A 62,172-nucleotide genomic window follows, 5' to 3' on the forward strand; every position below is an offset into this window, starting at 1 on the left:
TTGCACAAAGCATATTTCAGTTACATCATATTCATATTCATAAGCATATTTTCATAAAGCATATGGAGTGCAACGTCACACCTATGTCTATCTATACTGTGTGTGTATGTGTCCTCATCTGGGGAGTTGCCAGGTTTTCGAGGCTGTAGAGCACATAGGCTCCACGTCTGTCATAGAGCACGGCTTTAGACCAGCCCCTGCCACCTCTGCCCTCCCCCATCACCACAGTGCCATGGTCTGTGGTGGGTACGAGGAGCCACGAGAAGAGCGGGCGGGGAAGGCAGGGGTTTGTGGCTGGAGCAGAGCCAGGATGGAGGCTCTCTGAGGTGACTGGGAGCCTGGAGAAGGCCATGGCACCAGAGGATCAGAGAGAGTGAGGGGCAGGGAACATGGGGGTTGTTGGGGGGAGGTGGGTGAGCTCGAGGCAGCCAGGAGGGGTTCGGGGGGCTGTTGATGGGGGTGAGAGGCTGCAGCTTTGGGGAACTGGGGGGAAGCTGCCCTGCCCCTGCTTCCTATTAAACAACCCCCCCCGCCCATATCCCCCAGAGGGGGATGAGGGGTTTGAGATGTAGGAGGGTGTTCTGGGCTGGGACCAAGCGGTTTGGAGGGCGAGAGGGGGATCAGGGCTGGGGTAGGGTGTTGTGGGAGTATGAGGCGGTGTGGGCTCTGGGGTGGGGTTGGGATGAGGGGTTTGGGGTGCAGAAGGGTTCTCCAGATTGGGATCGAGGGGTTCAGAGGGCAGGAAGGGGATAAGAGCTGGAGCTGGGGGTTGGGGCAATAGGGCAAGGGCTCTGGCTGGGGGTGTGGGCTCTGGGGTGGGGCTGGAACCTAGGGGTTTGGAGGGTGGGAGAGGGATCAGAGCTGGGGCAGGGGGTTGGGGCGCAGGCGGGGGTCAGAGGTGCAGGTTCTGGGCCACATTTACCTCAAGCAGCTCCTGGAAGCTGCAGCATTTCCCCCCGTAAGCTTCTACGCAGAGGTGCGGCCAGGCGGCTCTGCATGCTGCCCCCCGCAGCTCCCATTGGCTGTGGTTCCTGACCAATGGGAGCTGTGGAACCGGCGCTGACTGGAATCACCAGGGTCCCTTTTTGACCCAGTGTTCCAGTCGAAAACCGGGCACCTGGCAACCCTACAGCAAATTCAGGCTGGGCTGGGCTGAAGGATTGGCTGGTGCAGGGCTTAGCTGCTAAGAACCAAAGAAGCTCCTTCCCTGGGACCCTCTGTTCACAGGTGCCTCCCAACACCTGGCTCAGTGTGTGTGTGTGTGCAGGGCGGGAGGAGAGAATCTGTTGCAGGACAGGGAGTTTGTAGGGGGCCAGGAAGGTAAAACCACAATATAAGCGATAAATAACAACACTGAGGTCAAGGAGTGTTATGCAATTTGCTGCCTGGGCGGCACCAGCTCATGTGCCTGAGGGAATTGTGCTGGGGGGGCAGTCGCTCAGTGAGATCTTCTGGCTTTGTTGGTACAACTGGAGCAGAATTAAACATCATTAGCAGAATGTAGTACAAAGAGAGCCTGAGACATGAGGCCTTGTATAAGAGGCCCGCTATGAGGCCTGAATTAAAGTAGAGATCAAGCCTGGCTAATATAAAGCAAAGTTAGCAAAAGTAGGGCTGTGTGCAGAAGTCAGGCCCTGTTAGTAAAACATTCCTGCTTACAGTTCACAGAATCTGGCAAGAATAGGGCTGGTATTGCAAAAACACACACATTCCTCAGAAGGGCTAGGCACAGGACACTCACACCTGCACAGTCCAGAAGGGTGGTACTGGAACACCCTGATCCCAAGTATGGTACAAGCACACTCCCCAAAGAGAACAGGGACATGCTGACCTCTCTTAGAGATAAGGTCAGGATGACAGGGTGATAGACAGAGATGTTTTGACTGAACCGACAAGATAAAGGGTGGTAACTAGCTATGTCAGAGGGGCAGCATGTAATTTGTTTGTATTGGTGTATAAGGTAGGGTCTCAGAGGGAGTCTGTGGCCAGCCGAGGTGGGGTCTTTGGCCAGCCGAGGGGGGAAAGGACAGTCTCGCCATTCACCAAGCTGCGTCCATTGTCATGGGCACACATGTCTTAGTATCCCCATAGAGCAGTGGTCCCCCACTTTTCTGTGGGAATAGCTTATTCCTATTCCCAGAAGACTGTGGCGGGCGCCAGACACCCCACCGCCGAAATGCCGCCGAGAAACGGCAACGCTTCTCGGTGGCATTTTGGTGGCGCAGTGTCCTGCGGGCGCACACAACTGCCCCAACGGGCACCATTGTGCCAGCGGGCACCGCGTTGGGGACCCCTGCCGTAGAGTCAGACAGGTGCTATATACCGTGCTTCATAAACCTGGCCGGGTGCCTTCGCTACTAAATCGAATCTTGTGGGCGTATTGGGTGGTTTGATGGAAGCCCGCTGTACAGGCTTCCATCAAACCGGAGCCAGTGCAGCACACAGAGAGACCACATATGCAGCCAACGTCTGACAACACAGAGCTTCATGGGACGTGGTTACCCTGGCCCAGGAATATTTTTGAGATATGAAAAAAAAAAATTCCCTTCCCAAACTGTGATGAGAGTTGCCATCTCGAACACTTTTGCCAGTGCTGGTGCTAGCCCATTGGGGCCCTAAGCAGGAATATTTCTGGGTCCCCCACAGCACATAATAAACAGCAAATGGGGGGCCTTGAGCTGCTTGGGGCCCTAAGCAATCATTTAGTCTGCTATGCCTAGCTCTGACTTTTGCAAACTGAAAACCAATTTGTTCTGGGTCAATTGAAACATTTTGTTTCCATGTGGACATTTTTCAGCCTAAAGTTACTAAAAGTCTTGAAGCAAAAAGTGCGTTTTGACTCAGTCCCTCCCCCAACCTTTCGCACCAAACCCTTTCCAGTTAGAATATGTGGAAATGTCCCGTTTTGGCTGTTCACTATCAGGTTTTGAGTTGCTGCATTAGCTAGGTGGTATCATTCTGTGTTAAGCACATGTTCAAAGTCTCTTTATAGAAAGGTTCCATCATAAAGATTCAACAAACAAGTAATAGATGTTTTAATAAACAGTTAATTGATTGTTACAAAAAGTCCAACAGGTCAATCGGTTGTGTATAACCATGGCTTATAACCATTGTATGACACCTTATACTGATGTGCTTGTAACCATCTATAACACATGTTGCTCACGTCTGTAGCATGCTTATAACATCTATTCAGGGCTGGCTCCAGGCACCAGCGAACCACACAGGTGCCTGGGGCGGCAAATGTAAAGGGGCGGCAGGACGTCGGACTCTGGGGCGGCAATCCGCTCTCGGCCGCTCCGTCACAGACTCTTCTTCGGTCGCCAGCAGCAATTCGGTGGCCGCACCATCATCCGCCTCTGTGTTCGGTGGGCGGGATTCCCCGTTCGGCGGCAAGTTTTTTTTTTTTTTGCTGCTTGGGGCGGCAAAAACACTGGAGCTGGCCCTGCATCTATTATGCCTTTATTAACCCTTTGAAATCATTTATAAATGTTACTCACTATCAAGTGTGACCCTCAAACGTAAGTGCTCCGCTGAATAGGGGCAGGCTGTTGACTCGGGGACACCACATACTTTTAAATAGAGTGAACAGATTTCCTAAAGTAAAATGGGACGACTGGGGGCTCGCCTGAGCCCAAGCCCCCCACCCCCCACCTGCAGGCTCACCAGAGCCACCCCCCACCCACTGCCTGGGGCTGACCCCGAGCCTCCTCCTGAGCTCCATGTCCTATGCCAGCCACGGCTGGGGCGGACCCCTCTCCCCAAGCGCCATGCCACCTGGGGCTGGGGCTGACCCCAGAGCCCCGCTGCCCAGCAGCTCGCTTTGCCCCCCTCCCAAGTTTCTCCCTGCCCCCCAAAAGGGGGACCCACCTGACTTGTTTTGTAAATTGGGGATTTGTTTGTTTGCTCTTGCCAGCTGCCCCTCTTGTAAGAGCAAATGGGAAAAATGCCCACTTCTGTAAACAACGTTGGGACAGCCAGGACAGAGCTTAAAAACGGGACATATGGTCACCCTACTTTTAAGCTAATAGTGACAGTATTGTAGAAATGAAGGGCTGGAAAGGAACTTGAGATGTCATCAAGTCCAGTCTCCTGTGCTGAAGTGGGACCAAGTAAATCCAGACCAGACCATCCCTGGCTGCTGTTTGTCCAACACCTCCAGTGAGAGGAATTCAGCAACCTCCCTTGGAAACCTGTTCCAGAGCTTAACCTGATAGTTAGAAAATTTTTCTTAATATCTGACTTAAATATCCCTTGCTGCAGATTAAACCTATTACTTCTTCTCCCACTTTCAGAGGACCTGGAGAACACCTGATCACCATCCCTTTATAACAGCCCAGAAAATAGTGGTTATTAGGTCCCTGCTCAGTCTTCTTTTCTCAAGACTAAACATGTCCCGTTTTTTAAATCTTTCTCCAGAGGTCAGACTTTCTAAACTGTTTATCATTTTTGTTGCTCTCCTCTGGACTCTCTCCAATTTGTTCACATGCTTCCTAAGCTGTGATGCCCAGAATTGGAAACAGGACTACAGCTGAGGCCTTACCTGTGCTGAGTAGAGTAGGACAATTACTTATCGTGTCTTGCATACAACACTGCTGTTAATACACCCCAGAATATCGGCCTGTTCACAATGGCCTCACATTGTTGACGCATATTAAGTTTTGTGATCCACAAAAGCCTACACTTAAAGACTGAAATTGAGAAACTACCATGTCCCTAGTTAAGTTGTCCCAGTGGTTAATTACTCTCATTAGTAAATATTTGCATATTATTCCCAGTTTGAATTGGTCTAGCTTCTGCTTAAAACTAGTGTGTCTCATTCTGTCTGCTAAATTAAAAAGCCTTCTCCTGTCATAAACCTTCTTGGTTAACAGGGAGACTACAGTGGGTCCTACTGAAAGGTGAACTGTCAGGCTGGAGGGAGGTTACCAGTGGAGTTCCTCAGGGATAGGTTTTGGGACCAATCTTATTTAATCTTTTTATTACGGACCTTGGCACAAAAAGTGGGAGTGTGCTAATAAAGTTTGCGGATGATACAAAGCTGGGAGGTATTGCCAATTTAGAGAGAGACCAGGAAATCATACAGGAAGATCTGGATGACCTTGTAAACTAGAGTAATAGGATGAAATTTAATAGTGAGAAGTGTAAGGTCATGCATTTAAAGAGATTAATAACAAGAATTTTAGTTATAAGCTGGGGATGCATCAATTAGAAGTAACAGAGGAGGAGAAGGACCATGGAGTATTGGTTGATCACAGGATGACTATGAGCCACCAATGTGATATGGCCGTGAAAAAAGCTAAAGCGGTCTTGGGATGCATTAGGTGAGGTATTTCCAGTGGAGATAAGGAGGTTTTAGTACCATTATACAAGGCACTGGTGAGACCTCACCTGGAGTACTGTGTGCAGTTCTGGTCTCCCATGTTTAAGAAGGATGAATTCAGACTGGAACAGGTTCAGAGAAGGGCTACTAGGATGATCCGAGGAATGGAAAACCTGTCTTATGAAAGGAGACTCAAGGAGCTTGGCTTGTTTAGCCTAACCAAAAGAAGGTTGAGGGGAAATATGATTGCTCTCTGTAAATATATCAGAGGGATAAATACCGGAGAGGGAGAGGAATTATTTAAGATCAGTACCAATGTGGACACAAGAACAAATGGATATAAACTGGTCATCAGGAAGTTTAGACTTGAAATTAGATGAAAGTTTCTAACCATCAGAGGAGTGAAGTTTTGGAACAGCCTTCCAAGGGAAGCAGTGGGGGCAAAAGACCTGTCTGGCTTCAAGATTAAACTTGATAAGTTTATGGAGGAGATGGTATGATGGGATAACATGATTTTGGCAATTAATTGATCTTTAACTATTCATGGTAAATAGGCCCAATGGCCTGTGATGGGATGTTAGATGAGGTGGGATCTGAGTTACTACAGAGAATTCTTTCCTGGGTATCTGGCTGGTGAATCTTGCCCATATGCTCAGGGTTTTGCTGATCGCCAGATTTGGGGTCGGGAAGGAATTTTCCTCTAGGGCAGATTGGAAGAGGCCCTGAAGGTTTTTTGCCTTCCTCTGTAGCATGGGGCATGGGTCACTTGCTGGAGGATTCTCTGCTCCTTGAAGTCTTTAAACCACGATTTGTGGACTTCAATAGCTCAGACATAGGTGAGAGGTTTATCGCAGGGGTGGGTGGGTGAGATTCTGTGGCCCGCATTGTGCAGGAGGTCAGACTAGATTATCATAATGGTCCCTTCTGACCTTGGTATCTTTAAAAAAAAGAAAACTCCAGGGGGTGCTGTGTGGCATGGAGGAACGGATCCCATAAGTTCCAGAGCTGTCTGCTAACATTCATTTCCAGCCAGAGTCCAGGACCCCTCCTGACCCCTCTCCCCCAAAGGAACAAGTGTCCCAAAATCTCCAGAAAGTCACCAGGCAACAATTTGTCTACTGACAAATAGACTACTCTACAAATAGCCCAAAAACATGAAAAATGGAGCTCCCACCTCCACCTCCTGAACAAGAGGCTGATGGCCCTGCTGGAGAAAATTGCTGCAGACACAGTAGATGTCAAGGCCACAATGCTCACAGTACCACTGTTACCTCAATTAACTCCTCTCAAGCACTGACAGAGACGGTGAATGAAACAGAAGGGATAATATCATTGGTGGAAGATCAGCTACAAGGGCTCTCTGCCCTCACAGAGCCCTCCGATCACATAAAAGAAATATGTAGGTACCCATGTAGCATGTAGGTACCTATAGACCATGATCAAGTCACCTCTTAACCTTCTTGGGGATAAACAAGATGGATTGCGCAACCTATATGTCACTACAGGTATGTCTACACAGCCCATGACAGCGAGCCTCCGAGTTGGCAGACTTGGGTTCGCAGGGCTCTTGCTAGGGCACTAAAAACAGCTGTGCAGATGTTGTCACTTTGTGGGCTCAGAAGCTCAGGGATTGGGGAGGGCTTCAGAGCCCAAGCCGCAACTGAACACCACTGTCTACACAGCTTTTTTTAGCACCGTTGTGTGAGCCCAAGTCTGTTGAGCTGGGCTCGGAGGCTCCTGGATCCTGGCTGTGCAGACATACCCTATAAGATTTTACAGACCTCAGATCACTCTTGTAGCTCTTTTCTGAACCCTTTCCAATTTTTCATCATCCTTCTTGGGGATGCCAGAAGTGGACGCTCTAGCCAGTCATGGTCTTGCTAATGCACAAAGGTAACACCATGTCCCGACTCCAAGTTGATATTCCCGCTTACATAGCCAAGGTTTGCGTTTGCCTTCTTGCCTACAGCATTGCCCTGGCAGCTCATGTTCAGCTGATTATCTGCCATGAGCCTGAAGCCCTTTTCAGTGCTGCTGCTTTCCATGAGCCAGTCCCGCCGTTGTCTCCGTCCGATCAATGCCTAGATGCCTGACCTTGCATTAGGCCATGTGAAAACAGACGTTCAAAGCAGCCAAGCTGTGCTGGTGAGCCCTGTGAATGTGACCCAATGTTGGAGAGTCCTGCACTTAGGATGGAAGAATCTCATGCACTGCTACAGACTCGGGACTGAATGGCTAGGCAGCAGTTCTGCAGAAAAGGACCTACCAGTTTCAGTGGACGAGAAGCTTGACATGAGTCAGCAGTGTGCCCTTGTTGCCAAGAAGGCTAACGGCATTTTGGGTTGTATAAATAGGGGCACTGGAGAGATCCACACCCCAATCTCAGGGTGGAACTGAGGTTTCACACCTACCCCCAAGATGAAATGAATCTTCTTCTCTAGGACTGTGTCTGTACCCGTATAGACTGTGTCTCTAGCACTTATGTTGGCAAAACTTTTGTCGCTCAAGCGTGTGAATAAAACACCCCCCTGCCCCGAGCAACGTAAGTGTTTCCGACAAGCGCTCATGCGCACAGTGCTATGTGGGTGGGAGATACTCTCCGGCCAGCAATGCTGCTGCCGCACGTCCAGCTGATTTGATGCTGTTGACAGAAGAGCTCTCTGCTGTTGGCGTGGAGCGGCTCCGCGAGTGAGCTTACAGCAGCGCAGGGGCATCGGTACAGCTGTGCCGCTCAGCTTGTCCGTGTAGACCTGGCCCACAGGCCGCCCGACTTCTGCTAGCCGGACACGCTGCTGCGCCCACATTTTCACCCTGTCGGAGCCCTTTCAGGAGCACATTTGGGTGTGACCCCTTGTGACCTGAATAGCGAGCAAACGGGTTAATTTACAAGCCACAGACCCTGCCCACAGAAGGAACCAAAGTAACTGAAGACAGGGTTCTTGTTCACAGGCCCAAGCTGCTTTCAGCCAGCAACCCTGAGCCAGGACTTCTCTCTAGGCTCCTCCCAGGATGTCAGGACTAAGGCCCTGCAGCTGGGGTGGCTCAGTCTCCTGACAGCCTAATGAGCTGCATCCGCTAGATCGCCTGACAGCGGGCCCCATCTGACTGGCGGAGGAAGCTAGCAGGCTGTGCTCTTAAACCCAGCAGCTGCTCACACTAGCGATTGCCCAGTGCTGGTGCTGTCTCCTGTGCCTGTTTGTTCCCAGCCCCGCCCCTGCCTCACACCCAGCTCTGCTTTGCGGGTAACCTGGTCCTGACCGTCAGCTCCAATTTCTGACTTCACTCTGACATCTGGCCTCTGACTCCAGTTCTGACCTTGGGTTCCTCTTCCTGCCCATTGACTCCTGTTCCAACCACTAGGCACATCCGCCCATGTCCTGGTCTCTGACACAGGGCCGCCCCGTTCTTACTGCTGCTGCTTCGCTTCCTTTCTCCGCTTCTTCTTCGAGTGATGGTCCCTATTGTAGCCCACTGGAGGGGTATGAGCCACGTGCCTGGAGCCGGAGCTGTTCAAAGTAGTCGTGTCCGTTGGTCTGCGCATGCGCCCTTGTACCGCCTCATGGTTTCGACCGAGGGATGGGGCCAACTGGCCGCGCCTTCAGTTCCTTCTCACTGCCACATGGTCCCAGTCGGAGCTTCTGCCGTTCTCTCGTCCCTTGTGACGCACTTTCCAAACATAGCAAAAAAGACTGTTTTATTCTTGCTCCTAGTTAGCATCTGTCAGGGTTCCCTCCCCACTCTGAACTCTAGAGTACAGATGTGGGGACCCGCAAGAAAGACCCCCTAAGCTTATTTCTACCAGCTTAGGTTAAAAACTTTCCCAAGACACAAATTCTTCCTTGTCCTTGGCCGGGATTGCTGCCAACACCAAGTGAGTTAGACAAAGATTCAGGAAAAGGAGCACTTGGAGTTCCTGTTTCCCCAAAATATCCCCCCAAGCCGCTTCACCCCCTTTCCTGGGGAGGCTTGAGAATCATATACCAACCAAATAGGTAAACAAGGTGAGCACAGACCAGACCCTTGGGTTTTTACACCAATCAGGTTTTTAAAAACAGAACTTTATTATAAAGAAAAAGTAAAAGAATCACCTCTGTAAATCCATGCTGACTGTTCCTGATCACTTTCCTCTTGTGTAAGTGCTTCAGGATTGATTCCTTGAGGACCTGCTCTATGATTTTTCCAGGGACTGAGGTGAGGCTGACTGGCCTGTAGTTCCCAGGATCCTCCTTCTTCCCTTTTTTAAAGATTGGCACTACATTAGCCTTTTTCCAGTCATCTGGGACTTCCCCCGTTCGCCACGAGTTTTCAAAGATAATGGCCAATGGCTCTGCAATCACAGCCGCCAATTCCTTTAGCACTCTCGGATGCAACGCATCCGGCTCCATGGATTTGTGCATGTCCAGCTTTTCTAAATAGTGCCAAACCACTTCTTTCTCCACAGAGGGCTGGTCACCTCCTCCCCATGCTGTGCTGCCCAGTGCAGTAGTCTGGGAGCTGACCTTGTTCGTGAAGACAGAGGCAAAAAAAGCATTGAGTACATTAGCTTTTTCCACATCCTCTCTCACTAGGTTGCCTCCCTCATTCAGTAAGGGACCCACACTTTCCTTGACTTTCTTCTTGTTGCTAACATACCTGAAGAAACCCTTCTTGTTACTCTTAACATCTCTTGCTAGCTGCAACTCCAGGTGTGATTTGGCCTTCCTGATATTACTCCTGCATGCCCGAGCAATATTTTTATACTCATCCCTGGTCATATGTCCAACCTTCCACTTCTTGTAAGCTTCTTTTTTGTATTTAAGATCAGCAAGGACTTCACTGTTAAGCCAAGCTGGTCGCCTGCCATATTTACTATTCTTTCTACACATGGGGATGGTTTGTCCCTGTAACCTCAATAAGGATTCTTGAAAATACAGCCAGCTCTCCTGGACTCCTTTCCCCCTCATGTTATTCTCCCAGAGGATCTTGCCCATCAGTTCCCTGAGGGAGTCAAAGTTTGCTTTTCTGAAGTCCACGGTCCATATTCTGCTGCTTTCCTTTCTTCCTTGTTTCAGGATCCTGAACTCGACCATCTCATAGAATCATAGAATCAGAGAATATCAGGGTTGGAAGGGACCTCAGGAGGTCATCTAGTCCAACCCCCTGCTCAAAGCAGGACCAATCCCCAATTAAATCATCCCAGCCAGGGCTTTGTCAAGCCTGACCTTAAAAACTTCTAAGGAAGGAGATTCTACCACCTCCCTAGGTAACGCATTCCAGGGTTTCACCACCCTCCTAGTGAAAAAGTTTTTCCTAATATCCAACCCCCACTGCAACTTTAGACCATTACTCCTTGTCCTGTCCTCTTCTACCACTGAGAATAGTTTAGAACCATCCTCTTTGGAACCACCTCTCAGGTAGTTGAAAGCAGCTATCAAATCCCCCCTTATTCTTCTCTTCTGCAGACAAAACAATCCCAGTTCCCTCAGCCTCTCCTCATAAGTCATGCGTTCCAGACCCCTAATAATTTTTGTTGCCCTTAGCTGGACTCTCTCCAATTTATCCACATCCTTCTTGTAGTGTGGGGCCCAAAACTGGACACAGTACTCCAGATGAGGCCTCACCAATGTTGAACAGAGGGGAACGATCACATCCCTCGATCTGCTGGCTATGCCCCTACTTATACAACCCAAAATGCCATTGGCTTTCTTGGCAACAAGGGCACACTGCTGACTCATATCCAGCTTCTCGTCCACTGTCACCCCTAGGTCCTTTTCCGCAGGACTGCTGCCTAGCCATTCGGTCCCTAGTCTGTAACGGTGCATTGGGTTCTTCCGTCCTAAGTGCAGGACCCTGCACTTATCCTTGTTGAACCTCATCAGATTTCTTTTGGCCCAATCCTCCAATTTGTCTAGGTCCCTCTGTATCCTATCCCTGCCCTCCAGAGTATCTACCACTCCTCCTAGTTTAGCAAATTTGCTGAGAGTGCAATCCACACCATCCTCCAGATCATTTATGAAGATATTGAACAAAACCGGCCCCAGGACTGACCCTTGGGGCACTCCACTTGATACCGGCTGCCAACTAGACATGGAGCCATTGATCACTACCCGTTGAGCCCGACAATCTAGCCAACTTTCAACCCACCTTATAGTGCATTCATCCAGCCCATACTTTAACTTGCTGACAAGAATACTGTGGGAGACCGTGTCAAAAGCTTTGCTAAAGTCAAGAAACAATACATCCACTGCTTCCCCTTCATCCACAGAACCAGTAATCTCATCATAGAAGGCGATTAGATTAGTCAGGCATGACCTTCCCTTGGTGAATCCATGCTGACTGTTCCTGATCACTTTCCTCTCGTGTTAGTGCTTCAGGATTGATTCCTTGAGGACCTGCTCCATGATTTTTCCGAGGACTGAGGTAAGGCTGACTGGCCTGTAGTTCCCAGGATCCTCCTTCTTCCCTTTTTTAAAGATTGGCCTTTTTCCAGTCATCTGGGACTTCCCCCGTTCGCCACGAGTTTTCAAAGATAATGGCCAATGGCTCTGCAATCACAGCTGCCAATTCCTTTAGCACTCTCGGGTGCAACGCGTCCGGCCCCATAGACTTGTGCACGTCCAGCTTTTCTAAATAGTCCCTAACCACCTCTTTCTCCACAGAGGGCTGGCCATCTACTCCTCATGCTGTGATGTCCAGTGCAGCAGTCTGGGAGCTGACCTTGTTCGTGAAGACAGAGGCAAAAAAAAGCATTGAGTACATTAGCTTTTTCAACATCCTCTCTCACTAGGTTGCCTTCCTCATTCAGTAAGGGGCCCACACTCTCCTTGGCTTTCTTCTTGTTGCCAACATACCTGAAGAAACCCTTCTTGTTACTCTTAATATCTCTTGCTAGCTGCAACTCCAGGTGTGATTTGGCCTTCCTGATTTCATTCCTACATGCCCGAGCAATAATATTATACTCTTCCCTGGTCAGTTGTCCTATCTTCCACTTCTTGTAAGCTTCTTTTTTATGTTTAAGATCCGCAAGGATTTCACCATTAAGCCAAGCTGGTCGCCTGCCATATTTACTATTCTTTTGACACATCGGGATGGTTCGTCCCTGTAACCTCAATAGGGATTCCTTGAAATACAGCCAGCTCTCCTGGACTCCTTTCCCCTTCATGTTAGTCCCCCAGGGGATCCTGCCCATCAGTTTCCTGAGGGAGTCGAAGTCTGCTTTCCTGAAGTCCAGGGTCTGTATTCTGCTGCTTACCTTTCTTCCCTGTGTCAGGATCCTGAACTCAACCAACTCATGGTCACTGCCTCCCAGATTCCCATCCACTTTTGCTTCCCCCACTAATTCTTCCCGGTTTGTGAGCAGCAGGTCAAGAAAAGCTCCCCCCCAGTTGGTTCCTCTAGCACTTGCACCAGGAAATTGTCCCCTACATTATCCAAAAACTTCCTGGATTGTCTATGCACTGCTGTATTGCTCTTCCAGTAGATATCAGGAAGATTAAAGTCGCCCATGAGAACCACGGCGTGCGATCTAGTAGCTTCTGCGAGTTGCCGGTAGAAAGCCTCGTCCACCTCATCCCCCTGGTCCGGTGGTCTATAGCAGACTCCCACCACTACATCACTCTTGTTGCTCACACTTCTAAACTTAATCCAGAGACACTCAGGTTTTTCTGCAGTTTCATACCGGAGCTCTGAGCAGTCATACTGCTCCCTTACATACAGTGCAACTCCCCCACCTTTTCCCCCCTGCCTGTCCTTCCTGAACAGTTTATATCCATCCATGACAGTACTCCTGTCATGTGAGTTATCCCACCAAGTCTCTGTTATTCTCTGTTGTGTCATGGTCACTGCCTCCCAGGTTCCCATCCACTTTAGCTTCCCCTACTAATTCTTCCAGGTTTGTGAGCAGCAGGTCAAGAAGAGCTCTGCCCCTAGTTGGTTCCTCCAGCACTTGCACCAGGAAATTGTCCCCTACATTTTCCAAAAACTTCCTGGATTGATGCTATTGTGTGTTGTTTTTTAACCAGTGTGTCTTCCCAATTTCTGTCCTCCCCATCCAAATTGCTCTCCTTAGTTAAAAGTAGGCTGGGGGGGGAACTCATCCCAGTGGGTATGATCCATGTGCACACTTCCCTTTAAGAGCTGAATTTTCCACTGCCGGGCTTCTGCTTTCTCTCTTTTCCACCTGTGCAGCCACTCTGCCTCCCCTAATGGCAAAGAAAGGAATTGCAGGATGGTGGCTATTGTGGGGTGGCTATTGCTCAGGTCCCAGGGAGATTTTCTTGTGCCTTCTCTCTCCCATGTTGTCCAGTTTCCTGCCTGAAGACAACTAGTACATTTGCCCACCACAATAAAGTGAGCAGCTGCAGGGCTTACTCCACTGGCCTCCATGTGGAGAGAGGGTTAAACCAGGCTGCTGGAGCCAGAAGGGACACAGCAGGAACACAGAGAAAGGTCAGAGGAGCGGGATTTCCTGTGATGAATCACAACTGTGCAGAGGACTGATATAAAAGTTCCTGCATCCATTTGTGTCCTCATTATTCCACCGTGAGCAAAGCGAGAGAGCCCAACCCGAGGGGAGTCTCTGCTAGCCAGCGGGTCTGTTGGGATTTGCCTGCTGACCCCCATCCTCACCAGAGATGGAGCCCAGGACATCCCTCTACCTCGTGCTCATCTTCATTGCCTGGGGTGAGTTGAGTTATCCTTCCCTGCTGCTAACCCCCAGCCCAACCACAGTGTTCTCTAGGCACCACCACCTGACCGAGACAGCCTCATGGAGTCCATGGGGAGCCCTGGTCCTGGTAGAGAGATGTCTTCACTACGCACCCCTTCTGCCGGCTCAGCACCCACTGCTTCCCCTTGCTGGATTTTGGCAAAGAGTCCAAGGACTGAGAGGTCCATGGGGTCTGAACACTTCACTCACCCCAGGCTTGAGAGCTGGAAGGTGAAGCAGAGGGCATCTGGCTCCCTGTCTTCTCCTCTTCCTCCCACCTCTCACCCTAACCTTGAAGCTTCGTTTGTCTCCCCATTCCACTTGTGCCCTTTTCCATGCACCTCTGCCTGGAATGACCTCCCTCTTCCTATGCACCCAGAGTTTCCCCTGTCCAACAAAGTCATCCTGACTCCATGCTTGGGAGGAACTCCCTGTAAACATGCACAAAACTGCCTCCTTGTCCTCCTTCAAAATTCTCCCCTGCCATGACAGCTACAAAAACTTGGCATCAGTTATGCCACTGGCGTGCTGAGACCCCTGCCCAACCTGCTGACCAATATGGTCGCATTATTTCCTTGCACTCCTCCATACAGCTGCAACCAGCTCTTGGCCTAGTTTGTAAGCTTTTGGGGGAGGCTGTCTGCTGCTTCTTTGTACAGTGCCTAGTGCAACGGGGTCTTGGTCCATGAAGAGGGCTCCGAGCCGCTCCCGTAATATAATTAATCATAATAATAAAAGCATCAGCGGGATTAATCTGCCACAGAGTCAGGGCTGGCACAGGTTCAGCGCCCCCTTCTGGAGCAAAAGGGGGAAGCAGTGTGCCGACTGATTCAGGTCCCACTCTGCTCGCTGGGCAGCCCAGCTCTTCACTGCCACAAGTTAGCTCTAAATAACGTGGTTCATATTATTTTAATTTCCTTCCACCCAAAACTCTTCTCCGTTCCCTTCTTCCTCGGGTCATGATGGATTCTCCATCACTGGCCATTTCAAAATCAAGATTGGATGCTTCCCGAGAGATCTGCTGTAGGAATTATTTCAGGGCAATTCTCTGACTTGTGTTATCCAGGCAGTAACTCTAGATATCACTATGGTTTCTTCTGGCCTTGGCAGCTATGAATCTTGTCTGTCACCACCTTTTATGTTTGTTCCATGTAGTTTTTAAGCAAGGGACCCCTTCTTTTTCATTCACTGTAAAGCACCAAGCAAAATGCTGCTGCTGTATTAATAATTATTGTGTATGAAAAACTACTATTGATAAATGAAGCAATCGGTGAAAATCATTAACAATTATAGCAACCCCTAGCTCACTCTTCTCCCTGCATGAGGGTAATGATACTGCTATGGTGGTGCCACCAGATGGTGCTGTTACACACAATCTTAGCATGTGAGCCAGAGTACAGTCTTGGCAGACATAGTCTTTTTAGTTTTGTAATGCAGTTTATTTTTGGTGGGCAACTGTTGCAAAGGGAAGGAGGGTTTGTTGCTCCCTGGGAACCTGGCACTGATGCGTGGACTGAGAGCCCTGACAGAGGGGCTTGGATGTGTGCTGTTTGTGACCACCTCTGTTCCAGGACTGCTGGTGCATAAATGTAAATAAACAAGGTGCACTAAGAAACTACTCAGACTCCGTATCACTGATTTCTCCTGCAATGAGCAATTGGTGTAGTATTTACCTGCCTTTGGGACCAATGCGTGAAATATGCTGCACTAATGTTTTATTCTCTCTTGCATGCTTATTGCACTTGTGGTTCCCAATCTTGACACTAGGTGCCTGCTCCCAGGAGAATTGTCTCTGCACCCGTGGCTTTTGTGCTGAAGGCTGGGTGCAGTATCAAGATGCCTGCTATAAGGCTGTGATGAAACCGACGAAGTGGCCCGAAGCTGAGGCAAGTCTGAATACAGGGAGGCAGCAAGGCCTAGTGGAAGGCCAGCCTGGGACATAGGAGAGCTGGATTCTATTCCTAGCACTGGTTTGCTGGGTGACCTAGGGCAAGTCACTCTCCTCTCTGTGCCTCAGTTTCCCAGTCTGTAAAATGTAAAGATACTGACTTCCTTTGTAAAGTGCTTTGAGATCTTTTAACAGTGCATGGACTCTGCTTCTATCTTTTTCTGAGCGCACAAAGCACTTGGAGATGCTCTGCTTGGGAACACTACGTGTAGCTGATTTACAGCAGTGATCACCAACCCATCGATTATGATCGACTGGTCGATCCTGGAGCCTCTGCCAGTCGATCGCAATCTCTGGGCCGCCAAAAGTCCCATGGCACAGCGGGGCTCAGGCAAGCTGCCTGTCTTCTGTGGCCCCAAACTGCTTCCAGTAGCTGCTGGCTGCTGGCATGTATCCGTGGCCCCTGGGGAGCAGGGGAAAGCAGCTCTGGAAACTGGCCAATGGGAGCTGCGGGGGTGGTGCTTGTGGTCAGGGGCAATGCACAGAGATCCGCTGCCCTCCTCCCCCCAAGGGGCACGCAGAGATGTGCCAGCAGCCACCCGCTTCCGGGAATGGTGTGGTGCCATGGCAGGCAGGCAGCCTGCCTGAGCCCTGCTGCGCCACCTACCAGGAGCCACCTGTGGTAAGTGCCTCCTGGATGGAGCCTGTACCTTGTACCCCCTCCTGCACCCCAAACCCCTGCCCCAGGCTGGAGCCCCTCCTGCACCCAACCTCCCTCCCAGAGCCCACACCCCTCATCCCCTCCTGCACCCCAATCCTCTGCACCAGCCCAGAGCCCCCTCCTGCACCAAACTCCCTCCCACCACCCTCACCCCTCACCCCCTCATTCACCCCAACACTCTGCCCCAGCCTGGAGCCCACTCCTGCATGCTATCTCGCGTCCAGAGATTGCATCCCTCACTCCTGCACCCAACCCCTGCCCCAGGCTCAACCAATGCACACCCCACAGTTGAGAATGTTACACAGAATTGTGTCAATCCCTGAAGGATTTTGGATCCATAAACCACAAATGACACTAATAAAAAGTAAAACTCATGTCCAGTGGATTCTATGAGATTTGGTGCAGTGTGACCATATGACCCCTGCACCCAAACTCCCTCCCAGAGCTTGCACCCCTCACTCTTGCACCCCAACCCCCTGCCCCAGGCTCAGCCTGGAGCCCCCTCCCACACTCGGAACCCCTCAGCTCCAGTCCAGAGTCTGCACCCCCTCCTGCACTGCACCCCCACTCCCTGCCCCAGCCTGGTGAAAGTGAGTGAGGGTTGGGGAGAGCAAGCAACAGAGTGAGGAGGGGATGGAGTGAGCAGGATGGGGCCTCGGGGAAGGGGTGGGGCCTTGGGGAAGGGGTGGGGTAAATACTGGGTTGATCTTAAATTCAAAAAGGGATCTAGTGTGTAAAAAGGTTGGAGACCACTGATTTACAGGGTTCCCTCATCACCTTTTCAGCAGAGTGCAGCACCTTATCTGCACTAGCTCATAATCCTCAGCCCCTTAGAGCAAGGACTGGAGAGGGAGGAGCGCTCTCCCTCAGAGACCTTGTCTGGGACTAATGCTGAGGGTATGTCTACGCTGCGATTAAAAACCCCACTGCACAGTGTCTGAGCCCAGGTCAGCAGACTCGGGCTTGCAAGACAACAAATAGCTTTGTAGCTATTCGGGCTTGAGCTGGAGCCCAGCTCTGAAACCTTCCCCCTTCGCAGAGTTTCAGAGCTGGACTGATGATGGAGCCTGATCGTGGACACTGCAATTTAAAGCTCCGTAGCCCGAGCCTCAGGATCCCAAGTCAGCTGACCTGGGCCAGCCATGGCCACGCTGTAGGTCTTTTGATTGCAGTGCAGACACTCTCCCCTGGCACTTCCTTCCTGGGCCTTTTCTACTTTCTGGGCAAATGGGCTCATTAGCCCTGTCTGTCTGCAGCCCATCTCTGATCTGTCAATTAGGCACAGCTCTGCCCCTCCGGTTTACTCTGGGGCTAGTTAATTGGTGCTCTGGTGGTCAGAGGGCTGGTGCAGCTGCTGTCGCCCAGCGCTCTGGCCCAGATCGGTGGATGAGAAGCACTTTACAAGCGCTAGGGAGTATTAACAGCTGGGCTTCTTTGCTGAGCGGGGAGAGAGGGAGGGGACAGGAAATGCTCTTGAGGGCACGTTACTAAGGGCTGGATTCTGGCCAGCCCCGGGTGGTGCTGTACGTGGTTCCCTTGAGATCAGTGGCACTGTTGGTGGAGTGGGCTCCTATGCAGCGTCTGTTCAAAGGGGTCCACTGACGTCTCTCTTTAAATCCTGAGCCATGTGAGTGAATCTACCCCTTAAGCAGCTGGTGTGACCCCTGCTAGGGGGAATCTTGGAATCCCTCCTCCGCCACACGAACAAGTCTGAGGGAATTTCCCAGCCTTCCAGATGGCCTCTGTTCACCTCCTCTAAACATTCCTCCAATGGCCATTATTCCCTTCCCACCAAGATCTCTGTATCCATAAGCTTATACTCCGCTCGAGGGCATTTCTCCGTGGGTCTGTCTGTCTGCAACTTGATAACACTTGAAGGCCGCATGCCATCTGTCCCAAAACGTCAGGGAACTGTCCAGGCATCGATGCCCAGAGTTCTAGTGATCTGGGGGGAAATCAGAAAAAAACAAGAAAGGGGGAAATAGAGGACACAGGGCCAGTCTTTGCCATCTGGTTAGCAGAGCAGGTAGCTGCAACCACCGCCTCTCGAATTGTTGGTGGATGGCAGCCATTAACACCTTCTGGCATCACACAGCTCCTGATCTTAGCTCTGCCTGTCCTCCCCACAGACTTTTCAAATGTTGACACTCTGAGCCTGTGCCTACACCAAGAGTGGTGGAAACCTCTAAAAGGGGGGGGGGGGCATAGGTGCCCGAACCATGGCCCCGCCCCCCACACTGCCCCTTCCTCAGAGACCCCGCTCCTGTGCTAGCCCTTCCCCCACTAGGCCACGCCTCCACATGGCTTCTTCCCTCACTTTTAAAAGTGGGGGGCATGTCCCCTTGCCCCCCTCCCCCCCATTCTGGCACCCCAGTCTTCACTCAAAATGCTATAATGGCACAACTGCCATTACTACCGCCGTGGGAGGGGTGCTTTTGTCCCTGTAGCAAATGGACAAGTCCCCTCCCTGTAGCGGAAATCAAGGTCTGAGAAGCTACGAGATTTGCCCAAGGCCACCTGGTGAGTCTGTGGCAGAACTGGGAATTCAGCCCATCTCTCTTCATGGCTAGCCCACTGCCTCAATGACAAGACCACTCTCCTTCTCTAGGGCCCTGACCCACTGATGTTCACAGGCCCTTTTTCATTGATTTCTCAGTGTTTTGGGTCAGGTGTGCAGGTTGCAGCCTTGTGTGAGCTGTCCTTGCGGTACCTTTTCAGGTGGCGTGTCAAAGCCTTGGCAGGAACTCCCATCTGGCCTCCATCCACAGCGCAGAGGAAAATGACTTCATCTTTCACCTGATGGGCAAGCCGCTGGATTACACTAAAGGGCAGGCCTACTGGATCGGCGCACACGACACTTTCAAGGTAGCTTCCGCCTCACCTGTCTGGCACAACCCATGATCAAAGCAACTGCAACTTCAGAGCAATTGCCAGGGATGGAGAGTCAGACTGGCCTTTCCACTTATACCCAGGGACATCCGTGGGGTTGAGAGAAGAATTTGGCTTCCTGTGTCTAAAGTTGTGGGCTTGTTATTTCAATCTGAAGCCAGGTCGGTGCTGCTCACTCTGCCAGCCCAACAGACAGAAGGATGGCCCAGCGCTTAGGGCAGTGCAAGGGGACTTGAGAGTCCTGGGTTCAGTTCCTGGGTCTGCCACTGTGTCCCTGTGTGACCTTGGTGCAATCACTTAATCTACCCTGTGCTGAGTTCCCCTATCTGTAACATGGGGAGGACCCTTCCCCACTCCCCGGGATGGTGTGAGGCTGACTCTGTCTGTGCTGGAGAGGGCTGCAGTGAGGAAAGACATGGAGACACCTAGAGAAGGGACCTCCATAGCTGGGATATTAGGGGCAGCTGAGGTGCTAGAGAGAATGCTGATTCTTGAGTGGCTATTGCTCCACTCCTGGCCCCTGGTTTAGTCACTAACACCATCACCTTTTCCCTAGGAGGGGTCTTTCATGTGGACGGATGGTTCCAAATACAGTTTCAAGACATTTCCTGCAGACCAGCCCGATGGCCTCCCGGGAGAAAACTACCTGGGCTCCTGGATCCTGGAAAACGGTGGGAGCTTTGTCCTGGGGTGGTGTGTGTGTGTGTGCGGGGGGGCGGGGGCAGATGCTTGGTGGCTCTGTTTGGTCAGGGCTGGCTCATTATCTCAACCCCCTGACTCTCACCAGAAGATCATCGCCCAGCTTCAGTTCCTGCTGGTTGGCTGGACCATCCGATCAAAGCATTGAGCTGTCTGGTTTGGTCTCCTACCCCTGCCCTAACAGCTCAGTCCACTGACCTCTGCCTCTGACTAGGGCTTACGCCAAAAGCTTTGGAGGAAGACAACCCCTGCCTCCCCCCCTCCCAAGACCACCCCAATCCAAACAAAAGCCCTCCCTAGTGGCTGGCCAGTTTCCTGGGGAGAGCCCTCTCCAATACATCCCGATCAGTGATCAGCACATGCACGTAAGCCTGAGGACTGACAATTCCAGTGCATTGTGACCCACTCTCAAAGTGAACTCCACATATGGAACAGTGTGTGATCACCTCGGGCTGGGATCAGCTCCGGCCTGCCCCTTGTGCCCTCAGGTATACCACAGCTACATGGGTGCAAACAGGGGATGCGTAGTGGGGTCAAGCAGGGTCGCACCCACCCGCCCCAGATTTGCTGCTTGGCTTGTACTGAGCATGCTCAGTAACACTACTGAAGCTGGCTGCCCTCACTCCCGCCCCCCCCCCCCCCACTATTGGCAGGCATGGGTCACCCAGTTACACCAATTTGCACTGGAGAAATTGAGGACCCAAGATGCAAGGTGGCAATGGAGCAGGGCAATGTTGCTCTCAGCCTTTCTTTTCAGGCCTCATCTAAGTTCCCACTAGGGTTTTCCACTATTTATCTGTCTATCTTTCTGTAACCCTTCTGCCCGTCAGAGTTGGCAGCAACAAGGGCCGGGTTCAATATCTAGGGGATCCATTCCAATAACACAATGCAAACCGGCTTGAGCCCCCACCCAGTGACCTGGGACAAATATATACCACCCCAGCTGAGCGCCTCCAAAAGACAATATTTCCCCTCTCGCAAGCACATAGTCTGAGTGTAGCAAAAAGCCTTTTAATAACAGAGAGAAACAATGTGGCATTATGTTGGGGAAACACCACCAACAGGATTCATAACACAACCCATGAGCAAAAAACCCACCCCAAGCAAATTGGGGCATGCCCCATTCCCTTTGGTTCTTGAGTCCAGCAACCCCAAATCACCCAAAGTCCCAAAAGTCCAATGACCCAAAAGTCTCTGTCCCTGGTCAGGGCAGCCCCAGAGTTCGAAAGTTTATCTGCGGAGCTTTACCTCCCAACCTGGGTGGAGACGGGACGGGCGTAAGAGGCACCTTACATGATCTGAAGCTGACCGCCCCACAGCTCCATAGGCCTTCGCTTTGCTCCGCGGCCTACAAGCAGCTCCCGCCGTCCCACGAACTGCTCCACCAGCCTGTCCACAAGGCACTCTAGCTGTCCCGCAAACTGCTCCACAATATATCTTCAGGCTCCCCCACTACTTAACACAACATTCAGTGATTTCAGCTCTTAGGTGAATTCAGCTTGTAGTAGGGGAGCCTCAGTGCTGGTGCACCATTAGCCCAAAGTGAGCTCAGCAGCCTGTAACTAGACTTCTAATGGAATCAAAATTAGCTCTGATATTCCACAGTGGAGAGAGGAGGAAGTACAATTAGCATGTAAGGCCCTTACCCAGGGATCCATGCTACCAAGTATTAATACTTATCCCCAGCCACTCTCAATTCACAGAGTTTTAAAACCCATGACCCTTGCCTAGCGAGTGCTATTTAATTGATGGTGAGTCCCTGCATCATAACAAAAGGCCAAGTACAGTTCCAAGCACAGTTCCCATAATCAGGGTAATAACAATTTATTCTTCCTGCCCCAATAACAGAGACACTGGGGATCCCACAGCAGCCAAAGTGACCATTTGGGCAGCTATGGCCTCATTCTAGGCAGGGTGGGTGTGCCTATGCAAATGAGATCAGCCCCTGAAGTTCTTTTCCACAACTTGCCACACCTCACCACCAGATGTCAAGGTGGAGCTCATCCTGACACTGCTTACATTTCTATCACCCCAGTCATGACCCAACCGATGCCCGCACAGGTAGAGTGGTTACATTAGCTCTCACATGCAGATGACTTTCCTAGTCATGGACGTGCCTGTTCCTGCCAGCGGGCGGTTTGTTCCTGGGTTGATTCCTTCTGATTCCGTCTCTTTCAGGCTTTGTCACCTGGAACGACTTTGGCGACAGCTGGTCCTTCCCATTCGTTTGCAAATACACCCTGCGGAACAGGTACCATCCAGCTTCGCTCCCACCAGGGCGGGCTCTTCTCCAGACAGGCAAACTCTAGCAGTGGCTGAAGGTGTCCCGGTGACTGTTCGGGCATCCACAGGGCCCTGTTGTTGTTTATATTGCACTTGTGCTCAGACTGTGCCAGCCACTGTACCAACACGTAGGAAGACACAGTCTGTCCCAGTGAGCTCCACGTACAGCGATGGCAGTGTCCTGCCTGCATACCGCCTGCTTGGGAAGAGACGTCTCTAGGGAGCTTAGTCTCCAGGGCTCCTCTGGCCCAAGGGTGGGTGACTCCTGTGAGATGGGTGCCATCCTCCCAGGCTGAGATCCTCCAGCTCAGGCAGGAGCCACTAAACGGCCTTCAGACAGGAGCATCTTTAGTTACTGCTGACCTGAAACTGGCCATACTGGCATTAGAGCCTCAAATGGGAAAGGCCCCGTATCCCCTTCCCTAACCCCCCTAAATCCGCCAGAACCACTGCCCTGGGGCCACATTGGAGCTAGCACCCCCTACAGGGCAAAGGCCCCATGTCCCATTTCCCATCCCCTGAGCCAGCACCCTGGGGTCAGATCAGAACTGGCGCCCCTAGAGAGGAAAGGTCCCATCCACATCTGGGCACCACAACCAACAGCTGTTTCTCTTCCTCTTTTGCATGGGCAATGCCTGTTCCCACAGCTTCAGGGACCAATCCTGGTAACAGGATGTGGTGGAAGACATGGCCTGTATCCTGCAGTGGAGGCTGCGTCACCTTCCTATGCTGTAGCTTCACATCTGGAACCAATTACTGCTGTGTCCTTATCCCGTCTTTTGTGTCCTTGGTAGAACTGGGCAAATAACAGGTCTTGGGGTTTGCTGAGAATTCTGAAAAATTGGGGGGGGGGGGGTAAATGTTTAAAAAATATTCTGCAAATGGAGAAGTGGAGGAATCATTTTGCACCGGATGAAAATTTTGTTTTGAGTGTGACCATTTAAAAACTTTGTTTGTTTGTAATCAAACTAAAGGCCATTTCAAAAGGAAAAGTAGTTTCAGACCAAACACGCCAAACGTTTAGATTTGTTCTGGGTTGGTTTTTAGTTTTGACAGATACACTTTAGTGAAGCCAAAACAATTCACCAAATGGTTCGGTTTCACCAAATCTGCATTTTTCACCGGAAAAGGGGCTGGTCTGAAAAATGTCACCCAACTGGATTCCCCCTCGGTCCCAGCTGGCGGGCGCCTGCTGGGAGCCACTTTCCAATGGGAACCCGCAGCAGGCCTGAGGCAGGGGGAACAAGGGTCATAGTCTCTTTGGACTCCAGAGCCACCCAGCTGTACACTGCGCTCTCACTGGCATGGCATCATTCGGCGATTCTGCTGATACAAGCTTAGCGAGCTCCCTGCTCCGATCCCTGCTTGTCTTTCTCCCTCCCCTTCCTCCTGCTTTATACATGTACCAGGTCATTCATACAAATGTTCTGGACCAAAACAAAATGATCAATAAAAAAGCTGCGCGCCCAGAGAACGAATGTAGTCGTCATTGTTCAGCTCCTGGCACAATGGGGTCCTGTCCATGGGTGGGGCTCCCAGGTACTACTGTAATACACCTAATAATGTGCAGTGCCTGGCACAATGCGGTCCTGGTCCATGACTGGGGTGCTCGGGTGCTACCATAATACACCTAATAAATAATAATGCCTGTGACAATGTGGAGGCTGTAAGGCTCAGTTCTGCTCCTGAATGGTTGATGTTTTTAACCTTCAAAGCGAGGTGGGGTGGGGGGAGGAAAGGGCAGCGACCTGTGGGGAAAAGTTTATAAAACCACAGAAGCTTTGCCAGGTGGAACACTTACTCGCCGCATTGCTTGGGGATAAGCCAGGCTTCTAGATTTCCTCTTGACTCTCTGAGATTTCAAGGGACAGGGAGATTTCTACCCTCTCCCCCAGCTGAATTTCCCATCTCAAGTCACCAACACGACCCAATGGGGCTCTGCTGAATCCCCGAGGTGGAATTGCTGTGGCAAGCCTTGGGCTGCGTCTACTCTTGACCATAACCACAATGGACTGAACCCCAGGGCCCTTATCCAGCCGGTGACACTGGGGCATTTGCCTGGCTAAGGGATGTGTGAAATCTGCAGGCCCAACCTTACAGCCTCATGTTACAAGGTGCCCTGTATGGAGACTCTTCTTCTGCGGGGAGGCAGCGTTTACTCCAGGGCGGAAAAATGAGGGGCTCATCCCCCTTAGCCCACCTGGATCCCCACCTGCATCAGGCCATTGGAAGACTGAGGCTGACTTGATGGCAGCCTTTACATTCTGCCCAGGGGAGAACAGCCCAGGTACCGACGGGGTGTCTAACCTGGTGGAGAAAGGCAGCACAAGAACCAACAGCTGGAAGGTTAAAGCCAGACACACCTGAGTTAGAAACAAGGCATGGATGTTTGCCAGGCTGGGTGAGTAACCGTGGCACAGCCTGCCAAGGGCAGGGGGGGGCCTTCAAACTCAGTTGGGAGGCCTTGGGGGAAGATGCTTCAGCCAGACACTTGTTACTGGGCGCAGGGCAGGGGGAAATGGGTGAACTTTGAGGCCTGTGATATACAGAAGTTCAGACTCGATGATCTAATGATCCCTTCAGGCCTTAAACTCCATGAGTGTCTGCAAGGCACTGCCCACACAGGCTCGCCAGGTAGATCTGCGTTGGATCTTGGGCTCCTATGGCTCTTCTCCAGGTTCCTGATAGCCAGCAGAGGGACACCTCAACCAACATCTGCCTCACAAGCGGCACCTCAGAAAAATCAGTGGGGTCTCTGGAGCAGTCTCTAGGAAGCCGGTGGGGGGTGATTTGTGCCCCCTGTGACAAGGTGTGACTCACCACAGTGGCACCTCTTGCTGGCAGGTTGGTGCACCTTCTTCCAACGGTGCTTTCCCTACCATCACATCTGCTCTCGGGTCCATCTCACGGCAGAAGGACCGGGGTATCCTCTGAGTCATGATCTGTGCTCCCCCCTTCTCGGGAGCTGGCAGGCAGCTGTGCAGTCACTTCCCCAGTGGCGAGTGGGGGGACTCAGACCCTGAATGTAAAGGTGCTGGGGGACCCAGTGGGGCAAGTGAAAAGATAAACTAGCCATTGCAAAGGGCAGAGGGAGACCTAGCATACCAGAGGGGAAAGTTTAGCGATAATGTACAGGACCAGGAAGACGTGTGTCCCCTGTTGAGGGAGGCAGACAGAGAAAGGGGTGAGCTATGGATGCAGCTTAGGCAGCTGCAGGGTCGGAGACACCCAACCCCTTGAGGGATGCAGTCTTGAGGGGGATGGTTTGTGATGGGGTGTCTACCTCACACACTGTAAAAGGGGTTAATCCTGCATGCGAGCAGTGGATGTGAGTCCTCCAATCAGCCTAGAGAGGCTGCATTGGGCGCAGGAAATCTGGGAAGGGCTGCAGGGAGTGACCAATCAGGGCCCAGCAGGCTCACATAAAAGAAGCCCCTGGGCTAGAGGTGGTCAGTGGCTGCTGGGAGCTTGAGGAGGAAGTGTGTCTCTAGCAGGCGGAGAGCCCTGCGGCACCATGGACAGAGCAGTGCTGGTGGGGACCGAGGGAACTCGCAGCTGGCTGCTAGGATGGACGCGCTGCGTCCCTGAGGTAAGGGTGAAGAAGGTGCTGGGGTCGTGGGGAAGTGGCCCCGGAAAATGTGCTGAGCAGTTGGTTGGGGCGCAGCGTGTGGCTGCCATCTATAGGGTCCCTGGGCTGGGACCAGGAGTCGTGGGCGGGCCTGGGTCTCCCCTCCCCGCCACTGGGGAAGTGACTGGACTGTTAGGCGGGAATGCTAACCCCCAGAAGGGGGAACACGGATGATGACATGGCTGGAGGGCCGAGTCACGAAGAGGGTGCTGTGGTTCTTGAGGGGGGTTGCAGGCAGATGCAGTAATGGTGTGCAAGCTGCGGGGGGGGGGCTGGCCTTGAGCTCCTCCCCAGCGTGACCAGGAGGAGGCGCCAGTCTGGTGATGTGCCCTGCGACACCCCATCCCAGAGACAGCATCCCTCCAAGCGCTTGTGGCTTTGCATCCTTCTACCCTAGTGTGTCTGTAGCTGTGCTGGACACCCGTAGCCTTGTGCTTCACCGTCCTGTTCTGGGTGCCCAGCTCCTGCTGAGCTGTTTGCCTCAGACTGTTGCCAGCCAGCCTCACCTGGGACTTGGGCCCTTCCTGGCCCTGCAGGATTGGGTGGCCCAGTGTTTGCAGGGCTGGCTCGGTGCTGGGAAACGAATGGCGGTGCTTCCCCCAGGGACTGTGGCATTCACCACAAAGCTTCAGCCCAGAGTGACAGGCCGGGGGCAACGCCCCACTAAAGGCTGTGGCCACAAACTCTCTGGAGGTAGAAACTGCACCACAGGATGTTCATTTTACCAGGGTTGGCCCTTTGGCCCGAGCCATTAGCTGATGTTTGGGGCCTTGTTTCTGTTACCATGGGTCAGTCCATGATGTGAGTCAAGTCTATTCTTTGGTGGCATCTTGTGTATCTCCAAAGAATGTACACACAGTCCTGACAGCAGCAGGCAGCTTCATTGCCAGAAATCCCCACACCTGCCTCTCCAACGGGCTCTCTGCCCAAGAAGCCCAGCAGGTCCTTCCTCTCGGGGCCACGCTCACATCTGCTGCTTCTGGCTTTCTCTGTCTCCAGCACACACAGGCTTCTAAACCAATTACCCAGCCCCTGTGTTTGCAACTGGGGAAACCCCTTGTTACAGGGATTGATCAGCTGCCTCCTGATTGGGTTTAAGAGAGAGCACCTGGGCCCTAGGCCAGTCCACTGGGAGCTGCTTGACTCTGAGAAGGAAAGGAAAGACCTAGGAGAGCAGGGGAGAGCTGCCAGAGCGAGAGGAGCAACAATACTGAGAGCTTTGGGCATTGAGGGTGTAGCATTTTCCAGATCCAGACTCTGGCTGTCGGCAAGCAGGATCAAACCTGGGACCTCTGGAGCTAAATGCATGAGCCTCTACTGCATTAGCTGAAAGCCACATGGTGCATAGCTAAAGCAGTAGCAGATTCATTAATCTCAAATGGTCTCTGTGCCACTAGAGGGGACAGAGAATCACATCCACAAGGTGTGTGGGTTACACAGGCAAACCTGATTTCAGTTTCTACACTTCCTCCAGCTATCAAGCCACCCAGGATCCTTCCCACCAATTGCCTCCAGCTGACCACTGTTGTGCACAGTGATGGAGCACAAGTAGGTGTAGAAAAATGTAAGTTTTTAAGAAGGTCGGGGAGGGGCTGTTCTATTATGTGGCCTAGTGGATAGTGCTGTGGACTGGAATTCAGGAGATATGGCTTCTATTCTTGGATCTGCTGCAACACCTTGGGCAGGTCATATCCCATCTCTGAGCGTCAGTTTCCCCATCTGTGAAAGGGGGATGCTAATTACTTTGTGAAATGCTTTGAAATCTCCTGATGAAAAGTGCACTGGAAACACTAGGGATGACTAATCTGGTCTCCAGCCCTAACTACAGAGCTTGGTCCCAGCTCTCGGGTGGTAAGGTGATGTAGTAGATGACCCTGGAATTATAGGCTGTGGTGCAATCAGGCAAATACCTAAGGAATCAGAGTTAAGGTTGTGCATAGCCCCTTAGCTCTGGCATCTGCTGCTTTGCCAGCGCCCAAGCTTAATGCAGTATTGTTTTTAATGGAATAAATAAAATACATTCCCCATTAGGCCCATCCTGTGGAATGCTCCCTAGAAATTAGGGAGAAAAAGAAATGGGTAAAACAAATGGTGCTTGTATCCTGAAAGCTTTGGATTTCATTAGATACATTGTTCTGTTTCTGGTCTGCCATTGTCATCCAGATCAGACAAGGCTCCCGTTGTATATTTCTTCACGCTTCACAGCCTTAATTCCCAACACAGGTTGAGCTGTGACAGCCACAGTCAGAAAAATGAAGAGACTTCTCAGTGCCTTTATCTACACACCCTGCCCTTATCCTATTTCTAATATTGTTCAATTGTTTATTACTCCACAATTATGACATCATAAATTGAGTCCTACCAAACTCACAGCCATGAAAAACATGTCACAGATTGTGAAATCTGGTCTCCCCTGTGAAATCTGGCTATTGGGGGGCAGGCGGTCATGATATTGCTTCCCTTACTTTTGCGCTGCCTTCCGAGCTGGGTGGTCGGAGAGCAACAGCTGCTGGCCAGACACCCAGCTCTGGAGGCAGCACTGCTGCCAGCAGCAGTGCAGAAGTAAGGGTAACATGGTAGGGTATTGGGGTTCTAACGCTGAATTTTAGCAGACATCCTTATCCAGGGCGACTTACAAACATTACAGTTGTACAGTACAATACTTGTGTTTATACTGTATGAACACATCCACAAAATTTACTATTTATGCTGTGATCAACCTTTGAAAAATGTGATTTCTCCACAATGTCAGTAGACCCTAATCCTAAGTAAAGCTGTATTGTTACCAGTGTAATGATCTGTACCTGCAGGGCGGTATTCGGACATTAGATGTCTCTATGCACTTTATAGACTTCCAAATGGGGTGTGGGTCCTGGTAAACAACAGTAACAAAACCGGAATTCACACCAGGTGGAAGCCAATTTGTTTGGCACTAGTTGTGGCTGTTTTCTTTCTGTTTATGAATGGTTAGAAGTCCATGGATCACAACCACTGCTAGAAGGAGCTATTGTACTAATTTAGCATAATCCTGCTTTGTGCGACTAATGACACCTCCCTGCACTGGTCTCTCACTTCCGGAGAGCAAAGAAAGGAGCTGCAGCTGGGCTCGTGAGGCGGGTTTAGTCTGTGCCCTCATGTCTGGACAGGGATTAAAAACCAAGGCGTGGTTCCTGCTGCCTTTGTCTTGCCAGCCCCTGTGTCCTCTAGCGCTCTCTTCCAGTCGATGCTGCTGCAGCTCCCCATGGCCAGTCATGGAGATGGATCTATGCACTTTACATGCAAGACCAGGCTGGGAAATGGCTCCAAGGACTGCAAGGAACCTACAGGCTCTAGCAGCTGAAGAGCTCTGCAGCAAGGGACTTAGGCCCACATTTTCACAGAGACTTCAGTGCCCAACTCGCATCGCTTTTAATGCGGGTTAAGTGCCTAAAAATACCTTTGAAGATCTAGGCCTTAAAATATCATCCATGCATAGACCTAGAAGCTGCTGTGACCTTTGCTTAGGAGATCAATGGAGTTTTCTTGTGGTATTTGACTCTGTAGTGTAATCCTGGTTACAGCTGTTTTTACGTACAGAAGGGCCTGGGTTCAAGCCCCAGTGGAACCAGCTGAGCCCTGCTGCCAGAGCGTAAAAGCCAATGCTGCAACTTTCTGGGCTGACTTTATATCACTGGGGGAGCCTATGTTAGTACCCACCCCTCTTTTCAGCCATCTTGATTCCCAGAGGCTCTTTCCCAATGAAATGCAAGGGGGTACTGTGTGGCCTAGGGCACTAGATTGTAGCTGGAGAGACCTGGTTCTATGTCATTGGCTTTCTGGCCTGGGGTAAGTCACTTCGCTTCTTTAGTGTGTTGGTTTTCTCATGCGTAGCACAGGGAGAATGACCATCAGCAGATCTCAAAGCGCTTTCCAGAGCAGATCGGCATCAATCTGCTATTGGGACCCCTGGCCTGTGCTGCCACCATGTGGTCACTGGCACTCTGGATTCCCTGCTGAGTCCACCAGGGATCCTCATGAATGCAGCAAAGTTATGCATCTGCCTCACCTGCTCCCCAAGCTGGGGCTGCACCCCACCTCCCCCACTCCTATCAGCACAAGTGCACCAGCTGTGTGTCAGCAGGGACTATGAGATGGGGCACAGGTATTCTGTGCCCTTTGGGGGGCTCTTCAGCTGCAAGACAGGGAACCCCCTGGGGGCACCCACCTGGGGACCATGGATAACCCCTACCTGAAGTGCTGCCTGGCGGGATTCAGCCAGCACCTGGCTCTGATCAGCAACAGCTGCCAAGTAGAGTACTGCATCCAGTCCGGGATCTTCACCGGAGGGGCCCTGTGCCCGGCGCAGCTCCCTCCCTATATTCGCCATGACCCTGGTGGGCATTGACACAGTCCTGGTGACCAATGCCAAGGGAGAGCGTTGCTGGGTCAAAGATGCCCAGACCCAGCTGTGGCGGCTCAGGGATCCCGCTGAGCTGTGCCCTGCCACAGGGCTGGGTGGTGGAGGGGGCCTGACTGGCACTGCCATGGGCCTGGCCGGCACTGCCATGGGCCTGGCCATCCTCATCGCCCTGGCTGCGTATGGCTCCTGGAGGCACAAGGCCAAAGGTTACCGCACAGTGGAAGAGGGACAGAGCCTAGTCCCAGACAGCTCTGCGTATGGCCCCGCTGCTGAGCTGGGGGGGGAGATGCCAGCCTGACCCGGAGAGCCAGACAGGTTAACTCCCACTGGCTTCTACTGGGAAAAGCCCCCTCCGGCCCCAGGCACAGCAACGAGCTTCCTGCTGCGCAGAACCATGAGCTCCCGCTCGGCAGAACCCGAACTCTTCTTTCCCTCCCCACGCTGCATGGCAGAGCCACAAGCTCCTCTTCCTCTCCTGGGCAGAGACAGGAGATCCCTCCCCTCCCAGGCTGTTGCTGGGTCCAAGCCCCTGGAGCTAGAGATATATGTGCACAGGAGTCAGGGCAGGGGTAACGCTGAAGTCCACCTCAGAGAGCCGGTGGAGCGTCTGTGCTCTGAACTGCCCAGTGATTCAATGCAGAGACAGTGAGGGCAACTCCCTAGCCTTCCCCCAGGGCTGACCTGTGGGGGTGGAATTAACCCAGCAGGGTGGTAGGGAACGAGCCACAGTTGAGATCAGGCTGTGGGTGGGGGGGATGGCCTGTGACCCAGCACTACACTGTGCAGGGATCACTCTAAAGGTCCCCCTCATGGGCCAGCCCAGAGCGTCTTTGCTCCTTTTACCTCCACCCCACTCCCCTGAATCCCCTTTGCCAATTCTCCAAAATGAGATGTGGGCCTCAATTTCCACAGGGCCCAACCTGAAGTCCCTTAAAGGGACCTGACTCATTGTCCTGGCACCTAGCTCTTTGGGAGTGTCACTTTTTGGGCCCCCCCCAAGTCATGAGCCCCTTCCCAATGCTCAGGTGTAGAGAGGAAAGCATAACCAGCCAGGGTAGGAGCCAGGAGCCTGTCTCCATGGGCAGGAGGAGGAGGGCAGGGTTGCAACGCGGAGGTGCCTGAATAGGGGATGTCATCTATCTCCTGCAAGGTGGTGGTGGGGGGTGGGCAGAGTTCAGAGCCATCTCAGGCTATAGGCACGTAGACACCCACCCTCCCATGCAGCAATGCCAGGGAGCCAACCCCAAGGGAGGGGGAAATACATGCACTCTGTATTTCAGAGCCCCCATCCCCTCCCAGGAACCCTCAGTCTGCAGCCTGCCTCTCTCTAACCCCTGGCACCCCCTGCCCAGCCACACCAGCTTAATGCCCCTTGTCTCACCTATGCTTACATGGCCCCACCAGGGGTGCTGTGTAGTTTGGGGCATCTTTAGGGTCATCCTTCAACAAGGGGAACCTCCCCTACCTACGCCCCCAGCTCTCCTTCCCCCTTTCTCTCATGCTACAGGCCCCAGACCTCCTTTAGCTCTCTTCTGCATGGAGATGGCTGCCACAGGGCTGCTGGGCTATAGCAGCAGATTGGCAGAGCTCCGTTCACAGCTCTGCGTCCCCACCCCTGCCCCATGTTAGTTTCCCCAGCTGGAAAGGCAAGATAATGTTCACACTGCAGGAGAGGGTGGTGGTAATGGATGGACAGACCTCCTTTGCAACCCGGGAGGCAGAGCAAACCCCAATAAAAGCCAAAGAGCCTGCTTTTGGGCAAAAATTGAGAGACACAAAGAGCGGTGTGGCCTTTGTCCATCCATAGGAAGTTTTTCCAGCATGCTCCTAGGGGGCATCCATAAAAGCAAGAACTAAAATGGTTCGAGGTTGAGTTCTATTGAAAATACCCCCTCTCTCGCCCCCATTCCTTCCCCCCCTTACCCTTTTCTGAGTACTCACAGTCGGCTCACATGCCATTATAGAAAAGGAACTCAGTATCCTGAGTCAGCCACTACCTTCTCTCTCTAACCTCTGGCAGGTTTCCACAATAGATTAGAAAGATGCAGCTTTTCTTTTATTTCAGCTAGCAGTTAATTGCACAGGGGACAATGCATTAAAAAAACCTGTAAAAAAATATGTATATACTGTGTTGTAGTCTATGAAATCCAGCATGTGTTTGGGTGAACAGATTCCTAGATCAAGAGGGATTTTTCATAGATTGGCCCTGCTCTTCCCTAGGGAAACAATCCCAGGTTTTTAGGGATGACTCCTAGTATAACCCACCTTGTTCTACCACTTGTGAACTCAGCCCTCTACCTTGGGGTAGAGGGAATTAAACACTCACAGCTCATGGAGGGGGGCATCACCTCTGGAGAGTGAGAGGGGCAGTGCCTGCTCAGACAGACCAAAGCAGAGAACTGTTTCAACTCAACTCACTGATACGAAAAGATTGTTGGCAGCCATGCTCGTCCCAGATTATCAGCGAGAGCAGGTGGGCGAGGGAATCTCTCTTATGGAACCAACTTCTGCTGGTGAATGAGAATCAGACTCCGTAACTCCCTCTTGGCCTTGGATTGACCATCCCCCTGGAAGGAAGAGGCTCTCACATGACCACTTGCCACAAACGGGTAACAAAAGACACACGGACAGGCCCGGGTGATGCAGACAGCAAACACCCCCACCACCTGGTGGGAGAGCTCTCCGTTTATTAAACTGGCACATACACCCCACACGAGCGGGCAGCGCCATCGTGTGGCAACACACCAGAGAGATGGGCACAGCGCACCGTTCACAAACAGAACACAATATACAGCAGGACACTGCCCCACCCCAGCCGCACACCCCGCATCCAATGCCACGAGGACACACAGAGAGGGGAGGGATGACCCTTCCCACAGCCCAGCCACCCTGCCCCACCCAGGTCCTTCTAGAGAAAGTATAAAACCACAGTTAGAAATAAAACAAAAGCACAGCTGGAGGGGGAGGGAGGAAGAGACAATCAACACCCCACCCCTCCCTGGGAGGAACAATCACAGGGGCCTGTAGGTGACCCCTTCCAAGCCTCTTCCCCTATCCCAGAAACCAAGTCAGACTGGAGGCCACTCCTTGCTAGCGCAGCAGGGATAGGGGCTGGGTAACGTGTGACAATCTTACTGGCTAGGAGGGGGAATATGGGACTGGGGCAGGAGCTGAGATATACTTGGGGGGGATAGAGGATGTGGGGGAGGCTAGGGCAGGGAGCTCAGATATGCACAGTGGGGACTCTCAAGGGTTGGGGGGAGATCTGTGTGATTAAAAGCATTTTCAGTTTGCTGGTGGTTCAAAAAATAATAATTTAGAAACCAAAAAATTCTGGCAACTCAAAGAAAAAAAGATAGTTTCAAGTTTAGAGCATTTTAAAGATAAAAAAAAGAAAATGGAAAGCAATTTTGAAGCAAAAAAGCATCACTTGCCTTGTAAAAAAAATCAAAACATTTCCATTTTTTAGTGTTTTTTTTTCCTTTTCCCCCCTATTCTAGTCTGGGGGTAGGACTACTCCCCCATCATTAGCAAGTGCATGGGAAATACAGAAAAGGGTGGGTCTTGGGGCACTGGCCACCTCTGGGGGACAAAAGGGGTGCTCAGGACAGGAAGATCTCAGCCCCTCACTAAAAGGGGCTGTTGTGGCAATGAGGTTTCCAGGCAGTTTGGAACAGGATCAGTTCCTCAGGCATCCCAGCTTGGCGGCTGCTGTGATCTCTCTGGGGCAGGGTGAACAGGCCTTGTGAAGCCTCTGGGTTTCCCCTCCTCCTCTCCCTGCTCCTGCCACCACTCCAGCAAACTCCATCTGCAGCCAATCGCAACTCCTATCCCTCCCTAGTCCTGCCTCACCTACCCCCACCCAGCCACATCACCTGCTCCCCTCTCCTCTGCCCCACAGGGACTTCACAAGGGCTGCAAGGGGAAAATCCCCAAGCCAGGAAAGCCCAAGAAGCCAAAGAACTAAGCAACAAGACAGGAAAGGGTCAGGATCCCAGCAGGGAGCCACCTCACCCACCCCTTCCCCATCTCACTACAGGGATGGGACCTGGCGCATAGCCCATGGGACCCACCTCACTCACTAGCTGCAAAGAGGCCACTAGGTCGCAGCACCACAGAGGCCGAGCAGGGTTATGGATGAACTATAGATTTTACTGGGCTCCTGTTTCCCCAACATGGAGGCTAACCCCAGGTCAGGCATGTTTCCAATCAGCCCCCTGCCCCCCTCCCCCCGCCAAACAGCACAGAGTCACACTAACAGGAGCGTATTTGTGCCCTTTTCCCACCTTCCTGAGGGGCGTGTGGTGGCCATTTTGCAATGTGGCCAAGCCTGACTGGGCGCCTCTCTTTCAAGATGGCCGCCCAGCTTGCCTCGCCCCCATGCCATGGTGAACGGCCAGTGCCAGCGGACTTGGCCTCCAGGTCTAACTTAAGTACCGTTTCCTTTAAGCATCCTAGCGCCAACGTCATCTTCAAGCGTGACGTGATAGATATACATATATATATACGACAAACCCCCAAAACATGAGGTATATAAATTCAGATCCGTATCCAGGGGGACTCCCCCATACAAACAGTTCAAAGAACCCATCTTATGGGGCGGGGGTGGGGGGGAATCAGACCTCCCCTCCCCACATAACAACTCACCCCCACCAGGCCTGACCAGATAGAGCCACCCCGGGGGTATGGCTCCTTCACAGGTACAAGGAGATCAGCTCACACAGTTCTGGATGGGACTGGAGTAAACTACGCTCACTGAGACAGGGAGAACCAGACTTGGTTTTGAGCCGTACAGAAGGGATCAGGGAGTGAGGGATTTCTCTCCCGCACACCCCACTGCACAAAACTGAGCCAGCTGGACTGGTTCTGACCCAGGTGAGAATGGATTAGGGGGAGTGGGAGGGGAAGAGGGACCCGGAGAAGACCGGGTCTGGTTCTGATCCATCCATCACGGATTCCCATCCCCTGCTCTAGCACTGTTCACGAAGCGGCTGGAATGAATCATTAAGGAACTAGTTCTGCTCCAGCCCACTATGGACCAGCACCAGGAGACTCGTACCCAGCTAGTTCTGGTCCTGACCCAGTGTGGAACATATCAAGGAGACGGGATTTCCATCTCATTTCCCCAAGGCTCAGATCCAAGCAGGCAGCAGACCTGGTTCTGACCCGATGTGCGGTGGGATCGGGGAGGCAGGCAGGCAGGCAGGCCTGGGAGGGTGAGGTGGGTTGGGCGGGGGGTACCAGACCTGCAAACAGCACATTTCCAACTCACACTGAGTCCACAACATGAAAGCAGCAGTGACATAACAACACGCAACCAGTCTCCTAACCGGGGCAAGACTAGGACCGGTTTGAATCCTTGGCATTCCCACAGGCCTTTGCAGCGGCTCCCATGCGGTGCCGGAGCTGCCTTATGGGACAGGAGCACTTCCCGGAGGGTAGTGCCCTAAGAGGCAGTTTATTTTCACAGGGTTTAGCGGTTCAATCCCCCCTCCATTCCCAGCCAAGTGCAACAAGATTAACCTTGGTAACCTTGGGTGCGGGCGGCGCCCATGTTGGGAGACCGGCCCCACAGATATGCCCATTGACGAGGCACCGTGGGCCTCCTCCTCTGCTCCAACCCCAAGCCACACGTCTCAATGGTGCGACTGGTGCCCTCTGAGCATCACAGCAGCGGGAGGAAGAGGTGGGGGAGGGTGCAGGCACCGGGGCAGAGAGGAGGCGGCGAGTGTGGGGCACCGCCACGTGACAAAGCGCTGCTCCCGCCACAAAGAAATGCCATCTCCTCCCCTCCCCCTGTTCTCAGTCCTTCTCCTGGGCCGCGCTCTCCTCCGTGATGCCCTGCACCGCCAGCTCGGCCAGCACATTGTCCAGATAGTTGGAGTCTGGGTAGCCGTGGCCCGTGAGGTTAGAACCAAACTCCGTCTTGTGGTGGATCTCGTTCCAGATCACCGTGTCTGACTCGCCGGTGGTGCTGGAGGTACCGATAGCAAAGATCAGGCGGCGGTCCCAGGCCACGAGCAGCAGCTTCAGCACCTGGGGGAGTGCAGGAGGGAAAGGTTAATACACAAGCAGCTGAGAGCCCACCCCAAGACAGGCTGGAGTCTGCACACAGCCTCTCCCAAGCTTGAGTGGCGCGGTTCATCCCATTGTGTCGTTAACTCTGAAACATAATGATGACATAACATGATAACTCTGTTATTTCACAGCTGTTCATCCATCTGATGTGCTTCACCACCACCAACCACCAACCTGGCTCCCCAACCAAAATCTCCAGCTGCCTCTCATGACAGGCAAGGCACTGAGTTTTCCATACAAAATGCGGCAACATGTTATGACCAGCACATTCAGAAGCAGCACAAAAGAAACATGAGTTTATTTTCATATCAAAATTCAATAAAAAACTCCAGGGTTTGATTTGGGGGTTTGTTTTTTGTTTTAAATGGTCTGCAACTGACATTGTATCTGGTCTCTTGTGCACAGAGCGCTGATGGACTTAGGTCTGGCGCGCTGTGGAGTATACCGGGGCTTTCTCTGGCATGAACCCACAGCCTCTGAAAAGGCCTCGATTATCCATTAGAGATGTCACTGAAATGGTGGGCTCCTGGCATCTTAGGTCTTTTGCAGGAGACCAAGTGAAAGGAGCTGGTACGTCCCAGAGCTGAAGCTCATCTCCTAAGGAGCTTGTGTCGGGGACGCATGCACCAGGCTATGATCCTGTATGAATCCCCATCATCATCCAAAGACCCCTGGGCTAGTCCGGCAACCCTATATCTCCTACAGATTTCCCTCCCTCATCGGCTCTCCAGTGAGGAGGGGGCAGCCTGTCCTATGACAGCCCCTTCTCTCAGCTCCACAGGACAATAACCCCACTCTGTAGGGATGCTCTGTCCCCTCTCCGGGTCTGGAGAACACTTTCCACCTGGGATGTTAGAGGTGTGTGGTTCTTCCTTTGGCTATTGTCCCGCCCCAAACCAGCTGCTCTCTTGGGGAAAGCTCACCTCACCCCACCCCACCCCACACTGCCCTAATGAACCATTGACTGAAAGCAGAATCCCCCCACAGTCCGAATGTCCTGGGTTTGGGAGACATAGGACAAGACTTAAGTTCCCTCTAAGCTGCACGGCCACGCAGCAGCCTATTAAGCACCCCGCAGGCACTCAGGGCTGTGGTGGGGAGAGGCCAACCCAGCCAAGCCCTAGAGCTTTGTGGTGGGGAGAGGCGCCTCTCCCCTGCCACCCCCTCAGCCCAGGTGCTACTGCGGGGGGTGTGTGTGTGTGTGTGTGTGTGAGTGTGTGTGTGTGTGAGAGAGAGCTGGTAGGGAGTCCTCTCTCCCCACTGTAGCCCTGGGACAGCCTGCATCCCAAACCCTTCATCCCCAGCCCCACCCCAACCCTCTGCCCCAGTCCTGAGCCCTCATTGCCAGCCAGAGCCCGCACCTCAACCCTGAGCCCCCTCCCACACTCCAAACCCCTCGGCCCCACGCCCACCACATGAATTTTGTAATGTGCACAATATGAAGGCGATGTGTCACACATTGCCTTCATACTGGTGCCCATAACAAAATTCATTCTGCATATGTGTGGGAAAAATCAGAGGGAACGCTGGCAGGACACCCTTCACCTTTCGGCCCTTCTCGCTGTCCGGGAGGTAACAGTGTCGAGGGAATCCACGGGCTGTGAAGCCTTTCCCGGGGTTTGGATGTTCTGGTCCCTGTGCAGAGGGAGAGAGAGAAATTGCATCCTTTGGGATCTTGAGAGGGTGCATAAGCACTGTTTAATCTTGAATCATCACAGCATCACCAGCTGCAGGGCTACACAACTGCAGGGCCCTCCAGTGCCTCCATCACCCACTGCTGGATCTGCTACAAGCCCCCCGCCAGGGAGGAGGGTGCCCAGCCAGAGGCCCGTGGCCCTGCAGAGAGACATTACCCCGAACTCCCCATGCAGCCTGCCTATCCGGCAGCACTTCCAAAAAAGGCTGCTTCTAATGTACGCGCCATCACCAAGCAAAAGACAGATCCTGCACCAGCATGATCATTCCCTCCAAGAACTGGGTCACAACCAGAGACAGCCCTTGGGGGTATGGAGTTATCACAGCTCTCTCTCCATGGTTGCACCAAGGCGGCTACACGCAACAATACAGCAACTGTCTCACAAGAGGCACCTTCCACACCCATCTGCTCTGATACAGGGATCTCCTGAGGCCAGTGGGCAGAGTGGGTACATAGGGTTTTATAGGGATCCCCCGAGTTGGATATCTGCATAATAATTCACCAAAGGGTGGCACATGAGGTCTCTACAGAGCGCCAGCAGCCCACTGGTCATCACGATCGCTATGACATGTATGTACAGATAATATTTAAGGGGTTATGCATCTATACTGAAAATTATGTTCTCAAGGTATGTGAGTTAAGGCGGGTGTGACATTGCACCCCATATTTTTCACAGTGATATGACGATATGCTAAGGACATAATTATGATGCATTTTGTACAAGACGGGTAATGTGAGGTGTCATTGGAAAAGTTATAATTTGCTGAATATGATTATTTGCATGCATTAATAGTTTTTGTATATAAAATTAGGAATATATTTCCATCCTGCTTACTCTGGGTGACACCCACAACTAGCCTTTCTGGTACAACAATGAAGAAGCCAGACAGTGCTGATGGCCCATCAGCAAAGACAATGGACCATGGAAAAACTTAATCTTCCCCTGTAAACATTCCAGGCAGCCTGGAAGTAATGGCTGCTATAACTCAGCAAGGTATGCAAGGGCATTTAACCAGGCCCCATGACTCTGGGCTCCATCTTGGGATGTCAGTGTTTTTCCACAAGCTGAGTTTGGGACAAAAGATTCACACCATATGCTAAAGCTATATAAGGCAGGGAGTGACATCATCTGTTGTTCTTCACTCCACACACAAGAGGACTCCTGAAAACACCTGAGGAACAAAGACTGAACTGGGGGAAGTGCTGGACCCAGGCTAAAGGGATTTCTAGCCTGTGTATGAAAACCTGGGGATTCCAAGCTGCAAAGCAAGCTTGTGCCTTAAGAATCTGCAGCCTCCTTGTATCATCCATCAGGGTGAGAGATTGTTAATTCAAATCCTATCTTTCTAGTATGTTGAGCTTAGTTTGCATTTTTGTTTATTTACTAGGTAATCTGCTTCGATCTGCTATCTTTTGTAGTTAAACTTATTTTATGTTTTAATCTAAATCAGTAAGTTTGGAGTGAAGTGCTTGGGAATCTTAGCTCAGGGGGCTGTTGCATTTCCTCTCCACATTTAGGGAGGGATGAACTCTATTAGCTTACAGTGCAAGATGGTATAATTTTGGGTTTATACTCCAGTGTGTGTGTGGGTGGCGGGGGTGGTGGTTCTAGCTGGGAAGCTGGTGGTTACTTTGGCTGTAGCCTCTCTATTGTTGGTCCATGCAGTGGCTGGTCAGAGAGCCTGAAGTAACTGCAGCTGGGTGTGTCCCTACCTGTATGAATGCTGGAGAAAGTGCAGGACCGGGAGTGAGTCTGTTGCTTGTCACAGCAGCACAGTGTGAGAAGAAGCGCCCAGGCTGGTGGGTCAGAGGGCTCAGTGGTACCAAACTTCCAGGTGGCACCCCAGGGGGAACCCATCACAGTGGGTAAACAGGTGACGTGCCTCAGACCATTCCAGGCTGAGCTTACCTCCCTGTCTGAGCATTGTCTGTTGTCCACAATGCAGATCTATTTGCATACATAGCCAAGCTGCTAATCAAGTAAGGAAATATACCAGAGATCCTGTTTACAAGTACAGATGACAGATTGTCAGAGGATATCTGGGGGGGCAGAGGTACCCCTGGCATTCTTTACTGAGGACACAAGCGTGACTTGCCTCATGGGAAAAGGATCACAGCCAGGCCTGGCTGAAACACACTGGCAGGGCTTTGGGGGGAGCTTTAGCTGACTTGGTCTAGGTTATCGAACACACATTATGATTTTACTTTAGATGTAACCTTTTGTTTCTAAAATTTCTACTTGCTTTCATTTGAATCTCCATGCCTATATTGGAATTGGAAAAGGTACAGAAAAGGGCAACAAAAAGGATTAGGGGCATGAAACAGCTTCCATATGAGGAGAGATTTCCAAGCTGAAAAGTCTCAATCTTGTTAAAGAGACAACTAAGGGGGGGATATGATGGAGGTCTATAAAATCATGATTGGTGTGGAGAAAGTAAATAAGGAAGTGTTATTTACTCCTTCTCATAACACAAGAACTAGGGCTCACCCAATGAAATTAATAGGCAGCAGGTTTAAAACAAACAAAAAAGTATTTCTTCACACAATGCACAGTCAACCTGTGGAACTCTTTGCTAGGGTATGTTCTGAAGGTCAAGACTATAAGAGGATTCAAAAAAGAACTAGATAAATTCATGGAGGATAGGTCCATCAATGGCTATTAGCCAGAATTGGTAGGGATTGTGTCTGTAGTCGCCTCTGTTTGCCAGAAGCTGGGAATGGGCAACAGGGGATGGATCACTTGATGGTTACCTGTTCTGTTCATTCCCTATGGGGCACCTGGCATTGGCCACTGTTGGAAGACAGGATACGGGGCTTTGGTCTGACCCAGTATGGCCGTTCTTATGCCTTGTTAAATAAACTTTGGCTTGTTTTCACGACATACTTGTCTCAGTGCTGTGTGTTTCACAGAGCTGTGAACTTTGAGTGTCCAGTGGAGCAGGGGCTGGATGCTCCAGGGAGACGCTCAGAGGGTTTAAGGTTGGAGTGTGCTTATCGCTATGCCATTGAGTGATGGAGGGCTGACGAGGCCTAGAGGGGATTGAGTCTGTTGCCTGTGGAGGCAGGGAGCAGGTCCCCTGTAGGCACAGACAAGGTTTCCTCACGCTAAGGGCAGGTGGTAGCGAAGTGCCTCCCAACCCCAGATAACTCCGGGAAGTGTCACACACGCCCCCTCCCTCCTGTAGAGCTGGGGTCTCACCTGGATCCCTGGCGCGATGTTGTAGATGATCCGAATGGTTTTACAGTCAGGGTGCCCAGGCAGCGAGTGAGGGATGAGGTGATATTCCATCTTCCCGGGGGGCTGAGTCCCAGTCTTCACCCCATATATGGTTTTGCAGGTTGGGCACTGCAAGCTCCCATCCTGAGAACAAGAGTAAGAAAGGAAGAAAGGAGAGAAAGAAACCAAATCAGGAGAGCTTCCTCCTTCATATTTACTGTTGTCAGACTGACATTCCTCCAATCCCGCCACACACCCCTCTACTGAACCACACACACTCCCCCCGCACCTTGTCTAGGAAATAATATGAATGATCAAAAATGGTTTTTCCCATAAAATGATTGAGAATGAAACATTCTTTGTTTCTTTCAAAAAATGTTTATGGAATTTTTTCAGGTTTTTTGACTAAACAATTTCCTTTTCTCCCCCATTTAATTTAAAATCGAAAAGTTTTGTTCTGAGTTTCATGTTTCTTCCTCACGCCTTTCCCTCGCTTTTCTTGGTGGGGGGACAAAACCCAAAAATGAAAAATCAAAATGATGCAAAACATTTTTGATTCCCCATAAAATTTCAAACCAAACAAAAATTTGTTTGGTTTGAAAAGCCATTTTTCATCAGAAAAATTTCAACCTTCCCTAGAATATACTGAATGGATCTTCTTCTCAAGACGCACTGATCAATGGTCATCTGCGTGAATCATTTTCAAGAAGAAAGAGAGAGAGACCTGCCCCAGTGCCCACAGGACACTCTTCTGCAATGTGAGAGACCCAACTTCAAATCTCTTCTTCCGATCAGGTGGTGGGGAGGGAGGGGGATTGAATTCACGTCTCCCACAATCCAGGGGAGTGTCCTAACTCCTGAGAAAAAGCTTTTAAGGGAGGTGGCACCAATGCTTCCTTCTTTGGCCATTTTGTGACTCTAGATCAGTGGTTCTCAATCTTTCCAGACTACCATACCCCTTTCCGGAGGATGATGTGTCTTGTGTACCACCCCCAGCTTTCACCTCACTTAAAAACTACTTGCTTACAAAATCAGACGTAAGAATACAGAAGTGTCACAGCACACTATTACTGACAAATTGCTGACTTTCATCTTTACCATTAATTATAAAATAAATCAATTGGGATGTAAATATTATAGTCACAATTCAGTGTACAGCATATGGAGCAGTATAAACAAGTCATTCTATGAAATTTTAGTTTGTACTGACTTCGCTAGGGCTTTTTATGTAGCCTGTTGTAAAACTAGGCAAATATCTAGATGAGTTGATGTACCTCTGCGTACCCCTGGTTGAGCACCACTGCTCTAGGCCTTTAAAAATGCCCAAAACAAAACGTCTTGGGTTGCTAAAACATTTCATTTGACCCAAAACAAACTTTTTTGATGTGGCAAATTTTTTCAGAATTTTCAAATTCAGCTTGACCCAAACCATTTTTTTTTTTTTTTTTTTTTTTTTAAATTTTCCAGAACGGTCAGCAAACCAAAAAAAATGCAGTGATTCACCCCGCTCTACTCACAATACCTTCTGTAGTACAGATGGGGAAAATGAGGCACAGAGCAGGGACCTTATCAGAGTTGAATTTCAGCTGTCTCATGCTCCCATTCTCTTCTATGGTCTGGGCTCCTCAGCTGGACTTCAACTCCCGTGATGCATCGTGGCTATACACCAGTCCTGATGCAACCACCTCCCCTCACCAAGACAAGGAGGCCATGATGCAACAGGGGAGACATAGTCCAAGCAGGTAGCCTGGCCAATAGAGGAGAATGGCGTCACAAGGCACCCACAAAGTAACTCGTAGGAGGCACCACAGCTTACTTTCCAAATGGAAATATTTGGATTGTAGCCAAGATACTCTAGCTTTAGATTTTTTTGCCAAAAACTCAAAAATTCTCCAGCAGGTGAGGGGACATTTTCCAACCATAACTGCACATCAGCGAAGGTCTCATGACTCCCCATCTGTATTTCTAACTACTGCCTCACGCCCAGCAGCAAACCAGATAACCTTTGCAGCACAGACAGGTATCCTAACGAAACAGGATAAAACCATGGGAAAGCTGTGTAAAATTCACTGATGGTTTAAGGGAAGAGAATGGAAGAGGCCGTCTGGGGCAGGGATGGCCAGATATGAGGAAGACCCACACTGAGAATGGTTTCTACTCGACTTGCTAACGTTTACTGAGACAGCCAAGCATTCAGGAAGGGTCAATCGGCGCTCACCGCAAAGTGATTAAGCAAAGCCCTCCTGTTCCACAGAGCCAATGGAAGACACCAGGAGAAATGGTGGAGAGAACACTGGGCTCTTAGAGCCTATCAGGAAGGAGGATTCAGCCCCAGGCAAGCGATCTGATTGGCTCAGCGTCCAACCCCAGGGAACGTTCTATGCTAGGAGCCAGTCCTAGCCAGGGCCCCGTAGTGGCAGCTGGCCAAACCCCCCACGCACCTTGTTGCCGTTGTTGTACATGGCGACCAGGCAGTGGAGGTGGTAGATGTGGCCACACTTGGACAGTTTTCCCACTAGGTCGGGCTTGACAGCTGGCTGGGGTCCCTTGTAGCCAGAGGGGGTGGAGAGGCGCTCCATACAGATGGTGCAGTCCTGGGGGGGGGGGGGCAGCGGAGGAGGAGGAGGCAGTGAGAGGAGAAAGTCGAGTCAGACGGAGAGACAGACCTGGTCTGAATCCAGCCCAGGCTCGCAGCGATTGAGCATGTAGGCCAATGTGAATGAGCCACGTTGGGGGGGAGAGAGGAGCATTTTTCAGCCCAGGTCCCACTGGGCAAGAACTACTGCCATGCAGGTTCAGTGTGGCAGCGAGGCTAACCAGGAATCAGAGCCCCGTCATCAGGGTAGGGTCAGGGCCCACTGGCGGGGGAAGCCAGAGCTGGCCTTGCTCTGTGGAAGGACAGGCAGATGTGAGCTCCAGTGGCATCAGCCTAGCCCTGTTTGCCGGCGCGAGGATCCCCTTCCCGAGGACACACCAACAGCCAGAAGCAAGCAGCTATGAAACGCCCTCAGTGCAACTCTGCCATGTGCTTACACCCAACCAGACAACGTGCACACAGCATGCAACCCCCTACACCTCACATACAGCGTGAGCAACCTTTCCTCACAATTCACCCAAAAGGGTGTGTTTGCATGGCAAGATAACCAACCAGGGACAGCTCCAGCTCGCTGTACGATCCTGGTGTAGACGTGGCTCTGATCTCGCTGTAGCTGGCGGAGGTCACCTGAGGGATGCGGGGGTAGAGCATTGACTTTGTCCAGCTACACTGAGGTCAAATTTACCTGTGCCTTGTCTTTTCCAGGATTGTACAGCCAGAGCGCTAATGCACTGCAGAACTACAGAGATTTTGGCAGTGAATACCTAGCCCAAGACAGACGACCGACCCTACACCCCAACAGACGGCAACCTGGCACACCATGCTCTCACCTCGTCCGGAGGATGACGCACCTTCTGCAGGTATTTCTTCAGCACCTCCTCCGGGGTTTTACCTGGGGCAGGTAGGAAGAGAACCGGCACATGGGAGCAAGAGTTACACTGCCCTGAACGTGTCTGGGGAGACATGAGGCACCCTAGGAAAGGGGCGCCATGGGGAAGGGAGGGTTGAGTGGGGACAGAGCTCGGGGGGGGGGGGGGGGGGGGAGGAAGGCAATAAGGCTGGGGTGAATGGGGTGAATGGCACACTGGTGGGGAACTTGGCAGGACATGGGGACAGAAAGGGGCTCCCGCTAGGAGCGTGCGGACTCCCAGAGGCTCTGAGTAAGGGCTCACACTCACCTTTCTTGGCCTGCTTTTTGGTGGTCTTGCGGCAGGTGTTGGCCACGCCCGGGATGGATTTGATTTCGCTCTTGCTGACGGGTGGGGGGTGCAGCACCAGCTTGGGGGGGCGGGTGAGGCAGACGGGCAGCCCCGCCGCGCTCATGAGGATCCCGGTGATCCCTGCCGGAGAGAGATGAGGAAAGGCCCTGAGAAGCCAGCTCTGAGGAATCTCAGGCACCCCCACAAGCCCTTTGGGCCAGCAACCCGAAGCCCCACCCCGCCTCTAACAGATCCAGATCCACCCTGTGAATCCCCCGCACCCCAGCACCCTCACAGAACAGACATTCCAACCCCACTCACTCCTAAACCGCAGCCTATGAGCCCCTTGTCCTGCCCTCCAATGGTGCTCTCCATCCCCTACCTAGAACAGGGTACCTCTCCACCCACCCATTACAACAAATGGACCAATATCACTGTCTGTCCCCATTCCTCTGAGGTACAGGCTTGCCCAGAACCCCCCCATCCCTTTCTACACAGGTGCTGCTCAAAGCCCACTCCCCACACCAGCCCCAGAAGTGAGAGTCTGCACCCCTGCCCCCGGAGGTCTTTACTGCTCAGTCACACTAGGCTGGCCCAACCGGTTGGCTCCCTCACCTGCCAGCGCGGGGTTAACAGGGCTTGAGCCGTTGAGATTCTTCACTGGGACGGTGGGAACCCTGAGGGGAAGGAATTGGGGGGTCAGAATTCACTGTGAGTCCATCCCCTTGGGCAAAGCTCCTGGCCCACTGATTGGTGCAATGCATGGACCCACCGGTTCCCAGAGGCTCCCCTGTCTCAGGCCACCGCCCCCCACCACGGGAATCCTGGCTAGGGAGTGGGGGGGCGAGCGAGGAGCAAACAGAAGCCCTCCAAACAGAGAGGGAGCGGGAACGTCAATGGACAACGGAGAGCCCGAAAAGCAGGGGACATGGTCTGGGGCTGGGGCAGGCTGAGCGATCCGAGGACAAGGGGCTCAGCAAACCAGGGAGTGAATGTGGCTCAGCCTAAAGTTCACAAGACATCCCCCACTGGAGAAGGGGGCTGGCAAAGCAAGGGCACGTGGCACATTCCCTTTCCCAGGATGCCTTGCACCCAGCTCCCACCAGACAGCCCGCAGCCACTTGTCCTCTCCTCTCCACTCCAGGCTGCACCTTGCAAGGGATGGGAGCTGTTATTGTTCATGTGACCCAACCAGACCAGCAGGTTTTACCTCCGGCTAACATCCTGCAGTTCACACACCTTGTGGGCCAACCCAGTCTAGCAAGGGCCAGCATGTGCACATGCGAGCCAGGGTGTGCACCCAATCTGGGTAGGAGCATAGGGCTAGAGCGTGGGTGGGGAAGACACTCATCATCTGATCTGGAAATACAGCCACCAGAGACAATGACAGGCTGAGGGGAGTGTGGGGCAGAGGCTAGAGAGCTCTAGTCCCCACAAGGCCTTGCCCCCAAAATTTCCTTGTCCTGATGACAACTGCACTCCAGCGTATTTCTAACCTCTGTACCTGGCCCTAAAAATCACCTCAGGCCACTGCTCCACCCACCCACGCACTTCAGTCATGTCCGTGGCAGCCTGAGAGCAGCAGAAAGCTCCAGTTACACCCAGCTGGTACACAGCCCTGTTTTCCGGGTTTAGCTCTTCCGCCAGGACTGACACGGCAGGAGCATCACGATAATCCAGGCAATGGGATTTTTATACGCACATCTCCTACTCATTCAAGAGATCATTGCTAGGGCTGGTGGGGCTACAATCTTTCAGACCTGGAAGCACAGCCAAGCTTTGGAGGTGGCAGTGCTGTTCTGGCCCAGACCAAGGCGCTGGGACTGAATATCACAAGACCTTGGGCTGGCACCAAACCTAATGACTGCACCACCTGAGATGGACTTACGAAAAGGAAAAGACAACACTGCAACAAGACTCGGGGAAATATACCACCAAGGGGGACTCTGGGTACAAGGCAGAACCCAGGGGGCAGAGGTCCCACTACGCAACCCACTCTCGTGTCCAGTGTTTGCTGCCAACCAGGTTGAGCCCAGGAAATTGCAGACATAGGCACCATCGCAGGCTGCTGGCTGGGCATGTACCGCTCATTGCCAGTGAGGTCAGCTGAGCCCACAACTGGTGCCCCCCTCTCTCTCTCTTCTCCATGCCCTGTGCTTTTTGCTGGTGTCCCAGTGAGGCCTGCTTTGCCCACTTTCTCCATCAATGCTTATGCCCCTGAAGGGCTAAGTGGCGTTGGAGAGTCAGGGGAAGAAGTGGGGCTTCTAGGGGGCGATGATGGCAAAACAGCCCCACACCCTTTGCACTGGGGGTGGCCCGTGTCCCATTCTGCGGCCTTGGAAGGGACAAACGGCCATGTGAGGCTGCGGAATGAGAGACAGCTCCCCGGCAAGACACAGGGGTCAGGTGGCACAACGCCAGGGCACCAGCGCACCCGGCCGAGTTGGAATGTGCCATTTCATGGCTGGACTTTTGACATGGCTTAGGGCGGGGGGGAAGCAGAGGGATCTATTTAATACCTGGGGGCGGCAACAGAGGAGGGCGAGCCAGAACTGGGCACCCTCCTAGCCGGACAACAGTTGCCGTAGTGACAGACCAAGGCCTAGCCAGAGAATCCTCTAATCTAGAGACATGCCCTCCCCCACGCTCCTCCTCCCCATGTCCCTTTTCTCTCAATCTTTAGAAATCCTGCCTGAGTCTCTGAACCATTCACAGCTCCTTTTGTTCCTGTGGCCCTTTCCTCCTGCTCTCTATCATGGGAAAGTTTCCCGGAGGGGTCACAGGCCTGGGCGAACGGCGACAGAAGGCTGATGGAAAAGACAGACAAAGGGCGAGAACCACGCTAATTAAATGGCCAAGAAAGGGATTTCTGGGGAGGGGGGCGAAATGTTTTCCTCATCAGGCAGCGGCATGAAAAGCTTTCTATAGGCCTTTTGATAGCGCCTCCCTCCCCCTGCAGGGCCGAGTGAAAGAATGTCCCATAGCCTCATTAAGATTCAAAAGGGGATTGCGGGCCTCACCCATTTTATCATTAAAGAGGTGTCTGGTATTTGTCAAGGGGGAAAGAGAGGGGCTGGGATGGGAAGAGGGAGATAGAGAGGGGCTAAGGTGTGGGCTACAGTTACAGCAGGCTTTATTTCTTCCTTAGGGACTTTCCACCACCCTGGAGGTTTGTGCCGTATAGATTTGGAGGTGACAAATAGCCACCACAAAGATTCTGGGCCTGATCTGCAGTGGGTGTAAATCAGAAGATGAAGTCAATGGAGAGATGGCCCATGTAGCTCCAGTGGAATCAGTGGGCCAGATCCCCAGCTGGGCTCAAGCTGATTTACACCAGCTGGGATCTGGACCTTGGGGTTTCCTCCACCTACGGCAGCTAAAACACAGATACTATGGAATCCTCAGGCTAATTGTTAACGAAACTCCCAGGTCTTAATGGCTGGAACCTGGGACTGGCTGACATGGTCTAGACCCCAGTCACCTGGTGTAAATGCACCCTGCACACTTGGGCTGGGACTCAGAAGGAAACTGCCAGTCTGGATCAGACCCCCGATCCAGCTAGCCCAATCTCCTGTCTCTGACAGTGGTTGGCACCATATGCTGCAGAAGAAGCTACATGAGCCTTACAGGAGCAGACAGGTTATAATTTCCCCCCACATTAGGTCTCATCGTGGTCTCTACTAGAGTCTGGCTTAACCCCTGCAGCAGGAGGTTTAATATCCCTGCTACCTTTGTTATCACTTACTGTTATAACTCTGGGTATTCTTGTTAACAGTGAAAATGTCCAGTTCCTTTTTGAACCTTACTAGGTCGTTGGCCTCAACGACATCCTGTGGCAGAGAGTTCCACTGGCTAATGACAAAATGTGTGGAAAAGTATTTCCTTTCATCAATTTTGAATTCCCCCCCTCTCCGTTTCACTGACTCGCCCTTGTTCTTATGTTATGAGACAGGGATCTCCCTTCTCTAGGCCAGTCAGTATTTTACATATTTCCATCACGTCCCCTCTTATACAGCTCCTCTTTAAGGTAATCTTTTACAATCTCTCTTCATAGAAGTTTTTTCAGGGCCCTAGCCATTCACACCACCCTTCTCTGAACCCCACTAATTCTACAACATCCTTCTGGAGACAGGGTGACCTGTGCCGTCAAAGGCATCCAGGCAAAGCCACCCCACTGACTGATGTATTGGCACTACAAGTGTCTGTGTTATTCTCCATCCCGTTCCTTGAGCATCCTAACAGCTTTTTTGCTTTTCTGACCATAGCTGCACACTGCGCAGAGGTCTCCACTGAGCTATCTACAATGACAACTTATTCCTGAGCTGATGCGATTAACGTACGGTGCACGAGTGGTTTAAATTTTCCCCTCCAGTATGCATTACACAGCATTTATTGACACTGAACTTCATTTATCATCACGTTGCCCATTCCCCAGGCTTGTTTGGGTCTCTCTGAAGTTCCTCGGAGCCCTCTCTGGTCCTAACTAACCTAAATACCTTTGTGTCTTCTGCACATTTTCCTGTCCACCCTCCTTTCCAGATCACTAATAAATATATAAAATACCGCACGGTTCAGTATGGAAATTATATCCCTCTGTTCACCTTCTGCCGGGATGAGAACTGACCACTGGACCCTACTTTTTGCTTTCCGACTCCTATCCAGATTTTGATCTATGACAACACTTGGTCTCCCATCCCATGCCAGCCTCGTGTCTTGACTGCCGAAGGCCTTTAAAGTAAAACAGCAGCAACACCAGAATGAAAGTATACACACAGCACGAGACTGAAACAACAGATGCATGGTCCCAGATGGGCAGCTGTGGCAGACGGACCCATGCTGCAGTGGCAGCACAGATGTCCATGGACAAGGCCGAGGGTGCAGGGCACCGGAAACAAACAGCGGGACCCGTGATGCAGGCTCTCCTTTCAATGGATGTTAACTGAACGCAGCTGAAAGGGCCAGTGGGGCAGCCCTCGGAGCCCATTCCCAGAGTGGGTACTGGACAGGTTACCCCAGGGCAAGTTCCCCCCTCCCGCATGCACAGTCCTGCCAACAGCCACCAGGGAGTTCGGCCTCCATAGCCCACTTCACTGACCCTTGGCTAAGAAGCTGATTAGCACCAGCTATTGGAGGGCTGGCATTCTGTGCTGTGGGTACCCTGGACCTGGGCTGATTATTAAGAACCCCAGGGGGAACCTCGCTTGCTCACTCACTCACCCGGAGGCAATCAGCACACGGGACTGAGCGATGGCCAGGCGCTGCAGGTGGGTGCGGTTGAGGGTGTTGAGGCTGGCGCGTGTGGTCTTCCCATTGGCGGCAGGCAGGCTGGTGGCCGAGCTCAGGGCCGGTGTGCTGGCTGCCTGCCTCCGGCTCACCTGGGAGGCCAGGGTCTTCAGCGAGCTGCGCGTGGTGGCTGTGCCATCCGGGGGCTTGAGCCCAGGTGCTGGGATGGGAGGCTTGGGGCCACCCAACGGGACGGAGGCTTTACGCTGCTGCTGCTGGGGGACTGTGGCGCCAGTCCCACCATTGGCCCCAGCCGCAACCGCCGCCTTGACACTCATGACCAGAAGGCACTGGGGGCAGGTGCAGGGTGGGGTGGGAGGTGAGCTGGAAACGCCCGGGCTGGCCGGCCATGACTGGGACTTAGGCAGCGTGCCGGTGACCAATGGGTAGACCAGGTCGAGGCGTCGGCGGATGCGGCGCTTGCGTTGGGTCTGCCGGTTGATCTGGCCCATAGTGCTGAAGTCAATGACGTAGCAGAAGCCAATGGAGCTGAGGTCGATCCAGGGGTGCTGCTTCTCGTAGGCATGCTGGATGGTGATGCCCACCTCCATGTCGTAGGCTGTCCACGAGCCGCTGTCGTTCTCCCACTCCCACACCACACCCTTGCCCGGTGCCGAGGAAGGGTCATAGTAACTCCGCCGCACTGGGCGGATGGTGCCTAGGGAGAGCAGGGAGAAACAGAGAGATGAGAAGAGTCTGTGGTAGCCAGGCTACATACATTGTCCATACCCCACCCCCCAAGAGCATCCCTGGGAAGGGACGGGGGTTACAAGCTGGGGGCCCACAGCCTCCATGGGATGGGATGGGGGTACGAGCTGGGGGATACAAGATGTAACCAGCCCAAAGCAAGATGTCAGAGCCTTAGACCAGTGGTTCTCAACCAGTGGTATGTGTACCCCTGCGGGTACATCAACTTATCTAGATATTTGCCTAGTTTTACAACAGGCTACATAAAAAGCAATAGCGAAGTCAGTACTCTCTAAAATTTTATACAATGACATATTTATACTGCTCTATATACTCTACACTGAAATGTAAGTACAATATTTATATTCCAATTGATTTTTTTTTTTAATAATTATGTTGTAAAAATGAGAAAGTCAGCAATTTCTCAGTATTAGTGTGCTCTGACACTTTTGTATTTTTATGTCTGATTTTGTAAGCAAGTAGTTTTTAAGTGAGGTGTAGCTTGGGGGTATGCAAGACAAATCAGACTCCTGAAAGGGGTACAGTAGTCTGGAAAGGTTGAGAGCCATTGCCTTGACTGTAATTGAAATCAATGGGAATTAAGCACTAAATACCTTTTAGGGGATCTGGACTTACGTTTTTAGGGGCAAAGAGTGTTTCTTGCACTTCAAACAAAGTCGCATGAGCTTAAGGGGAAGGGCTGATTTTATACCAGTTTATTTATCAGCACAATTGTGTGTGTGGACTCTCTTCCATCAGGCCTCATCTCCACTAGATTCATAGATTCCAAGACCAGAAGGGACCATTGCGATCATCTTGTCTGACCTCCTGTCTAATACAGCCAAGAGACCTGCTCCAAAACAATTCCCAGAGAACAGCTTTTAATAAAATCATCCCATCTTGATTTAAAAATGACCAGTGACGGAGTATCCACCGCGAGACTTGCTAAATTGTTCGAACGATTCATTAGCCTCCCTGTTACAAAGGAAAGCATTTGCAGGTATAGCGATCCTGGCAACCCCTCCTACTGGAGACACAGCTGATGCCAGCAAGAGTTCCTCCGCTGGTAGAGTTTATACCTGTTCTCTGAACAAAACAAGCAAAACCAGCAAAAGGACCTTTTTTGCCAGTGTAACTTTGTCTACACTGGAACTTTTACCAGCACAGTTATGTTGACAAGAGGTGTGATTCTCCCTCCCCCCTCGTAATCAACATAGCTATGCCAGCAAATATTTTAAGTGTAGACCAGGCCTTAATCCAGCTGGTAGTAGTTTGTCCCTCATCAGTAGATTTACAAGCAGAAACTAAACAGATATAACCAGCACTAAGCTGGTACACAAGTCCACTCAAAAGTTGCACTCATTTGACTAAACCAATTTAAGTTAGACGAATGGAACTTGGGAGCAAAGACAAGCTGAGGGTCTGTGCAGCACCCACCACCATGAAGCCCAACTGGAGCTGGGGCCTTTATTGGCTACAAATAATGATTTTTTTTTAACTCTGTAAAAGATAGAAAATTTACAGTCATGGTTCCACAAACAGCCTTAACTCAGACCCCACCTCCCTACCCACCTCTCTTTGGAGTCTGCTGCTCATGTGGAGGTTACAGATACAAGGTGTATTGCAATCAACAGGGTAGAAAGGGTAGCCTGAGCTTTCTGTCCCCTTGGTTTTGATTTCCTCCCACACAATCACCTCCAAATGCTGTTTGTATCAATGACATTAGTTGAATTGGACCTGAATGCAGTTTGACACCGCCCATAGCACTCAGCCCCAGCCCAGCTATGCAAGTCGTAGAGGACTATATTTAGAGGTGGCTACATTTTGTAGCAGAGCCAAGCCACAGGTATCCAGGGCAGTATCATTTCTGGGCTGTAGGCGGAGGGGTAAGAGCAGAAATGTGTCTCTCTGTTGACAGGTGGCTGAATGGAAGGAGAGTCTGTGTGTGAGTTGCTGCTCCATGGAGAGGTGAGAATGGAGGAGTAGAAGCGTATCTACATTACGGTAGTTGATAGTATTCCCAGCATGAATCAGAACCCAAAATTCACGGGACTCCAGTACTGGGAGAGTCCCAGTGAGCTCTAGTTCTCTGTGTGTGGGCACCCCAGAATTGGGCTGAGCCCCAGCAACTCATTTCATCCCTGGCACAGTGCAATGGCATTCTGTGTATTTTTGGTAATTCAAGGTTTGTGGTGCATACCGAGAATGCGGATGAAGGGTAGGGGTAGAAGGGAGTGGGGCATGGGTAGAGGACAAGCATTGGTAAAAGTGCAGAGTCCAGTTAAATGAGGTTCCACAAACCAGGAGATTCCTGAATTTCAGATGTTTTGTTGTTAAAATTACTACAAAATTTCTCTTTCCATTTTAAGAACCAACCTCCATTTGTAGCCTTCACACAATTGTGCATTTGGGAATTTCCTTAGTTTTTAAAGGAAATGTTTTACGACACTGATGCAAAAAAATTGTCACAAGGCAATACACGTGGGACTACAGTCCCTGCAAAGCCGAACCATGTTAGGCGATGGAACCCAAGAAGACAACACTCGGATCCAGTACTCCACGGGTGCCGCATGGACCGTCTCTGACCAAGCGCAGCTCAGTTGGTGAATCTCACAAACTCTGACAGTGTTAAGTTTTAAAACCCTGCTGGGCTTATTCTGATCACATGAGATCTCAGAGAGAGACACTGCTGGGGCACACTAACTGCTCTGCTGTGGTTCCCCTCTTGTGCCCGGTCCTGCTACCACCCAGGGCAGCAGCACAATTTCCCCTGACTTCGACACTGCAGGATCAAACTTCTCAAGAAAAAACTAACCTTTAGCTCTGTATGCAATACCTCATCCAGTCACTATTGCACTAAACAAACATGCAGCTGCTGGACCCAGCCCTCTGTGAGTAGGGCGTTCCCAAAAATAAAAAGCTCCTAGAGACTTTAAAACAAACAAACACAGCAATGGAACCACACTAATCAATACTAATGACAGATTCCCATTAGAAATCCCATCGAGGATGGACAGCCCAGAGGTTAGGGTACCAGCCTGCGATTTAGGACACCCACGGTCAATTCGCTGCTCTGGCACAGATTTCTTGCAGGTTCTTGGGCAAGTCCCTTAGTTTCTTAGAGGTTCCCTTAGAGGACTGGGCCAAAAGAAATCTGGTTCAATGAGGTTCAACAAGGACAAGTGCAGAGACCTGCACTTAGGACGGAAGAATCCCATGCATCACTACAGACTAGGGACCGAATGGCTCAGCAGCAGTTCTGCAGAAAAGGACCTAGGGGTTACAGTGGATGAGAAGCTGGATATGAGTCAACAGTTTGCCCTTGTTGCCAAGAAGGCCAATGGCATTTTGGGCTGTATAAGTAGGGGCATTGCCAGCAGATCGAGGGATGTAATCGTTCCCCTCTATTCGACATTGGTGAGGCCTCATCTGGAGTACTATGTCCAGTTTTGGGTCCCACACTACAAGAAGGATGTGGAAAAATTGGAAAGAGTCCAGCAGAGGACAACAAAAATGATTAGGGGTCTGGAACACATGAGTTATGAGGAGAGGCTGAGGGAACTGGGATTGTTTAGTCTGCGGAAGAGAAGAATGAGGGGGAATTTGATAGCTGCTTTCAACTACCTGAAAGGGGGTTCCAAATAGGATGGCTCTAGACTGTTCTCAGTGGTAGCAGATGACAGAACAAGGAGTACTGGTCTCAAGTTGCAGTGGGGGTGGTTTAGGCTGGATATTAGGAAAACCTTTTTCACTAGGAGGGTGGTGAAACACTGGAATGCGTTACCTAGGGAGGTGGTGGAATCTCCTTCCTTTGAAGTTTTTAAGGTCAGGCTTGACAAAGCCCTGGCTGGGATGATTTAGTTGGGGATTGGTCCTGCTTTGAGCAGGGGGTAGAGCTAAATGACCTCCTGAGGTCCCTTCCAACCCTGATATTCTATGATTCTTTGGGCCTCAGATCTGCATCAGTAAAGCAGACACACACACGGATGTGTGTGGATGAATATTAGAGATTGTGAGGCACCCAGACACTGCAATGGTGGAAGCAGAATAGAATACACTGAATTTTGCAGCTCAGCATATGAACAAAGAATAAACTGGAGTTTAACTGTAATTACATATGGTGCTTCGTAACATGCACGTAAGCATGCTGTAAAGCACAAGGAAGTCTCAGAGCTGGTCTACACACCAGTTTGGTACCACTGTAATTATTCTGGTGAGATTCTACCTTCACATTTAAATCAGTACAACCCCTAGCATGCTTTATACTGGTATAGCTTCTGCCTCTTCCCAAATGGAACAGCTATCACATCATAAGCACCAGTCTATAGTTAAAGTGCTACAATTTTGGGGTACAACCCCTCACTTTGTCAGCTCCAACACTTCATTACATCTCCATGGGAGGTCACGCTTGGATTTTTAATTGTGCACATTAACATGGCAGGGGAAGGGAGTTCGAACGCTTCCCACGTGATTTTTCGAACTCCGAGCTTGACAGAATTCCTCAGCCAATTAGTCTTGAGTTTTCAGTAGAAAATATTTTAACTCTCCTCCATCGAGAAAGGCCAGAGAATGAGACGTGAGGGGGACAAAGGGGGAATTGCCAAGGGAGCTGTGTGTGGGGAGGGGTGGGGAGAGAAACCAAGCTCCGAACAGCATCTGTAATTTATTATAATCCCAGATGAGAAGGGGAAGGAGCCAGTGCTGGCATTCAGCATCTGGCAGGTCCAGCGCCATGCAGCAATCCTGTGGGAAAGTCCCCCCTCCCCTCCCATAGCCAGGGACATGCGGCCAGCCTCCCATTCAAGAAGGGAAGAAAAGAGACAATAGCTATTCAAGGCTCAGCTGGGGTCGTGACCCCCCACATCAGAACCCCTTAATGACCCAAAACAACAACATTCAGAGCAAGCCAGCCAGAGGCAGAACAATTCCCCATTCAGCCCAGCAGTAGGGCGGGGGGGGGGCACTCTAGCAGCCAACACCCCACCCCCCTCCCTCCCTCAGAGCCCATGTTTCACTATTACTCCCTGCCTTCCTCTCAGATGGAACCTGGGGAAAGAGAGGGCTGCCACTGGGAGCCCCATGTATGTAGGGGTGCCTCCACTGGAAACCGACTCCGCATCCCACCAAAGTGGATGGGGGGGCCCTGCTGTCTGCAGATCTCAGGCCTGTACAAAAATGGAGAACCCCCCTCCCCTATCACCCCAGGGGAGATCTCAGAGCTGGGAGTGGGGTGGGCTTAACTCTCTGTGCCAGGAGCACCAGCCCGCCAAGGGGCAGTTCATCTGGAGGGCTGTGGTGCCCTCCCCAGCCACATGGGAAATGAAAAGGGATCCGAGGACGGGTGCAATCACCATTGGGCCACAGCCCCCAGCCACGGACACCTGTAGCTTCTGCCAGGCTTCACGCCAAGAGCAAAACCAACATCCCATTCAGAAAGGCTGCCCGCACCCTGGGTCACCGTCCCTCTCCCGGGCATCCACCTGGGGATCACCATCTCCCTCCCAATCCTCTGTCCTGGCTCACCATGTCACTTTCTGGGCAGACCGTGAGCAATGGATTGCCTGGCCCTTCCATCACTGGGAGTGGTGTGTGTGCGTGGAGGGGTTATTCTGGACAGTCTCTAGAGAAAAATCTGGCCCCAATGAACCTGGACAGACAACTTGCCTCTCTCTCCATGGTGACTAGCCCACTGAGTGGGGTGATTTTGGAGGGCCTGGACCGAGCAGACACAGGGCCAGCGGGAAGGATGAGGAGTGGGAGTTGAGCCACGCCCCATGGGGGAAAGGAACCCACAGCAGGAGCAGCGCCAGTCCATGATCCATCCCGCTTGGGAACATCCAGGACTAGGAGCATGGTGCCCATCTTCCCCAGCATCATGTCCAGCTATGCACAGGCCACCACTGCACCCTTGTTTCTGGGCAGGGCCACTGATGTCTCCAGCTCGGCCCCCACAGCCAACTTATACCCTTGCATCTACAAGGCTGCACGGGGCACCAAGCCAAGAGTGCCAGATAGGCTAGCCGAGGAGCCAACCATTGTGGCCCCACAGTAGCCCCAGCCAACACTCTTCCCCATGCCAACAACCAGATTCTGCTCTGCTCTGCCCTTTCGAGCGGCATAGCTTCAGCCAAGAGTCAGCACTTCCCCACTTTATAACAAAGCGGGGAGGGGCTGCCATAAAGCTGGGAGCCCCTGTGCTGTCAGGGGTCTCCCCATCCCAGCTGGCACTCCCCATGCTGCCATCTCTTCCCCCCACCCCTCCCAGTTCCACTCCCTTCCCCCTAGGGTGCCAGGCTAGGCTCACACTGTTCCACACCCTGCATGTTGGGGGAGCTGCCCCACCTGCAACCTCTTCCCCCCTCCTCTCGGGATGCAGTGGGGATTCCCCAGCTCGGTGTGAGCTCACAGGCGCCCAGGGATTCCCAGGCAAGCCGCCTTTCCGGGGTATATTCCCGTTCTCGGAAACACCCACATCCTTCCCATTGCGAACCGGGGGCTGCCTCCCCGTAGGGAGCCCAGGTGCAGCTGGGCTGGAAACACCAGCCTCCAAGTCTCGAGGACTGAAAAAACCACGGGCACCAACCACAGGCACTGTCACGCTTCGGGACCCCCGCCCTGCCAGTGCCCCTCCAGCCCGACACCTCCCCCCCCAGCTCCCGCCACGGCTCTGCCAGTGCCCCTCAATCCGGACCAGGGCGCTACAGGGCAGAAAACAGAACGACCCGAGACAGGGACGGGACAATCCGGGTCGGGCTCCCCTTCCCCAGGGCGATCCGGGTCAGGCCAGGCCCGGCAGAGCAGGGCGATCCGGGTCACGCTGGGCGCCCCCCACTCACCGGTATCCTGGCGGAACTGGTGCATAGAGTGCAGATCCAGCAGGTAGGGCGCCAGCCGCCGGTCCGCCTGGCCCAGCACCACGCTGCCCGCCCGCGGCCCGGCCCGGATCACCGCCTCGATGTGGTGGCTGACGGCCGGGCTGTAGGGTCTCCAGCGGCCGTGCTCGTTCAGCCATTCCCAGACCACCACGGCCGAGCCCAGCAGCATGGCTCCGCCGGCCGGGTTCAGCGCCGCATCGGCCCGCGACCTCAACAAATCGGGGGGAGGGGGTCCTCCGGGCTGCTTGTTGAGGGGGGATGCAGCTCGCCCTCACTCCCCCCTCCCTGCAACGTGCCCCCCCGGAGCTCTCCTGCAGCGCCGAGACATTGCACTCATCCGCCAAGACCCAGCTACGGGGCGCTGCTCTGCAATGGGGCTCCCAGGAGGAGGATTAGCTCGCTCTGGGTTTCTTGGGGGCGGGGGTTTAGTTACACTAGTTGCAGCGCCTCCGCCTCCTGCTGCTGCTTCTTTCTGCAACAAGCCCTTCTCGAAATTTCATGCTCTAGTTTTTTTCTCCCCCCCTTTGCACGGGATGAGCAGCAGCTCCACCTCCCTGTTGCTCTCCTGCCTCCTTGTTTTAAAGGAATCTGGGTGGCCGGGCTTTCCCGGACGCAGGCAGGGAAATGCAAGCCGTCACCCAGCTCGACGTCCCCTTTCCAAAGCCGGGAAGCGACGCCCCATTGCACGGCCCGGTTGCTTCCTTCCCTCCTGCCTATTGTATCCTCCCCAAACAACTTCCTTGGGTTTTGCAGCCGGGGAGTCTGAGCCGCAGCGCGAGCTCCCAGGAACCTAGCGTCTCGAGGGCCCTCGCTGCCCCCTCCCTACTCTCACCACATTACCTCATGCCCGGCCCAGCGCCAGGACGCCACCTGCTGACCACGTAGCTGGAACTGCAGCTGCAGGGTTGGGTTGAACCATCTCACCCCAAAAGAGGGGGATTTCACCTGGGGGTTAAACCATTTATCAGCACTTTGGTGTAAAGAGAGATGGGGTGGGGGGATTCCCCCCAGAAAAGGAAGCTCCAGGCCCTGGGTGGGCCTGAGGGTGTCTGTGAGACTCCGCCACACACAGCTGGGCCAGTGCCCTCGATCCCAACCCACAGCCCCCTGCTATCCCAGGCCTACACCCCCAGCTCTGCTCCTGCCTGTCAGTCCCAACTTGCAGCCCCCTAACTATCCCAACCTTGTGTCCCTCAACCTGCACCCCCCACATGCTATGCCAGCCCAGTGTCCCCAGCTCTGCTGCTGCCCCTCAATCCCAATCCAAAGTTCCCTGCTATCTCAACCCTGCCCCCCAGAGCCTGCTGGTGCCCCTCAACCCCAACCTGCAGCCCCCCCACTATCCCAGCCCTGGCCCCAGAACCCCTCAGTCCCAACCTGCAGCCCCCACAATATCCCAGCCCTGCACCCCCTGCTCAGCTTGTGCCCCTTGATCCTGACTCACAACCCCCTGCTATCCCAGCCCAGGGCCTTCCCCACATGGCTCTGCAGTTGTATGCCTAACTCAATTGTAAAATCAGACCTGTGGCTTTTTTAGCCTGGCAGGATCCCTTTTAGAATCTCCCTTAAGGAGCTCTCAGGGCTCGTTCGCTGCTTCCCAGCCACAACTCCCCTTCCTAATCATCCTTAGAATTTGTCAACACAATCTGCTTAGTGTTTGCAGATAGAATGCTGTGCGCAGCCAGAACTGATTTGAACAGCTGCAAACCCTGATTAATAGGCAACTCCTATCCAGGTGTCTGGGTCTTTATGACCCAAGCATGCCAGTAGTGCAAATCCTTTCAAAGGAACATGATCCCCACAGCCAGAGCCATTTGAACTGGCTTTTACTGAGAAGTGACCTGAGTATCAACCCTGTGTGTTGTTGAGTCATTCCGTTGGAGCTGGCTTCCTAGAAACTTGGGCGTAGGCCCAAGGGGAACAGTGACCATTGCTTAGTGACTGGAAGTTGGAACCTGGAAGGTTCAACTCACCAGCAACGATCGCCCATTTCTCTCCCCATTGCCCTTCACACCTGGTAACAGCCACAAAGCCAGCATGTCTCACCTCACCACAGCATTGCAGTGACACCCTAGATCAGTGGTTCTCAAACTTTTGTACTGGTGACCCCTTTCACATAGCAAGCCTCTGAGTGTGACCCCCCTAATAAATTAAAAACACTTTTTATTATATTTAACACCATTATAAATGCTGGAGGCAAAGCAGGGTTTGGGGTGGAGGCTGACAGCTTGCAACCCCCCATGTAATAAACCGCATGACCCCCTGAGGGATCCTGACCCCCAGTTTGAGAACCCCTGCCCTAGATAGCTGCGCTGCAGGGTTTGAACCCGTGAGTCGCTGTGACTCTGGGCAGCTATAAAGCAGGGGCTTTGATTGCCTGAGCTAAAGGATAGGCTCCAGCAGCCCCGAGGCTGTAGAAGTCATAAATCTCTATAAGTGATGCCCCCACTAGAGGAAGACAGAGTGCCGCTAGCCTGGGTTATGCATACAGCTCACTGCCCCACTTTTCTGTGAATTGCAATAGCTTTTCCTGACTGGTTGCCAGCAGCACCTGCAGTCAGACTGCCCTGAAACCTTGATGCTACTTTCACACAGCGAGTGTTTCTCTCAGCTGTTCGCTTAGCTTTTGAGTTAAACAGGTAAAAATCACACTCCTCAGAGGAAGAAAAGGAGGACTTGTGGCACCTTAGAGACTAACCAATTTATTTGAGCATGAGCTTTCATGAGCTACAGCTCACTTCATCGGATGCATTCAGTGGGGATCCTCAGAGGGGAATTGCCTTGGTCAAGAAGATGCCTCCCCAAGACGTAGGCAGTTCCCTGGGGATGCTAGGGTTATAGCATGGCTGGAAAATTGTCCCCTAACTGTCTCAGCCCTTTCCTAACTGCAACCCTGCTCACTCCTGGCTGCTATACCCCCCCCCCCCCGCAACTGATTCCCCCTCCTCCTCTGCTCCCCATTTGGCTGAACGAGTCTCCAATCTCTTCCAACCAACAGGGCTGGCTGCCCAGAGAAAGATCTCCCGCAACCATGGGGAGGAGACCCATCCCCGGTTTCCTCTTCACCTGCCCAAGAGCCTCCCGCTCCCTACGCATGAGCGAGGTGCCCCCACCCGCAGCAGCATGGAGCCCAGGAACTCCCTAGCACGGTAGGTGCAGCTGGGAGAGCAGATGCCAGCTGGATGGGAGTAATCAGCAGCACTACATCTGCCACCCACAGTCCGGAGACCCCAAGCCAGGAGCCCAGGGTCGGATAATTTCACAGTAGCGAAGGCTGCCCCAGCCCAGTCAGAATGTTCTGAGTCACCTGGCTGGGGCTGCTCTCATACCACTAGGAAATCCCCACAAATCCTAGCAGGGGCACCTGGTAAGTTTCTCGGATTCATTATCATTCACCTAACAAGGGAAATCATTATTGTGGAGCTAGTGATGAGCCCTGAAAAGCGGGTCGGAGCCAGCTGAGATCTCAGCTTCCCCCTTCCTCCGCGAACCAGCTAGATCATAGAATCACAGAAGATTAGGGTGGGAAGAGACCTCAGGAGGTCATCCAGTGCAACCCTCTGCTCAAAGCAGGACCAATCCCCAACTAAATCATCCCAGCCAGGGTTTGTCAAGCCTGACCTTAAAAACCTCTAAGGATGGAGATTCCACCACCTCCCTAGGGAACCCATTCCAGGGCTTCCCCACCCTCCTAGGCACCCCCAAAACACCTCGCTCCCTGGTGCCCCCAAACACCTCGCTTTGTGCCATGGGCGAATGCCACAGCTGCAGCACTGAGGCCTAACATCCTTCCAGTGGGTTTAGTGTCTGGGTTCACCTCCCAGCTCTGCTCTGGACTCTTTCCAAGGCCTTGGGTGACTCAGGCAGCTGAATGCCTCTGCGGCGCTGGGCCTGTCATGTACACCTTGTGCACAGCAGGTTACAGGGGTGCTCCTAGCAGGTCAGGCACCTGTACCAGATATGGACTGGCTGCAGAGCTTCCATCAGAGAAAGCGTTACCAGAGATGTGTTCCCTTTAAGGGCCA

General features: G+C 52.2%; 2 protein-coding genes across 2 annotated transcripts; one reads left to right on the forward strand and one right to left on the reverse strand.

Moving 5' to 3' along the window:
* Nucleotides 1–13,935: 13,935 nt before the first annotated feature.
* On the forward strand, nucleotides 13,936–23,158 carry LOC144266852 (lectin-like). The gene is made up of 6 exons (XM_077820389.1): nucleotides 13,936–13,984; nucleotides 15,777–15,895; nucleotides 19,337–19,483; nucleotides 20,064–20,178; nucleotides 22,385–22,457; nucleotides 23,137–23,158. The coding sequence occupies exons 1-6, from the start codon at nucleotides 13,936–13,938 to the stop codon at nucleotides 23,156–23,158; spliced, it is 525 nt and encodes a 174-aa protein (XP_077676515.1).
* A 13,160-nt stretch (nucleotides 23,159–36,318) lies between these two features.
* On the reverse strand, nucleotides 36,319–58,316 carry DTX4 (deltex E3 ubiquitin ligase 4). Its single transcript, XM_077819813.1, has 9 exons — nucleotides 58,109–58,316; nucleotides 50,520–51,243; nucleotides 45,918–45,979; nucleotides 45,282–45,443; nucleotides 44,934–44,995; nucleotides 43,949–44,101; nucleotides 41,490–41,651; nucleotides 38,140–38,229; nucleotides 36,319–36,552 (listed from the first exon to the last, which is right to left on the reverse strand). Exons 1-9 carry the CDS (start codon nucleotides 58,314–58,316, stop codon nucleotides 36,319–36,321), a joined length of 1,857 nt encoding a protein of 618 aa, XP_077675939.1.
* Nucleotides 58,317–62,172: the final 3,856 nt, after the last annotated feature.

The sequence above is a fragment of the Eretmochelys imbricata genome, chromosome 6, assembly GCF_965152235.1.
Source record: "Eretmochelys imbricata isolate rEreImb1 chromosome 6, rEreImb1.hap1, whole genome shotgun sequence".
Classification (NCBI taxonomy): Eukaryota; Metazoa; Chordata; order Testudines; family Cheloniidae; genus Eretmochelys; species Eretmochelys imbricata.

What these genes read in the sequence shown, in the direction of transcription:
- LOC144266852 (XM_077820389.1), top strand. Translation starts at nt 13,936, where the DNA reads ATGGAGCCCAGGACATCCCTCTACCTCGTGCTCATCTTCATTGCCTGG. An exon ending in CGAAGTGGCCCGAAGCTGAG is followed by an intron (nt 15,896 to 19,336) that starts GCAAGTCTGAAT and finishes GTACCTTTTCAG; the next exon opens with GTGGCGTGTCAAAGCCTTGG. An exon ending in CTCCTGGATCCTGGAAAACG is followed by an intron (nt 20,179 to 22,384) that starts GTGGGAGCTTTG and finishes CGTCTCTTTCAG; the next exon opens with GCTTTGTCACCTGGAACGAC.
- DTX4 (XM_077819813.1), bottom strand. Translation starts at nt 58,316, where the DNA reads ATGCTGCTGGGCTCGGCCGTGGTGGTCTGGGAATGGCTGAACGAGCAC. An exon ending in CAAAAAGCAGGCCAAGAAAG is followed by an intron (nt 44,996 to 45,281) that starts GTGAGTGTGAGC and finishes TACCTGCCCCAG; the next exon opens with GTAAAACCCCGGAGGAGGTG. An exon ending in TGCGTCATCCTCCGGACGAG is followed by an intron (nt 44,102 to 44,933) that starts GTGAGAGCATGG and finishes CCCCCCCCCCAG; the next exon opens with GACTGCACCATCTGTATGGA.